The 72,089-nt window shown below is 39.4% G+C and overlaps 1 protein-coding gene and 1 pseudogene across 1 annotated transcript; one reads left to right on the plus strand and one right to left on the minus strand.

Annotated features, from left to right (window-relative positions):
• Positions 1–27,049: 27,049 nt before the first annotated feature.
• On the minus strand, positions 27,050–35,363 carry LOC142175311 (uncharacterized; annotated as a pseudogene).
• A 6,970-nt stretch (positions 35,364–42,333) lies between these two features.
• On the plus strand, positions 42,334–43,041 carry LOC107778938 (uncharacterized). The gene has a single exon (XM_016599264.2). The coding sequence runs from the start codon at positions 42,436–42,438 to the stop codon at positions 42,850–42,852; it is 417 nt and encodes a 138-aa protein (XP_016454750.1). The 5' UTR covers positions 42,334–42,435; the 3' UTR covers positions 42,853–43,041.
• The last annotated feature ends 29,048 nt before the right edge of the window (positions 43,042–72,089 follow it).

The following is a 72,089-nucleotide window of genomic DNA, read 5'->3' on the forward strand; positions in this document are numbered from 1 at the left end:
ATCTTATTTAAAAAAAAAAAGATTCCATGTTTTTTTCCATGAGATATATAGAATTATAGCAAAAGCTTTTCTTCATTTGCTGCAAAAAATAAAAATATATAGCCATATTCTTTTTTGTGGCAATTTTATATATGTTTAGCTACAAATTCAAAAATTCTATAGCTACAAATTGAAGAATTTGCCACAAACATTGATAGCCACAAAACTTTATATAATGTAGCTAAGAATCGCATTTCAGCATGTGTCACGACCCAAAATTTCACCCGTCGTGATGACGTCAATCTCAATACTAGGCAAACCGACAATCTCAATAAACCACATATTCTTTTAAATTTGAAAAGAGAATGATTAAATTCAGCGGAAGAAATCTCACAAGTACAAATATAAATACTCCCAAAACCTGATGTTACTGATACATGAGCTTCTAATATGATTACAAGTCTGAAAAATATGGTCTATGATAGTCTGATTTTTGATGACTGAATTATTTTAAATAAAAGAAAATTTCTATTATCTTTTAAATTAATAAGTATTACATACAAATCGGTAGTTTATCTAATACTTTAATTTAAGTGCAAATGTCATTTTCTTCACTCAAACTATTTCTAAAGTAAATTGATCGTGCAGATTCTTTTATATATTGATATTTTGGCACGTGAGTTGTCCGTGCAGTTGTGATAGAAACATGGGCACGAGGTGCCGTGGAAATATGAAAGTGGGTTGAGACCCATATTTTTATGAATATGAAATGAGGTGTCACAAGGTGACTTTCATTTGAAGGAATTATATTCCAAAATTGTATTTGAAAGAAGTATATTTGGAAGATATTTATTTGAAGGAAGTATATTTGAAATAAAATTATCGGAAAGTATTACATCCTGCAGATTATTATTTGAAAAATTTATAGGTGAAACAATTATATTTAAAGGACTTGATTAATTGGTTGTACTTGTATTCATTATTTGTTGAGCAATATTTATGGTGTTCTTGCCGCCCTACTATTTATATCACTGGTTGATTATTATTGCCATCCTTGTTATTTGTTTCCTATTATTTTTATATGCTATATTATACATGTTATTAGACTAGTGAGTGTCTTGACTATACCTCGTCACTATTCTACTGAGATTAGTCTTGATACTTACTGGGTACCGACTATGGTGTACTCATACTATACTTCTGCATATTTTTGTGTAGATCCAGGTTTGAGAGATATCGGACTCGGGCAGAGTTAGTGTGTTGATCGCAAGGATTTAAGGTAGAGTTGCTTGGTCGTCGCAGTCCCTTAGAGTCTTTTCATTTTATTGTACTGTCAACTCTTATTCGAACAATATTGTATATTCGATCTTTGAGATTCATTGCATGTATTCAGTTAGAGTTCGTGACTCATTATTACCAGTCTTGGTAAGGTGTTATAATTATTTCCGCTGTTGGTTTCGACACTTGTATTAAATTATATGTTTTAGAAAAAAATGACTTGAATTGTAATTGTAATTGACTTACCTAGTCTTAGAGATTGAGTGTCATTACGACGCCTGTAGTGAGATTTTGGATCGTGACACGTGCAATCCTGAATCCACCACCAATAAAATGAAAGCAAATAATGACGAAATGTCACAAATCCTCAAATTATTATACCAACAAATAAAAAAAAAATGAACTAGTGTAAGAAATAAGACAGAGATGCAGAATACACATTACACAGAGCGCGAAAAAAAAAAATCAAAAAAGAGAAAACTGAAACAAAAGTGAAAACAGAAATTCCGAAAATTACCAACTATTATATCATCAAATCAATGGGTACATCGAGACAGAAATGCATAAATTATAGAGTATTTGAAGTAACCTACAACTTTTACGGAGAATTAAAAAATAATAGAAACCCCCAGTAACTCCTAGGCCAATACACCAACAAATAATCCACTGCATATGTGACGAACTAAAATGCATAATATCTATTACACAAAAGATGAAGAGTTCCTTACCTTTGAGTAGTTAGGTTTTGGACGGCGAGGAGCTTAGATCGCCGTAAATCTCTCCAAATTAAAACTTTTATTTGTGGCCAAAAAACTTAGAGGGAAAACGTTTGGGGGGAAAACTTATTCTAAATCACGTTTACCGACCTAAAAATTAGTAAAGAAAAACTAGGTAATTAAAAATTGTCTTAATATTAATTGTATTCTTTTCAATTTAATACATCAAATTATATAATTATCCGATTAAAACTATAACTTATCAACATAATAAGATATAATTATGCAGTAATTAAAATTATAATTGAAAATCACAAATGATAATTATATGACAGTTTAAATTATAATATTAATTATATATTTAAGTTTTACTTTCTCTTTTATTCTTTGTTATGTGTGTGTGTTTATTTATATCTTTGAATTTTAATTCTTAATTAATGAAATATTTTCTAAATAGTAATTTAAAGAACATCTAAGGTATAAATATGTAATCTTTTAGGAATTTATTATGAAATATCCCTCTATTTTTAATTATTATTTTTATATTACTGCACTAACTTTTATTTGATTGATGCTAATAAATTCTTTTATCCTAATATTTTAATTGCACCCATTTCTTTTATAATTCAATTTTCATAAATTATGCACGATTGATTATTGTTTTTCATGTCACGACCAAAAACTATCTATAGGCCGTGATGGCGCCCAACGTCGTCGTTAGGCAAGCCAACGGTGAACTACCAACTTGATTACGCATTTTATTATTTTCAAAATCGTGCATTTTATTAGATGAATAAATCAACGCATTAAAATCATGGAAACTTACAATTTTTAACAGAATAGATAATAAAAGTGTGTAAATGCTAAGTAAAATCACCACAAAATCTAGAACATCCCAAAACCTGGTGTTATAAGTGCATGAGCATTTACTAAGGAGCACAATAACAATACAACATATATCTGGAATGTAAATAAGACATGATAGAGTAAATGATACGATGGAGACTCTGTGGGCTGCAATACGCAGCCTGGAATGCAGCTCACCATAAAGTCTCCCCAACAGCTGTGCCTATGCGCCAAGATAACCGCCAATTGAACCTGTCAGATCCTGCATATTTAGTGCAAAAGTGCACCATAAGTACGCAAATCAACGTGTACCCAATAAGTATCTAGCCTAACCCCGGAGAAGTAGCGACGAGGGGTCGACATCGACACTTACTAGAGTTCCAATAAAGCAATATAATAAATTATAAGCAGATATGAATCACACAACAATAATGGGGTAAATCTGTAAGTTACACTATCTTCCAAATATTTCTTTGAAAGTATGAATTTCTCAATCTTGTATTCTACCTTAACAGCTCAGAAAATGTCAAGTGCCAATATCAAATGAATAAGGATACCATATAAAATATCGGGCATCAGTGGAAAGATAATCTCGTGAATGTTCGGACTACCAGCGATATAACGCACGATTATGACGAGATCGTTCGGCCCTATCCAGAATAATGTGTACACTACCAGGGTCGAGCGGCACGAACCATAGATGCATCTATTATACTACCGAGGCATTCGGCCCGCTCCACAAGAAAGGAAGAAAGTTATCGAATTACGAGACACGTGCTTACAATACAACACATGAGCACAAAGTGAATATAATCTTTATCGTTTCTCAAATAACTAGTCAACAACTCCAAGTGATAAGGCTCGACCTAGTATACATATATTTATTTCTAAATCAATTTCAATTATAAGTTCAAATAATTAAGCTAGCAGAATGAGTTCAAATAATTCAATTATTACATGATAAGGTCCTAAGTCTACCCGGACATAAATATACTTTAGCTACGTAGAGACTCTCGTCACCTCGTGCGTACATAGCACCCACAACTAGTATCACATAGCAATTACATCACCTAGGGGGTAGCCTTCACAAGTCACAAGGTTAGACAAGAGACTTACCTCGCTCCGAAGTTCTAAATCCGGCTCCAACACCACTCTAACACCTCAAACCGATGCATATCGCTCCAAAACTAGTCAAACAATGTGCCAACCAATAAAAAATTATTCTAATAGTTATAATAAATCAATTCATAACAATTCCCAACTATGCTCGAAAAGTCAATAAAGTCAACCCTCGGGCCCACATGCCCGGATTTCAAAATTGTTTGAAGATAAACTTTATCCATAATACTACGAACTCCAATATATGATTTATTCCCAATTTTATATCCAATTTCGTGGTAAAAATCCAAAAATACCAAATTCTAGGATTTTCTCTTAAAATCCTATAATTTCCATAAATATTCATGTTTTAATCCATATATAAACTATGTATTTAACTCACAAGGTGTAGAAATCACTTACCTAAAGTTTGATGATGAAAATGGCACTCCAAAAACGCCACAAAGTCGGCTCACATGGAAGGAATGAGGTGAAAATGAGCCAAACCCCCGAAATATAGCTTTTGCCTAGGTATTAACCCTTCGCGATTACAGAAAATGCCTTGCAATCACAAAGCACAACTTTTATTAGCTCAAGATTTCCCTTCACGATCGCGAAAAACCAATTGCGATCGCGATGAGCAAGCTCTCCAATTACTCCAGATAGACTCTAGTATAATAGTCATAACGTTTTGTACAAACTTCCAAATGATAAGCGGTTTGACTTTCTAAAAACTAGACACCAAGGGCTACAACTTTTATTTTTGGATCATCCCCAAATTCCTTATAGATTGTAAGATAGAAGCTTCCAAAGTTAGCCATGTGCAGCACAGATTTCTTCTTCGCGAACGCGAATCTGCCTCCGCGAACGCGATTCACAGACCCCTTTCTCCCATTTTTCTCTTCGCGAACGCGACCCTTTCTTTGCGAACGCGAAGAAGGGCGCACCAGACCTCTGAAAACAGTATCTCAACATGGCGAAATGACCTATAGACCCTCCGAAACACACCCGAGGCCCCCGGGACCCCGTCCAATCACACCAACAAGTCCCAATACATAACACAAACCTGCTCGAGGTCTCAAATCACACCAAACAACATTAAAACTACGAATCGGTGACCGAAATCGTTCTTTAAGCTTTCAAACTTTCAAACTTTGATGAACGCGTCCGATTCATACTTAAATATTCCGGAATGACGCCAAATGTTACGCACAAGTCATAAATCATGATACGAACCTATTCCAAGGCTCGGAACCCCAAACGGACATCGATAATACCAAAGTCCACCTCAAACAAAACTTAGGAAATTCTAAAACATTCAAAATGCCAACTTTCCATAATAAGCGCTGAAATGCTCCTAGGCGACTCGATACTCAACCCGAACATACGCCGAAGTCCGAAATCATCATACGAACCTATTGGAACCTTCAAATCCCGATTCCGAGGTCATTTACTCAAAAGTCAAACCTTAGTCAACTCTTCCAACTTAAAGCTTCTGAATTTAGATTTTTCCATCTGAATCAACTCCGAACTTCCTGAAATTCAATTCCGACTACACATACAAGTCATAATACCTGAAGTGAAGCTAATCAAGGCCTCAAACCGCCGAACGACGCGCTAGAGCGCAAAATGATCGGTCGGGTCATTACATTCTCCTCCACTTAAACATACGTTCGTCCTCGAACGTGCCAAGAACTGTTTCGGAGTTGTCCAAAATCATTGTTTAACACCTCGTGCACCTACCCGTGCCACCACAACCCATATGAGCATATTAGCTCGAGCCAAACTGAAGATCCTCCATATAACCTTGGCTAACAAGCCTAAGAACCAAATTCCAACATCCGAAATTCTCCATGAGACCCGATTCTAACATACGAACACCGCATCAATCACTACACACTGTACCAAAACATGATCGTGCACTTTTGCTGAAATCACACCATCCACCGTATAATTTGCATGCCCATAATAACATCCTCCAACCACAACAGCTGCAATTTCACGAATCTGATGCCCGCAATACGCCTCAAAACACATGTAAGCCCTGTTCCAACTCTCACAATACTGCCACGACGAAAGAGATGTGTAGAAACTCATAACCACCTGCCAAAACAATAAATCATGGGGTCTGTTCTCTTGACAAGAACCATTACCTCATTTTGAACTGAATAGCGATATTTGCTCTTTAAAATACCCTACATAACTCTGATCGCACTAATCCCAGGTCCAATAATCTCGTCTCACTTAGTACAAGCTACTCGGGCAATAAGCCACCTCAAACACCATCTAGAATCTCATGTGACGCCACCAAAGTGCTAACAAGCTACAACTCGAATATGACCCATAGGAAAGAACGAACTCTGGCAAAGAACTATCAAGCCCGCATAACGAATAAAATGGCCAACAACTGCTATGAACCTTCCTCAGAGATAAGAAATAAGACACACAAAAATAAGTATAGGGAACCGTACTTAACATCTCACTGTTGCGGCGTGCAACCCGATCCAAATATGACCTATTACAGTATGCAACCCGATCCAAGCATGACATCTTGCGGCGCACAACCCGATCCACACAACATACCCGTGGCGGCATGCCACCCGATCCAAATAATATACCCGTAGCGGCGTGCCACCCGATCTACTCATAACAATCAATAAGGAAACATCTATCAAGCCGAAATTCTTATACTTACGAAATGCCCGAATACCGATCACAAGTATGCGAGGTGCATAATACAACCCTGGGGACACGGATAGCGCCATAAGCTACAAAAACCCAAGAACGACTAAGGTGCAATAAATGACCTGCATCTCGAGAGCCATCTTGCTCATATAACACCATAAGCTACACAAGATCTCAACACATGTGCGAATAATCAAGCCATCTCACAACCCACCTGGCACAATAGAGTATTACATGGAATAGCTGACAACGGGAATAACATCCAATGCCCGAAGACTTCTCGGTAAAAAATGCTATGTCGAATGAACACATCCTACCTGACGTAGAGAACACATTCACATTAGACCCACCAACGGACCTTAAGCCGATTCTGATCATACCATAATGGGGCAATAACCTTTCAAGGATCCACAAATATCCCTATTCATGACACACACGAGCAACCGTCCAATCCGGAACAAACTCCCACAGTCCACAACCAAAGGAATAGAGCACCTTTCCGGCATAAACTCTCACATTAGCGATAGTACCAGAATCTCCATACTTGGTTTCAACCCTTAACAATCAAGTGACTAACATGTCACACTTACACAATTCTACTGTGAGATATATCCCATGACCTTCCGCACCAAGTAGCAAAGTCTGCACCTCCATATCACCAACTATATTAATTTTGTAAAGCAAATCACGAATCCGCAAATCAAAACACAATGCCTCTTCCACAGGACACCATTCTCAGGCGACACTAAGTTAACGCCAGCTTACTCTAAACATATGAATTCTTCCCTGCCCATCTGATAAGTGAGGATTTTGACTACTTATTAGCACTTTTTAGCTTTCGTTTTAGTCCAAAGACGCTTAATTGTGTTCCTGAAAACTGATGAAATATGCTTAATTGCAGGAATATTGGAATATGAGCTCCCAAGAAGAAATCCAACTCAAGAATGAGTAATCTGAACTCAAGGACAAAAACAGGCACAAAAGCTCAGAAGTATGGACCCTAGAATATCATCTGCGACCGTAGGTCGTGAAGAAATTCCCATCAGAGAAATGTGAAAAGTGCGGCCCGCACATAAATTGTGCGGCCACAGAAGTTAGAGCAAAAGTTCAGAGAACTTGCATCTCAAAGTGCGGACCGTACAATTACTATGCAGCCACAGAAGAAGAGCCACGTGGCTGCACTCATAGATGTGCGAACCGCAGAAGAGCAAGGTGTGACCGCACTCAGAATTGTGCGGACCGCAAAAAGAAAGCAGTGCGGCCGCAGATCAGAATTATGCGGCCGCTAATTCACACTCCTGTCAAGCTGAAGAAAGGTGCGGATCACACATGGAATTGTGTGGCCACAGAACCTCCGAAAGGGCATTTTTATCCGAAAATTCTAGCTTTGTATAAATAGAAGAGTTTCACTTTTTTAGGTTAACTTTTGACATCAGCTGCTACAGTAGACAATTTCTTTTACTCTTTTTAGTAGTTTTTGCTATTTTGAGCTTTTTGAATATTGATTTCATCATTTTAATTATCAATATGGGTTTAATTATCATTTCTTCTCCTATTTGTTCTAGTTTAAGCATGAGTAGCTAAATGTTTACTAGGGTTGTGACTCAACCCTAGTGTGTAAACTTAATGGGTATTTGATTTATTACTTATTTATGGTTGGGTGCTTATTATCTAGCCGTGTTCTTGTTCTTATTTGAAGAATTAATGGTTGCAAACATTAATTCATACCTATTTGACTTGGTCTCTGCTTGAGAAAAAGAGACTTAGTCTAGAAAAACTTGGCTAGCACGAAATTGGGTCAATCGAGAGGTTGATAAGCCCAATTAAAGGGTTTAACCTAGAGATAGTAAAACCAGACGTGAGCTTCTTATCAACTATTTTGTTCAATACCCAATTGGACCTAAGAACAATTGGACCTAAGAAAGCCAAATTGGGCAAAATCACTCTCTGACCGAGAGGTATTGAGTGGGTACTTGAGTATTGATAGCTATAATACACCCTGACCAATAAAATAAGCTTTAAAGTTTACAACCCATTAGGCAAACACCTAGGTGAAAGTCATAGCCCTAGGCCTTTTATATTATTTGAAAAACAACAAAAACAATTTCCTAATTTCACTCTTTGAATCGCAATCGTAGTTTAATTTAGATTTTCAAACAAAACCAAATATTGCGGAAGTGTAAATTTAGATATACAAACTCGCACGCTAAGTTATATACTACTAACACCCATTCATATAGCTCCCTATGAAATTCGACCCCGACTTTTGTTAGGTATTACTATTGCATCGACCATTTTCATAACCTCAAAGAGAGGAGTGAAATTGGATGAGATCAAGTTTTGGCGCCGTTGTTGGGGAGCTAAAAAATAGTGTTAGCTATATAGTTAGGTGTGTTTTTGGGATATCTTCTTTTCCTTCCTTGTTACTAACATGTGAGTGTTATAGGTGCAATCATGGCAAACAACGATCTCGGAAACGTAGTCGTGGGGGATGTGGATGTTGATGATGATTAAATGGATGAGGTCCCTCTTGAACCTCAGGCCAATAGACGAGGCCGACCGCCTCAAGACAATGTACCCTCTCCACCCCCTCCTCCACCACGAGCGGCTCCGCACCGGGTGTTGCCGAATAAAGGGTATGCAAGTGCTATAGTCCTTCCCCGTATTAGGGCAGACAACTTCCAAATAACCAACGTGATGCTCACTTTGCTCAAGCAACGAGGATCCTTCATCGATGCACCGGGTCAAAATGCATATAAACATTTGAAGGGGTTCATAAATACGTGTTGGGGGAGCAAACAAACAAATGTCTCCGAGGATACTCTGAGGCTAAGGTTTTTTTCCTTCTCTCTACAGGGAAAAGCTTTAGATTGGTTTGAATGTTTGCCAAATCATTCCATTCATACTTGGGATGAACTAGCGGAGAAATTTATTTCAATGTACTTCTCTCCTGGGAACATGGATATTCTTCGGGATAATATTCTATCATTCAAGCAAGAGCCCAATGAACCACTATACGAGATATGGGAAAGGTATAGAACAATGGTGAAAGAGTGCCCCAATAATGATATGACGGAGAACATGATTCAACAAACTTTCTATCGGGGGATCAATACCACCAACCAATGTGTAGTGAACCAACTTGCCGGTGGGAAATTCATGACTACGCCCTATGCGGAGGCGTGTGATATTTTGGATAAGATAGCGGATACTTCATTGGCGTGGCAATCTAGAGCCAATGTTCCTCAAGGTGATCCAAATGTGATTCTTCTTCATAAAGAGTTACATGACCATGTGCATGCCATAGCCGAGTTGACAACCACTATGAATCAATTGGCAAAGGCTCAACTTCAACAAGTGCAAAACCTGAGGCAAGTCAATGCTATGGAGGGAGTTAATATGATGGTAAACAAGAGAAGAACAAGAAGTCCACAAGTGCAACAAAGAGTGGATAATTTTGTGCAAGATGATAGTGGATTCGATCAAAGTGATTCTTACAATGATCAAGAAGAAGAGGTCTAATAGGTGAACAACTTTCAAGGGCAAAGAAACAACTGCCAAGGCCCTAGTCAACAATAATGGATACCTTCAAACAACCAAGGTAATTGGAATAGTGGAAACAATCAGGGCAATTGGAATAACAACAATCAAGGTAATTGGAGTGGAAGCAATAACCAAGGGAATTGGAAAAATAATAACAACCAAGGCAATTGGGGAGTCAACAACCAAGGCGGGTGGAACAACAACCAAGGAAATCGGGGGTCGGGTTTTCAAAGCCCCCTGATGAATCAACAACCGAACAACCCACCTCCTTACCCTTCTCATGGTCCTAGTTCCTCCAACAATGAAATGGGTCATATTGAGAACATGTTCAAGTAAATGATGGAGAAGAATGCTGATTCTGATGCCCAACTTGCTTCACACAACACATCAATCCAAAACTTAGAAGTGCAAATGGGTCAAATCTCTCAAGCTTTAAATTCTCGTCCCAATGAGGCACTACCAAGTGATACGGTAGTGAACCCGAAGGGTGGGAACAATACGGGGCATGCCATGGCCATTACTATAAGAAGTGGAAGACGGGGGAATGCACCTACCTCAAGTCAAAGGCAACTTGTGGATGATGAGCAACTGTAGAGGAAGAGAAGATCCTAAACAATATTGTGCACACAAATGAGAAAGTGCGGATTGATATTGATGACATGGTGGAAGAGACTCAAGAGGATGTGAACCTGTCTAGGGATCATGTGATTGAAATACCAGAACAAGTAGTGCAAAAAGCTAAGGCACCATTGCCTAAGCCACCTCCTCCCTATCCTCAAAGGCTTGCCAAGAAAAATAGCGAGAATCAATTCAAAACATTTATTGATATGATGAAGAGTCTCTCGATAAATGTGCCATTAGTTGAAGTCTTGGAGTAAATGCCCGTATATGCAAAGTTTAGGAAGGACTTTGTGACAAAGAAGCGATCGATGAATTTTGAAACTATCAAAGTCAATCACCAAGTGAGTGCAATTGTGCATTCGATGGCTCCTAAGTTAGAAGATCCTGGTGCCTTCACAATCCCTTGTACTATTGCAAGTGCCGAGTTTGCAAAAGCTCTTTGTGATCTTGGGGCGAGTATTGATTTGTTTTCCTATTTGATTTTCAAGATATTGGGAATTGGGCAACCAAGACCCACATCTATGAGAATACAAATGGCCGATCGTACAATAAAGAGACCATTGGGGGTGATTGAGGATGTATTGGTTCGAGTTGACAAGTTCATTCTCCTGATGGATTTTGTTATTCTTGATTGTGAAGTGGACTATGAGGTCCCAATTATTCTTAATAGACATTTTCGTGCTACGAGAAAGGCTCTTGTTGATGTGGAAGCCGGTGACCTCACTTTCTGGATGGGTGATGAAAAGGTAGTGTTCCACGTGTGTAAATCTATAAGGCAACCGAATAGCAATGATGTGTGTTCGTTCGTGGACTTGGTGAATGATGTGATTAGTGATAATACAAGTGCCACGATTAATGTGGGTGACATGTTGGAGGCCGTCTTGCTAAATTTTGATGATGACGAGATGGATGGCTTCATGGAATGTGTTAATTCTTTGCAAGGAATGGGGTCGTACAACTATGCACCCCGGAAACTTTCCTTGGATCTTGAGAATAGGAAAACTCCTCCTACAAAGCCTTCAATTGAATAGCCTCCTATCTTGGAGTTGAAGCCATTGCCTCCACATCTCATGTATGAATTCCTTGGCCCTTGTTCTACTTTACCAGTTATTATTTTCTCTTGTTTGACTAACGTGCAGGTTGACTCTACATTAGAGGTGCTCCACAAGAGGAAGAAAGCTATTGGGTGGACTTTGGTGGATATTCGGGGAATAAGCACCGCATTTTGCATGCACAAAGATTAACTTGGAGGACGATGCAAAACCATCCATTGAACATCAAAGGAGACTCAATGAAGCCATGCAAGACGTGGTCAAAAAGGAGATTATCAAATGGTTGGATGTCGGGGTGGTCTACCCTATTTTCGACAGTTCGTGGACTTCTCCGGTGCAATGTGTCCCAAAGAAGAGGGGCATAACTGTGATCACCAATGAAAAGAACGAGTTGATTCCAACAAGAACGGTGACCGGGTGGAGAGTGTGTATGAACTATCGGAAGCTAAACAAAGTCACAAGGAAAGACCATTTTCAGCTTCCCTTTCTAGACCAAATGCTTGATAGGTTGGATGGTCGTACTTACTATTGCTTTCTAGATGAATATTCGGGCTACAACCAAATCCTTATTGCCCCGGAAGATCAAGAGAAAACAACTCTCACTTGTCCCTATGGCACTTTCGCTTGCAAGCAGATGCCATTTGGCTTGTGCAATGCACTGGCCACTTTTCAACAGTGTATGATGGCGATCTTTACGGATATGGTAGAGGACTACTTGGAAGTTTTCATGGATGACTTTTTGGTAGTCGGGGATTCCTTTGATGGTTTCTTGGCAAATTTAGATAAAGTATTGGCAAGGTGTGAAGAAACGAATTTGGTGTTGAATTGAGAGAAATGCCATTTCATGGTCGAGGAGGGTATTGTCCTTAGCCACAAAATTTCAAAGAAGGGCATTGAGGTCGACAAGGCAAAAATAGAGGTGATTTATAAACTTCCACCTCCAACATCCGTAAAAGGAGTGAGAAGTTTCTTGGGTCACGCGGGATTCTACCGACGCTTCATAAAAGATTTTTCCAAAGTGGTGAACCACTTGTGCAAGCTTTTGGAGAAAGATGCTAAATTTTACTTCAATGATGATTGCATGAGAGACTTTGAATTTCTCAAGTTCAAGTTGACAACAACTCTCATTATCACCATTCTTAATTGGAGTATTCCTTTTGAGCTCATGTGCGATGCTAGTGATGTAGCAGTTGGAGCATTTTTGGGGCAACATATTAACAATATTTTTCATTCGGTATACTATGATAGTAAGACCATGAATAATGCCTAAGTCAATTACACTGTTACCAAAAAAGAGCTCCTTGCTTTTGTATTTGCTATTGAAAAGTTCCGCCCATACTTGATGGGTGAAAAGTTATTGTTCATACGGATCATGCAGCACCTAGCTATCTTATGAGCAAGAAAGATTCAAAATCTTGGTTGATGAGATGGGTGCTATTGTTGCAATAGTTTGATATTGACATCCAAGATCGAAAAGGGAGTGGAAATCAAGTGGCAGACCACTTGTCTCGTTTGGAGGAGGAGGGGAGGCCGCATGATGGCCTTGAAATCAATGACTCCTTCCCCTATGAGCAACTCTTGGCTATTTCAATGAAGGAGGTGCCATTGTTTGCTGATCTAGCAAACTTCCTTGTTTGTGGAATCATCCCGGATGAGTTCTCTTCAAATCAAAGGAAAAAACTCAAATGGGATTGTCAAGACTATTATTGGGACGAGCCTTACCTCTTCCGGATTTGCACAGATGGGGTAATTAGAAGATGTGTATCGGATAAAGAGCAAAATATTATTCTTGAGGCTTGCCATTCTTCGCCTTATGGTGATTACCATGGCGGAGCGGGAATAGCGGATAAAGTGCTAAGTTGTGGTTTCTATTCGCCCACCCTTTACAAAGATGAAAGTGATATGGTGAAAAGATGCGATGAATGCCAACGGGCCGGTGGAATCTCGAAGAAGAATAAAATGCCTCTCACTACCATATTGGAGATTGATATCTTTGACGTGTGGGGTATTGACTTCATGGGTCCTTTTGTGAGTTCTTGTGGAAACACATACATCTTAGTCGCGGTTGATTATGTGTCTAAATGGGTTGTGGCCGTTTCTCTACCCAACAATGAAGCGAGAAGTGTGGTGGAATTTTTGAAGAAGAATATTTTCACAAGATTTGGTACACCGCGGGCTATCATAAGCGATGGGGGGTCACATTTTTGTAACAAGGCTTTTGACACCGTGCTTAGCAAGTATGGTATCACTCATAAAGTTACGACTCCCTATCATCCTGAAGCTAGCAGTCAAGTGGAAGTCTCCAACTGGGAGATAAAGAGTATCTTGTCCAAAACAGTGAATGCTAACCAGACGGATTGGTAAAAGAAGCTTGATGATGCACTATGGGCTTATCAGACTACTTTCAAAACTCATATCGGGATATCTCCATACCGGTTGGTGTTTGGCAAAGATTGTCTTCTTACGGTGGAACTTGAGCACAAGGCCGTGGGATTTAAAGAAGTTGAATCTTGATTGGGATGCAGCCACTAACATGCGGGTTGCACATTTGAATGAATTGGATGAGTTCAGGTACCATGCATATGCATGTTCGTCCTTTTACAAAGAGAGAATGAAGTACCTTAAATACATCCAAAACAAGGAGTTTAAGGTGGGCGATCTTGTTTTGTTGTTCAACTCACGATTGAAGATGTTTCCCGAAAAGCTGAAATTCAAATGGAGTGGTTCCTTTGAAATTGTGGGTGTGACACCTTTTGGTGCATTGGACTTGAAGAACAAAAATGATGAGGTATTCCGAGTCAATGGTCACCGGGTGAAGCATTATTTGGGACAAGCTGATGATGTCCACGTGGTGGCACTTATTCATTTGAAGTGATGGTAGTCTGCGTCGTGCCGCGACGTTAAATCAGGCACTTCTTGGGAGGCAACTCATGTTTTCTTTTTCTTTTCTTCTTTTGTAGATAGGTATTATTTTGTGCTAACTGGATTTGAAATGTGTTGGAGGAATGAGTGTGCTTTACAGGAATTATGCTCAGAAAAATTGGCTAAGTGTGGAGAAAGTGCAGACCGCGCAATTCTGAATGCTATAGCAGAAGGCAACTGCGGCCGCACAAATTGAGATGGAAAATTTCAAACTCTCTGAAGTTTGGTCTATCAGAGAATTGGACATTGTGCGGCCGCACATCGAATTATGCGGTCCGCAGCCATAATCTGCGGTCGTACCACAAGTTGTGCTGACCGCAAATCAACAAGGCTATTTAGCCTTCAGGTAACAGAGTGCGGACCGTAGAAGGAATTTTGCGGCCGCACTTCTCCTTTGATTCCCCAAGTCTGTGTCTGAGTATAAATAGTAACCTTGGGCTACTGTACAAGTTTTTCCCTCTCTGAGCACTATAAATTCTAAAACTTGGAAATCATCTGTTCAATCATCTACCACACTCCATACACATTTGTGATCACTTGGTTGCACTCCTTCATATCTGGTATGTATAATTTCTCATAGAATTTTTCACTTTTTAGTTAAATTTATAATTTATTAGATAAATTTAGACCATTTGTCAATATATTTCAATTTTATTGCCATGTGGGGGTTAATCTGTAATGGGTCAACTACTAATTGCTTTATGGGGACTAGGTAAATTGATTTGCATGCTTAATTGTTAATACCATGTTGAATGTGTGCAAAAAACTTGAAAACCCTAGAAGTCTTATCGTTTTGATTTCTGAAATCTACGGCCACACTTGAAATTGTACGGACCGCAGAAATTCCATCGTGGCCGCAAATCAGGACAATCTTTGTCATCAGAGAGTTGGCATTTTTGGGAATTCTAATGTGCGGCCGAAATGAGAAATGTGCGGACCGCACATTAATTCTGCGGTCGCACTCCAAATAGTGCGGACCACAGTTCCATCTCTGCGACCGCACTTCCAAATTATGCGGTCCGCACAACCCAGTCTGCGGCCGCACTTGCAATTTTGCGGCCCGCACTTGCAATTGTGCAGACCGCACTTCCCCACCCTGCACTCATGTTCTACAATGTGATATATTGTCTATGTTCAACTGAATTACAACTGACTTCTACTGTTGCTTGTTACAGAAAATGGTCAGATCTCGAGGTCGTGGTGACACTTCAAAGGGGAGGGGTGAGCCTTCCAGAGACAGAGGCAAAATAAATTTACCCCTCGCTCTCCAAAGGGTAATCAGCAAGAAAGCTACAATAGGCCGAGGACGATAACCTGAGCCCTCCGAATCTAGTTCATATTCCCCATCGGAGGGCGACTCAGTGCAAGATCAGCCTGTTGTTCAATCATAGCCACATCAACCATAGGGAAGGTACCAACTTAGAGATGAACCTTCCTCCTCACATAGCACTTTCGAGGTTTCGGAGAGTGCAAGTCAGGCGTCAGAGCCCTCTGCTACACCTGTCCCTGAGACACCACCAGTTGTTGTTATTGTTGAGATTCTAGATGATGATCGAGGGGGTGATACTACAGTTGTCGGCCTTGAGAGGTCGAAGAAGAAAGAGGTTTGGGAGGACCGTTTTGTGAGCCTAGCTGCCTTCACCAGCTTTCATGAGTGGTGGTCGGTGAGATCGCTCACTCTAGAGCGACAATTCCAACTCAAGGATCTTGACAAGTACAATCCAGAAGTGTTGAGGCAGTTCCGAGAGAGAAAAGGGTGGATGTAGTTCACCCAGTCAGTTGTGGACACCACAGAATATTTGGTCTGGGAGTTCTATGCCAATGTGGCACATATCAAGAAAGGGACCAAAGTTACAAAAGTGAGAAATCTGAAAGTGCGGTTCCACCAGCTCACACTGAACTCCTACCTGGGGTTTGAGGATGTGGAGCCAGTGCAATACCTGGAGAAGCTGGCAATGGGTAATGCAGCTCGCCCTTGGCTAGCTGAGCTTCTTGCAGCCCCGAGGCCACCACCACCATGGATCACTGCAGGGGTTCCTATTCAGCGGAACTCCCTAAATTTTGAGGCAAAGGGATGGAAGACCTTCGTATGCAACAAACTAGACCCGTGCCAGAACGAGACAAACTTACCTATTCCACGGGTAGTTCTAGTCGCCTCTATTATGGCCAGGTACCCGATCAATGTGGGTGCCGTGATGTCAGCCAACATGTCAGTGGTCACCAGGCAGGCCGATACTTGTTACCTGTATCCCAACACCATCACTGTGTACCTTACGGATGCCCAGGTAGAGCCCATAGACTATGACACGAAGGTTCGGGCAAAGAAGACCTTCTCTTGGTATTCTTTGATAGATGCACATAACCCCAAGAGAAAGGGTCAGCCGACTACCACCGTAGGCCAGTCTGATGAGCCATTGGTGGTGGGTACAGAGATAGCTGATATGCCATCCATTTCAGCAGAGCCTTCTACCAGTGTAGCTGTCATGCCTCCACCTTCAGCCTCAGTACCTCCCACCTCGGCTTTGAAGCCAGTACGGATGCCATCTGCTCCACTCTCTGCGCTGCAAGTCTCCCACACACTGGCGAGCCTCAACAACTGGATGCAGACAGCTACTACAAAGCTGACTGACATATCCAGTCAGGTTGCAGCACAGTCATCCTCTCCGGCACCATAGATTCCTCCCACAGTCGAAGAAATATTGAAGAAGATCCTGGACAACCAGAACACTATCATGGCTACTCTGGTACAGCATGGGTCCGTGATTGAATAATTGGCAAAAAAGTAAAGAAGATGTGGAAGTCACAGGCTTCGAATAAATTGGTGGATAAGCTCCAATGATAGGTCACCAAGCTTGCAGCAGCCGGAGACATTCCATTCGACATGTTGATAGACCCGCACCACCCAAGCCCAGTTCCCATAGAGCCCACCACAGTAGCTGGCATGTCTGAGGAGCCAGACCTTGTTGCTGACACTGCTGAGGCAGTCCATCAGATGTTCACCAACCCAGCTGCTCCTAGACATGAGGATGATGAGATCCAATTGGAGACTGAGGTTGGTTCCACTGCTGGGGACACGGAGATGGCCACAGAGCCATAGTGAGTTTTCTTCACTCCCACCCTTCTTATACTCTTATTTTGTTAAGCATTGGGGACAATGCTTATTTTTATTCAGGGGGTGGAGTTTCTTTGATATTTTGATGATTCTGATTTTGTATTTTGATAACTATGACACATTTGGCCTGTAATTAACTTATTACTATTTTCTTCTTCTTTATCATTATGTATATATTCTCTCTATTCCCTTATTATGTATATTCATTTAGCTTTCAATAGTTTTTATTTTATAGCTTCTTTATCTTTTTGTTTGTCTTCCTTTTGACTTAGTAGCTTCTTTTTGCTTTAATAGCTTTTTTATGATTTAGTGGATAATAAGCCTTTGGTTTTCTTAATGCCACAGTTCTTTCCAAAGGTGTTTTGTATGAACTGGGTGACTCTTCCCAGCAATGGATGTCGTGACAACCTTCTTAAGAGATTGAGTCCGTTTTTGGTGTTTAGGTAAGAATAGTAGTAATAATAAATAAAAATACCTAATTGAGTCATGCCCGAAGAGTCAAACATGCTTCACTTGGTACCAACACACTTAACTACATGCTTATGGTTAAAAATAAGGTTTTTGGAAAGAAATAGCTCTAGTTAGTGACCTTTTGACTCTTGTGTTGACTTAGGCAATCATCGATTCGTTTAGTCGAACCATAGTGATTTTCAATCTTGAATATGGTCGTTATGGGCCCTCGACTCTATCCTCTTTAACAATCCAGCTGCATGAGAGGTGAGATGTTATTTTTGCAAGTCCAAGTACCCGTGCGAATGGTCTAGAACTTACCCCGAATGTGTTTCTAGGCGAAATTTTAAGTTTTGCTTCGCTTGAGAAGTGATTATAGGCTCTCATTGACCTGCTTGAAATTTTCCATTTCCCACCAATGTTGTTATCCCTAGTCAACCCATTTGAGCCTAAAACCTTTCTCATTTGATAACTATGTTACAAGTCTTTACCTGTTTTGCCGTGACCCTCTCTTGGCACCCGAGCTTTCCTTAACACTCTTGTAAAATAATTGGCTAAAAACGTAAGTTTGGGGGAGAGAAGAGGAGTTTGAAAAAGGTATCAAGGCACAAAAGAGAAAAGAAATAAAGAGAAGGAAAGGCAAGAAAAAGAAATAGCAAGAAAAAGAAAAATGCAAAACGAAAGTGAATAAGTTGAAAAGTTGAAGGGATTCAAAGAAAAGTAATAATGCAAAGCATGGAAAAAGAAAAGAAGGAGAAAATGAATATCATGACCAAGAAAGAGTGGTGTTAAGTCTCTCTAGTTCCCCTAAGGAAAATAAAATGCCTCAAAGAGTTGGCAAAACATGAGCCGATAAAAGAAAATGGAGTGCTTAAGGAAAGATGAACCCATTCTATCATAGCATATCCAACCTTAGTCCAAAGGCCTTCATTGCATTCCGAAGAAAAAGTCCCTACGTGATTTCAAGCCGAGTAAGCTTACATTATTGGTGATTTACATGAGGGGCAAGCCTATGGTAATTAAAGTCGTACTTGCGACATTCATTTGAGAGAGATGAATGAATCTTTCGCAAATCTTTGGATTGAGTGCTATATTCTTAAGTGAGATAGGCAAACGGAGAGTAGAGGAGGAGGAGTTTGGGATCCACAATGACCTACATGAAAGAGCGAGCTTCCTTGATGAATAAAGTCAATTCTTGATGCTTAAGTGTCACACTAGAACTATTTGTGTTTAAAAGTTTAACTTGTTGCCTTGTTGATAATTCATAAGTGGTGTGGGTAATTGTTAGTCCCAAATGATGTGTGATTGATTCACCTTTGATTAGCTTAGACTGGCTCTTAACTTGTTGAGGTGGGAATTACTTTATTTTCTTGAGGACAAGCAAAATCTTAAGTTTGGGGGAGTTGATAAGTGGGGATTTTGACTACTTATTAGCGCTTTTTAACTTTCGTTTTAGTCTAAAAGCGCTTAATTGTGTTCCTGAAAATTGATGAAATATGCTTAATTGAAGGATTATTGGAAGATGAGCTCCCAAGATGAAATCCAACTAAAAAATGAGTAATCTGAACTCAAGGACAAAAACAGGGACAAAAGCTCAGAAGTGCGGACCGCAGAATATCATCTGCAGCCGCAGGTCGTGAAGAAATTCCCATAAGAGAAATGTGAAAAGTGCGGTCCGCACATAAATTGTGCGGCCGCAGAAGCTAGGTTAGAGAAAAAGTTTAGAGAACCTGCATCTCAAAGTGCAGACAACACAATTATTGTGTGGCCGCAGAAGAAGAGCCACGCAGCCGGACTCACATTTGTGCGGACCGCAGAAGAGCAAGGTGCGGCCACACTCAGAATTGTCCGGACCGCAGAAATAAAGCAGTGCGACCGCAGATTCCCACTCCTATCAAGATGAAGAAAAGTGCGGACCGCACATGGAATTGTGCGGCCGCATAACCTCCAAAAGGGCATTTTTGTCCAAAAATTCTAGCTTTGTATATATAGAAGAGTTTCACTTTTTAAGGTCAACTTTTGAGATCAGCTGCTGTAGTAGACGATTTCGTTTACTCTTTGTAGTAGTTTTTGCTATTTTGAGCTTTTTGAATATTAATTTCATCATTTTAATTATCAATATGGGTTTAATTATCATTCCTTCTCCTATTTCTTCTAGTTTAAGCATGGGTAGCTAAATTTTCACTAGGGTTGTGACTCAACCCTAGTGTGTAAACTTAATGGGTATTTGATTTATTGCTTGTTTATGGTTGGGTGCTTATTATCTAGCCGTATTCTTGTTTTTATTTGAAGAATTAATGGTTGTAAAAATTAATTCACGCTTATTTGACTTGGTTTCTGCTTGAGAAAGAGAAACTTAGTCTAGGAAAACTTGGCTAGCACGAAATTGGGTCAATCGAGAGATTGATAAGCCCAGTTAAAGGATTGAACCTAGAGATAGTAAACCCAATGTGAGCTTCTTATCAACTATTTTGTTCAATAACCACTTGGACTTGAGAAAGCCAAATTGGGAAAATCACTATCTGACCGAGAGGTATTGAGTGGGTACTTCAGTGTTGATAGCTATAATACACCCCGACCAATAAAACAAGCTTTAAAATTTACAACTCATTAAGCAAACACCTAGGTAAAAGTTATAGCCCTAGGCCTTTTATATCATCTGAAAAACAACAAAAACAATTTCCTAGTTTCATTCTTTGATTCGCAATCGTAGTTTAATTTAGATTTTCAAACAAAACCAAATATTGCGGAAGTGTAAATATAGATATACAAACTCGCGCGCTAAGTTATATACTACTAACACCCATTCATATAACTCCCTGCGAAATTCGACCCTGACTCTTGTTGGGTATTACTATTGCATCAACCGTTTTCATAACCTCAAAGAGAGGAGTGAAATTAGACGAGATCACCATCCGAGCTCATGACATTCTTATCAACACGGAGCTGCAACCTTGATCCTCAACCTCCAATTCCCATGCTGCTCACTGCACCTATCATGCCACTACGCGAGAGTACAAGAATTAGTCATAACCCCTGAACTACTAATAGAATAAACACTTCATTGGCTAGAAACCTTTCACTTAACTTCTTTCAGAAGAACCATTGCAACATGCAACTGAATTCCCACGACCGCAGAAAATACAAACCTCAAGTCATGGTCTAATCCATCATAACTCTTCCGGGATCCATTTACACAACAAGGCCATAGGAATCGAATACCTCCCATATCAAGCAAATTACGGTTGTCATCAAGCCCGTACGTACAACTACAAACCACATGTATAACTTAATATGCCGAAGGAACTAATCATTGCCATAATCATGCTAATTCAAACCATTACCAACCGACCCCACTTCTTCCAATTTACTGTGGACTTGCCTTAGAAATAATAATAGCTCCATTCAAAACATAACAAAACTAAACAACACTCATCTTGAGTGACCCAATCCACGAGACCACATCGTCTCAATACCCTTGAACCATCTCATACCCTCTTTATGCGCACAATAACATTTCCAACTGGTACACCCATTCTGAAAGATCCTCTACGAATCCGAAGTCTTTTTCTCCAATTTCTCTAATACTGCACCATAGACCCGATGATAACATAGAACACTCCAAGTCCCTTTCATAATCCACTGCAAAAACTCGATCCTTAACCACACAACAGACCTGAAATCCTTAGGCACTGCACTTTAATTCTTGAACCCACTAGAATCATTGTTAAGAGTCACCCACTCTAAAATGGTCCAGAATATAATCAAACTCCTACGCTCTACTAGCACATGAATACTCCCAAAGAAGCAACCGGATGAATTATTTTCCTTGTACATCACATCCACAAGAAGCATAAACTCTGAGTCTTCCCAAAACCTGCACATGAATCGATAAGGCTAAATATAGCACACATTAATCAAGTTCTTTGCTCGAATTAACTCTGATGTTTTCTTTTCTTAGTCATAAATAATCCACCAATGCACCGATAACCAGAAACTGCATAAGCAGACATCCACGGGATCCAATCGTAGGTGGTGGGCTCCCCCACTTAGCTTTAAACTAACATCACATAATGTAGAACCCACAAGGATTCCTCCTTTTCTACTACTATGATCTCGCATCATTAACTCGCCAAACCTTTCGAAATCTCTTGTTAGACTCTTTATAAATCATCTTGAATTATCAGTCACAAACGCGTACTCGACCTCCTACCGGGTAGTAAGTAGAATGACAAAAATGAGTCAAAAATAGTTTAACTCCCGACTTAAATGAACCCTTCTGCCCATCGATATTTCCGCACCTGTGGGAGGACCTCCGCTTCTGCGGTCAACTTTCGCTTCTGTGGAACACGCTCGACCACTGGCCCATCGCATCTGCGGCCAAGTCCCGCACCTGCGAGCCCGCTTCTACGGCTCGACTTGTGCATCTCCGACCATGGCCAGGCTGTCTCCCTCCGCATCTGCGGATCCCTCTACCGCAGAAGCGAGTTCGCTTCTGCGGAGATCACTGACCCCTCCTCCTTCTGCTTCTATGAGCAAGGAGACGCATCTGCGGTGCAGCTTCTGTGGCCAGTCCAGCGCAGGTGCGAACGCACCAGATGACTGGCACCAGCAGCTCCTCCCCAAAGAGCTAACCAGCCCCGTCGACCCTCCGAATCCTGTATGGGGACCCCGAGGCTTCGACCAAACATACCCACAAGTTCATAAATATAAAACAGACTCACTCGCACTATCGAAACGCAGTAAACAACATCAACACTATAGATCACAACCCAAAACCAAATAGATTCAAATTATGAATTTTTAATTCTTCCAACCTGCTCCGAACGCGCCGAAATATACCTAAACTACTCGAAATGACACCAAATTTTGCGTGCAAGTATTAAATTACTATACAAAACTATTCCTAGGCTCGGAATCCCAAACGGACCTCGATAACACCAAAACCTACTCCAAACCAAATTTAAAGAACTTTAAAACCTTCAATTAACCAACTTTCAACTTTAAGCGCTGAAACGCTCCCGGGTCTCCCTAAAACCCGATCCGAACATACGCCTAAGTATAAAATCATCATACGAATCTATTGGAACCATCAAATCCCAGTTCCGAGGTCGTTTACTAAAAATGTTGGCCAAAGTCAAACTTGGACTTTTACGGCCAAACCAAGGAACCAAGTGTTTTGATTTCAACCCAAACCCTTCTAAATCCCGAACTAACCATCCCCGCAAGTCATAAGACAGTAAAAGAACATACGGGGAGTCTTATTTAGGGGATCGGGGATCTAAAAAGCAAAATGACCGGTTGGGGCATTACATTCTCCACCTCTTAAACAAACGTTCGTCCTAGAACGGGTCTAGAATCATACCTGAGGTGCTGAATAGATGTGGATATCTGCTCTGCATATCTTCCTCATCCTCCTAAGTCGCCTTCTCAACTGGTTGGCCCCTCCACTGAACCTTTACCGCATAAATCTTGTTGGACCTCAACTGGTGAACCTACCTATCAACAATGGCAATTGGCTCCTTCTCGTAACCCGGGCTCTCACTAACTGAACCGTGCTCCTGCCCAATGTTCTTGATCATGGAATGATACTTCTTCTTTGACATGTTTGAACCTACAACCCCAGCAAGTTTTAATGCAAATAGGAACAGAGGGGTTCGAGATTGAGCTGGAATTATTCAAGAATACACCAATGTACTGAGCAAATGCATTTTAGGAAGTTATATCCTAAGAGGTATGGAGGTTACTACCTGTCACGACCTGATATTCCCACCTTCGGACTGTGATGGTGCCTAACATTTCACTTGCTAGGCAAGCCAACGTTAGAGTAATATTATCCATTTTTAAAACACTTTTTAAATTTATTAATAACAGAGAACAATTGTGGAAGTAACGTCTGAAATATAGTGAATAATCCATAAAAATAACGGTGTCTAAATACCATCCCATAATTGGTATCACAAGTGCACGAGCTTCTAGAATAATATAAATAAAGGTCTGAATAAAATAAAGCTGTCTAGAAATAAACACACAACTAAAGTAAAATAGATGAGGACTTCAGAACTGCGGATGCTATGCGGTTATACCTCAAGTCTCCTCTGAATAGCTGAAATCCGAGCAAGTTTATGGCACGCCGCTGGGACCAACTCCGGAATCTGCACAAGAAGTGCAGAGTGTAGTATCAGTACAACCGACCCCATGTACTGGTAAGTGCTGAGCCCAACCTCGACGAAGTAGTGACGAGGCTAAGGCGGTTCACTTACATTAACCTGTACGCACTATTAATAACAACAACCAATAATAGAAATAAATCTGGTAACTCATTTATAATAATTGAAGCCAACTTAGTAGTAATAATCCATTATTATTTCACCCAATTCTGTTGCACCTTGTAACCCGCTCTCACAATATATTCACATTCAATTCTGTTGCAGCGTATAACCCGCTCTCCCAATATATTCCTTTTAATCAAGTTTGTCATATATTTATTTCAATCAAGTATATATATAGACTTTTAAATAAGTCTGTTATATATTTATTTCAATCAAGTATATATATATAGACTTTTAAATAAGTTTGTTGCGGCGTGCAATCCGATCCCCCGATATTGACTTTTAAATAAGTCTATTGCGGCATGCAATCCGATCCCCCAATATATATATATATATATATATATATATATATATATATATATATATATATATATATATATATATATATATATATATACTTTCATTTCCATTGCAGCGTGCAACCCGTTCCCCCAATATAATTTTAAACAACTCATAGATATAATAAAACTTACTCCAATAAATACCACGTCCAATGAGAAATTATTAAGTATCAAGGCACACAATAATTATAATTTATTTATGAACCAAACAATGACAAATAACAATTTATTATGAAAATCATAGAGAAATTAGATAGTTTAATATTTAATATGCTAAATGTCAAATAACAATTAAAACACATAATTCAAATAGCATGTAACAATTAATGCAGGAATTCAAAAATTAATATTTGACAAAGAATAGGAGAGAAATAATTATTATAATAATTAATTTATGATTTTTCAAGTAAGCAGGCAAACAATTAATTTGACGACGTATAGACACTTGTCACCTCGCCTATACGTCATTCACATGCAATTCACATAACAAATAATTTAAGGGTTCTATTCCCTCAAGTCAAGGCTAACCACGACACTTACCTCGCTTTGCAAATTCCAATCAATTATTCAACCACAACTTTTCCTTTTAAATTTGACTCCGAAAGCTTCAAATCTATTCACAAACAATTCGATATATTCAATACTAATCATACGAATTAATTCCATATAAATTTACAAATTTTTTTGGATAAAAATCTGAAATTTATTTAAATATTTAACAGTGGGACCCACGTCTCAAATCCCGAAAAAACTCAAATCCTAACACCCATTCTGATACGAGTTCAACCATACAAAAATTGTCCAATTCCGATATCAAATGGACCTTCAAATCTAAATTTCTCATTTTTGAAAGATTTTAGAAAATTTTGATTTTTCTTCCATAAATTTATGGATTCGTGATATAAATGAGTATGGAATCATGAAATATAATCAATATAGGATAAGGAACACTTACCCCAATGTTTCCCATAAAAATCGCCCAAATTTTTGCCTTAACCAAGCTCAAAATGACCAAAATGAGTAAAAATGTCGGACTCTTCGATATATACACTGCCCACACATTTCCACACCTGCGGTGCCTGGGCTCGCACATGCGAGCTCGCATCTGCGAGAAAAATCTCGCATCTACGAAATGGGGCTGCCAGGCGAGGCCTTGCACTTGCGGAGGAAAAATGCGCATCTGCGCTGCCTTCGCTTCTGCGATCATTTGGTCCGCTTTTACGAACGCGCGGGTGCGTGCATGTTTCCGCACCTGCGGACTTTTTCCCAGCCATGCCCGGGCACATCTGCGATCGAAGGCTTGCTTCTGCGAGCTCGCACATGCGAGAAACATCCGCAAGTGCGATTACAGCAGAAGGAAAAATACAGATTTTGCTTAAGTCCAGTTCTTGATCCGATTTCACTCCATATCACTTTCGGGGTACTCGGGACCCGGTACGAATATATCAACAAGTCCAATAACATAATACAAACTTACTCGGGGTCTCGTATCACGTCAAACAACACTGAAATTATAATTTACACCCCGATTCAAACTTTGAGTTTTAAACTTTTCAATTTGCAAATCTCGTGCCAAAACATGTTAAATGAATCTGGAATGACTTCAAATTTTACACACAAGTCATAAATGACATAATGGAGCTGTTCAAATTTTTAGAATCAGATTCCGGCTCCGATATCAAAAAGTTAACCCCGTGGTCAAACTTGGAAATCTTTAGCCTTTAAATTGCTACTTCCGTTAAATGGTTATAACTTGAGCTAGGGACCTCCAAATTAAATTTTGGGCATACGCCCAAGTCCCAAGTCACGATACGGAGCTACCGGAACTGTCAAAACACTGATTCAGGTCTGTTTGCTAAAAATGTTGACTAAAGTCAACTCAATTGAGTTTTAAAGCTCTATTTCACATTTTAATCCATTTTCACATAAAAACTTTCCGGACAATTGTACGGACTGCGCACGCAAGTTGAGGAATGATACATGGTGCTTTTCGAGGTCTTCGAACACATAATTACTTATTAAATTTAAAGATGACATTTTGGGTCATCACATTCTCCACCTCTAAAACAAACGTTCATTCTCGAATGGAGTTAGAAAAAGTACCTGAGCTGGAGAAAAGGTGTGGATATTTACTCCGCATGTCTGACTCGGACTCCCAGGTAAATGCCTCTGCCGGATGACCTCTCCATTGCACCCGAACTGAAGGATAACTCTTAGACCTCAATTGTCGGACCTGCCGGGCTAGAATAGCCATCGGCTCCTCCTCGTAAGTCAAATCTTTGTCCAATTGGACTGAGCTGAAATCTAACATATGGGACGGATCACCATAATATTTTTGGAGCATAGACACATGGAACACCGGATGAACCGCTGATAAACTAGGTGGTAATGCAAGCCTGTAGGCTACTTCACCCATCCTTTCAAGAATTTCAAAGGGTCCGATATACCTAGGGCTCAACTTGCCCTTCTTTCCGAACCTCATTACACCTTTCACAGGTGAAACTCGGAGCAATATTCTTTCTCCAACCATGAATGAAATATCATGAACTTTATGGTTGGCATAACTCTTTTGCCTAGACTGAGCTATGCGAAGTCGATCTTGAATAATCTTGACCTTATCCAAGGCATCTTGTACCAAATCGGTACCCAATAACCGAGCCTCTCCAGGTTCAAACCAGCCAACTGGTGAACAATATTGCCTTCCGTATAATGCCTCATATGGAGCCATCTGAATGCTCGACTGGTAGCTATTATTATAAGCAAACTCCGCAAGTGGCAGGAAATGATCCCAAGAACCTCCAAAGTCTATAACACAAGCGCGAAGCATATCTTCCAATATCTGAATAGTGCGCTCTGACTATCCGTCTGTCTGTGAATGAAATGATGTACTCAACTCCACCCGCGTGCCTAACTCATGTTGTACATCCCTCCAAAAATGTGAGGTAAATTGCGTACCTCGATCTGAAATAATAGACACGGGCACACAGTGAAGGCGGACAATCTCACGAATGTAAATTTCAGCTAACCTTTCTGAAGAATAGGTAACTGCCACTGGAATGAAATGTGCTGATTTGGTTAACCTGTCCACAATGACCCAAACTACGTCAAATTTTCTCTGAGTCCGTGGGAGTCCAATAACAAAATCCATAGTGATACGCTCCCATTTCCATTCAGGAATTTCTAACTTCTGAAGCAAACCACCAGGTCTCTGATGCTCGTACTTAACTTGCTGACAATTCAAACATCGAGCTACATATGCAACTATATCCTTTTTCATTCTCCTACACCAATAATGTTGCCGCAAATCTTGATACATTTTAGCGGCACCTGGATGAATAGAATACCTGGAACTGTGTGCCTCTTCAAGAATTAATTCGCGAAGCCCATCCACATTAGGCACACAAATATGACCCTGCATTCGCAAAATCCCATCTTCCCCCACAGCAACCTGTTTGGCATCACCATGCCGCACCGTGTCCTTAAGGACAAGTAAATGAGGATCATCATATTGCCTCTCTCTGATGCACTCATATAAAGAAGACCGAGCGACTGTGCAAGCTAGAACCCGACTGGGTTTTGAAACATCCAACCTCGTGAGCCAAAGTCTGAACATCTACAGCTAATGGCCTCTCACCAACCGGAATATACGCAAGACTGCCCATACTCACAGCCTTTCTACTCAAAGCATCGGCCACCACATTGGCCTTTCCGGGGTGATACAAAATGGTAATATCATAGTCTTTCAACAACTCCAACCATCTTCTCTGTCTCAAATTAAGATCCTTTTATTTAAACAGATACTGAAGGTTGCGATGATCAGTAAATACCTCACACGAGACACCGTAGAGGTAATGCCTCCAAATCTTTAGCTCATGAACAATGGCTGCCAATTCTAAGTCATGAGCAGGATAATTCTTCTCGTGAACTTTCAACTACCGCGACACATATGCAATTACCTTGCCATCTTGCATTAATACTGCACTAAGCCCAATGTGAGATGTGTCACAATACACCGTATACGATCCTGATTCTGTGGGTAATACCAATACTAGCGCCGTAGTCAAAATGGTCTTGAGTTTCTGAAAGCTCAATTCACACTCGTCTGACCATTTGAATGGGACACCTTTCTGGGTCAATCTGGTCAATGGGCTTGCTATAGATGAAAACCCTTCCACGAACCGACAATAATAACCTGCTAAACCCAGGAAACTCTGGATCTATGTAACTGAAGTAGGTCTAGGCCAATTCTGAACAGCCTCAATCTTCTTAGGATCCACCTTTATGCCTTCTACCGATACAACATGCCCCAAAACAGCAACTGAGTCTAACCAAAACTCACATTTTGAAAAGTTGGCATATAACTGATTATTCTTCAAGGTGTGAAGCACGCTTCGAAGATGCTGCTCATGTTCCTCTCGACTGCTGGAGTAAATCCAAGATATCATCAATGAATACAACCACAAAAGAATCCAAATAAGGCTTAAACACCCGATTTATCAAATCTATAAATGTTGCTGGGGCATTGGTCAACCCAAATGACATCACTAGGAATTTGTAATGCCCATACCGAGTTCAAAAAGCTATTTTAGGGACATCAGATGCCCTAATCTTCAACTGATGGTAACCAGACCTCAAATCGATATTTGAAAATACCTTGGCACCCCTGAAGCTGATCAAATAAGTCATCAATTCTTGGCAGCGGATATTTATTTTTGATAGTGGCCTTGTTCAACTGCCGATAATCTATACACATCCGCATAGAGCCATCTTTCTTCTTTAAAAATAATACTAGTGTACCCCAGGGCGAGACACTAGGTCTAATGAATCCCTGATCAAGCAAGTCTTGTAACTGCTCTTTCAATTCTTTCAACTCTGGCGGGGCGATATGGTTTGGTGGAATAGAAATAGGCTGAGTGCCCGGAGCCAAATCAATACAGAAGTCAATATCTCTATCGGGTGGCATCCCAGGCAAATCTGCAGGAAATACTTCTGGAAATTCACGAACAACTGGTACTGAGTCCATAGAAGGAACATCCACACTGGGATCGCAAATATAAGCCAAATAGGCTAGACACCCTTTCTCTACTATATGCCGAGCTTTCATATAAGAAATAACCCTGCTGGCAGAATGGCCAGGAGTTCCTTTCCACTCTAACCGAGGTAACCCCGGCATATCTAGGGTCACTGTCTTGGCATGACAATCCAATATAGCATGATAAGGGGACATCCAATCCATACCCAAGATGACATCAAAATCTACCATATCAAGAAGTAAAAGATTCACACTAGTCTCAAGATTACCAATAGTAACCACACACAAATGATAGACATGATCTACTATAACAGAGTCTCCCATCGGTGTAGATACACAGACAAAAGCACTCAGAGAATCACAAGGCACAACCAAATATGAAGCAAAATATGAGAACACATAGGAATAAGTAGATCCTGGATCAAATAGAATTGAAGCATCTCTATGGCAAACTGGAATAATACCTGTGATCACAGCATCAGATGACTCGGCCTCAGGCCTAGCTGGAAAAGCATAAAATCGGGGTTAGGCCCCACCACTCTGAACTGCGTCCCTGGGACGACCTCTAACTGGCTGGACTCTACCTCTAATGGTCTGACCTCCACCTCTAATGGCCTGACCTCCACCTCTAGCTGCCTGACCCCTACCTCTAGCTGGATGAGCAGGCGGTGAAGCAACCGGTGCCGGTATGATGGCACGAGAATCTTGCCGAGATCTGTTACTCACCAATCTAGGGAAATACCTCCTGATGTGACCAATGTTCCCATACTCATAACACCCATCCTGATGTCGTGGCTGCTGAAGCTGAAGCTGACCCAGATGGGCCGGATAACCGCTGTAGTAACTCTAGAGTGGTGCTGCACTGATATGAGCTGAATGTGCACTAAATGTTGGCTGTCTATAGTAAGGCATAATAGAACCGTGACTTCCTGAAGCACCGGGAGATACATGAAGTGCTAAATGAAACGGTCTGGGAGGGTGACCCCTACAAAAATTACCTCTGCCTCCAGACGAGGCACCACTGAAACCACCAAACTGACGAGGCCTCTTATCAGACCTCTGCCCTCTCTCTTGTGCAAGAACCATCTCGATTCTCCTCACGACATTAGCAGCCGCCTGAAAAGAAATTTCACTTTCGGTCTCCTTGGCCATCTGAAGCCTGATAGGGTGAATGAGTCTCTCAATAAACCTCCTCACTCTCTCTCCCTCAGTAGGTAGTAAAAGGAGAGCATGACGGGCCAAATCCACAAAATGGGACTCATACTGAGTAACAGTCATACTGCCCTGCTGTAGACGCTCAAATTGCTTGCGGAATTCCTCTCTCAATGTGATAGAAAGGAACTTCTCCAGGAATAGCTGAGAGAACTGCTCCCAGGTAAGTGCAGGCGATCCGACTGGTCGGGTCAATGTATAATCTCTCCACCACCTCTTGGCGGAACCCGTCATCTGAAATACAGTAAAATCAACCCCATTGGTCTCAACTATACCCATGTTCCGCAGCACCTCATGGAAGCGTTCAAGATAATCCTGTGGGTCCTCAGAAGGTGTACCACTGAAGTGAACTGGAAAGAGCTTAGTAAACTTATCCAGTCTCAATAAGGCCTCAAAAGACATGGCAGGCCTATCATCGGTCTGTGCTGCAACAACTGGCTGAACTACCCCAACTGGCGGGGCTACTGGAGCCTGATTCTGGGGAGCCATCTGCTCCGTAGCGCGAGTAGTGAGAGTTTGTGCTCCTCCCCCAGCCTATGAGACGGCTGGTGCCACTAGAAATGCACCATTCTAGGCCACGCCCTCCATAAGACTTACCAAATGGACTAGAGCGTCCTAAAGTACTGGAGTGGCTATGAAACCTTCCGGGACCTGAACTGGTCCAACTGGTACATTCTGAACTGGAACCTCATCCTGAAGGTCCACTTGAGGTTCTTCAACAGGTGCAGCTGCTCGAGCTCTGGACTGAGCTCTACCTAGGCCCCTGCTTCGGCCTCTAGCATGACCTCAGCCTCGACCTCTACCCTTGGCTATAGTTACCACCGGGGGTTCTGGTCCCTGTCCATCGGTAGAGGTATTACGTGTTCTCACCATCTGTGAGAGAATAAGAGTAGAATGGTTCAATCATAGATGATAGAATAAAATCGCACGACAGAATAAGAAAGAAGTGATATTGTTCCTAAACTTCATAGCCTCTGAGAGATAAGTACAGACGTCTCCGTACCGATCCTTCAGACTCTACTAAGCTTGCTCGTGACTCGTGAGACCTATGTAACCTAGTTCTCTGATACCAATTGTCACGACCCGAAATTTCCACCTTCAGACCGTGATGGTGCCTAACATTTCACTTGCTAAGCAAGCCAACGTTAGAGTAATATTATCCATTTATAAAATAATTTTTAAATTTATTAATAACAGACAACAATTGCGGAAGTAACGTCTGAAATATAGTGAATAATCCATAAAAATAACGGTGTCTAAATACTATCCCAGAATTGGTGTCACAAGTGCACGAGCTTCTAGAATAATACAAATAAAGGTCTGAATAAATTAAGCTATCTGGAAATAAAGACACAACTAAAGTAAAATAGACGGGGACTTCAGAACTGCAGAGGCCATGCAGTTATACCTCAAGTCTCCTCCGAATAGCTGAAATCCGAGCAAGTCTATGGCACGCCGCTAGGACCAACTCCGAAATCTGCACAAGAAGTGCAGAGTGTAGTATCAGTACAACCGACCCCATGTACTGGTAAGTGCTGAGCCTAACCTCGACGAAGTAGTGACGAGGCTAAGACGGTTCATTTATATTAACTTGTACGCAATGTTAATAACAACAACAAATAATAGAAATAAATCAGGTAACTCATTTATAATAATTGAAGCCAACTCAGCAGTCATAATCCATTATTATTTTACCCAATTCTGTTGCAGCGTGTAACCCGCTCTCCCAATATATTCCTTTTAATCAAGTCTGTCATATATTTATTTCAATCAAGTGTATATATAGACTTTTAAATAAGTCTGTTATATATTTATTTCAATCAAGTATATATATAGACTTTTAAATAAGTCTGTTGCGTCGTGCAATCCGATCCCCCAATATTGACTTTTAAATAAGTCTATTGCGGCGTGCAATCTGATCCCCCAATATATATATATATACACTTTTATTTCTGTTGCGGCGTGCAACCCGTTCCCCCAATATAATTTTAAACAACTCATAAATATAATAAAACTTACTCCAATAAATACCACGTCCAATGAGAAATTATTAAGCATCAAGGCACACAATAATTATAATTTATTTATGAACCAAACAATGACAAATAATAATTTATTATGAAAACCATAGAGAAATTAGGTAATTTAATATTTAATATGTGAAATATCAAATAACAATTAAACCACATAATTCAAATAGCATGTAACAATTAATGCAGGAATTCAAGAATTAATATTTGATAAAGAATAGGATATAAACAATTATTATAATAATTAATTTATGATTTAAAACAATTTGTGATTTTTCAAGTAAGCATGCAAACAATTAATTTGACGACGTATAGACAGTCGTCACCTCGCCTATACGTCGTTCACATGCAATTCACATAACAAATAATTTAAGGGTTCTATTCCCTCAAGTTAAGGTTAACCACGACACTTATCTCGCTTTGCAAATTCCAATTAATTATTCAACCACAACTTTTCCTTTTAAATTTGACTCTGAAATCCTCAAATCTATTCACAAATAATTCGATATATTCAATACTAATCATAGGAATTAATTCTATATGAATTTATAAATTTTCCGGATAAAAATTCGAAATTTATTTAAATATTCAACAGTGGAACCCACGTCTCAAATCCCGGAAAAACATACGAAATCCGAACACTCGTTCCGATACGAGTTCAACCATACAAAAATTGTCCAATTCCGATATCAAATGGACCTTCAAATCTAAATTTCTCGTTTTTGGAAGATTTTAGAAAAATCTGATTTTTCTTCCATAAATTCACGGATTCATGATATAAACGAGTATGGAATCATGAAATATAATCAATATAGGATAAGGAACACTTACCCCAATATTTTCCGTGAAAATCGCCCAAAATTTTACCTTAACCGAGCTTAAAATGACCAAAATGAGTAAAAATATCGGACTCTTCGATATATACACTGCCCAGGCATTTTCGAACCTGCGCTGCCTTCACTTCTGCGATCATTTGGTCCGCTTCTGCAGACGTGCGGGTGCGTGCAGGTTTCCGCACCTGTGGACTTTTGCCCAGCCACGCTCGGGCGCATCTGCGATCGAAGGCTCGCTTCTGCGAGCTCGTACCTGCGAGAAAAATCACAGGTGCGATTACAGTAGAAGGAAAAATACAGATTTTACTTAAATCGAGTTCTTGATCAGATTTCAATCCGTATCACTCTCGGGGTACTCGGGACCCCGTACGAATATACCAACAAGTCCAATAATATAATACGAACTTACTCGGGGTCTCGTATCACGTCAAACAACGCTGAAATTACAATTCACACCCCGATTCAAGCTTTGAATTTTAAACTTTTCAATTTGCGAATCTCATGCCAAAACATATTAAATGAATCCGTAATGACTTCAAATTTGGCACACAAGTCATAAATGACATAACGGAGCTGTTCAAATTTTCAGAATCGAATTCTGGCTCCGATATCAAAATGTCAACCCCGTGGTGAAACTTGGAAATCTTTAGCCTTTAAATTGATACTTCCGTTAAATGGTCATAACTTGAGTTAGGAACCTCCAAATTAAATTTCGGGCATACGCCCAAGTCCCAAGTCACGATACGGAGCTACCGGTACTGTCAAAATACTGATCCGGGTCCGTTTGCTAAAAATATTGACTAAAGTCAACTCAATTGAGTTTTAAAGCTCTATTTCACATTTTAATCCATTTTTCACATAAAAACTTTCCGGATAATTGTACGGACTGCGCACGCAAGTCGAGGAATGATACATTTTGCTTTTCAAGGTCTTAGAATACAGAATTACTTATTAAATTTAAAGATGACATTTTGGGTCATCACACTACCAATAGCACTGGCATAGTTAATCATGGTGATGACATCATTGATTCAACTAAATGAGACCTAGAGTTAACTAGTACATATTGATAATGTTGGAATCATGTACATGATCCTAAGATGTAATAGAAGCGAGTTGCGTAGGTATGTGATATATGAGAGGCATGACCGGGAGGATAAAGACGTTAGTATCAGTTATTCTTGGAAGGAGATGAGTTATGAAAGGGATAATAGCAATTATTTTTTGGCATATGTACCTTGTTCGGCAATGGTAATGTATTTCATGTTCATCAACTTTCATTGTACCGTTTCTGCGACGTTTAATTCTCTCATTTTTCTAATTCTCTCATTTTTTCTGCAAACTCTCATAAGTCGTAACGCAGCTTATGATCATTTTTTCTTCTCATCCATCGCGCGACCAATTCCTCAAACACATTTTCTGTTTGTAGTAAGATTCCTGAAAATACTTTTGCATCTAAATTTTGAGATTGTCCTACAATGTCTATACATAGTTATGGAAAAACAATTTTTTATATATTTTTTATTTCATATAAAACCTTAAAACACTGTACATTTATTTTCATGTAATTTGCTAGATCAGTAATGTGTTGAAGCGGTAAGGAAGAAGATAGCCTTATGCATCAGGAAGGGACTTGACTTGTTAGCAGTAATTACTGCCTGATTTTACGGATTAATAAATGTTATTGTGAATTAATTAGATGAGTTTCGAAAAATATTTATTGTGTAATTTGCAATTTGTGCCCCTAACTTATGCGTGCTTTCATGATTTACACCTTAATCAGATCCGATATAATAAAAACTTCTATTTTCCCTCTATTATTTTTCCACTCTTTTATTTTTAGCTGATTGCATCTCGAGCTTAGCTTTTGACCCTACATTCGGCTCTCGAACTCTTCTTCTTGAGCTCGTGAATAATCTATCCCATTATTAATGCATTTAATTATTATTATTATTATTATTATTATTATTATTATTATTATTATTATTATTATTATTATTATTATTATTATATATTATTATTATTATTATTATCATCATCTTCATTATTATTATTATTTTCATAAATTTCATTTCTTGTTAACATCTTTAAAGTCATTAAAAATTTCATTCAAATGAATAGTAGATAAAAAATTTAAAATTATTAAAAAGTCGTGAAATGATTTTTATATACTTATCGTAGAATATCTTTTATTAGTGTCTGTAAAGTGCATAGGAATTAGGAAAAGAGGCAAGAAATAGTTGTTTGAACTTTATTCCTTGACGAAGATGGCAAGTAATGAAGAGAGAAGAGAGTATTATTTGAATTATTTAGAACCCCGTGAAATGTACGGATAATTTTTAAAAAATATTAATATTATAAAATTATGATGTGATATATTATATTGTTTAAATAAATTTTAGTTATTTTTTATTTTTTTAATGCAGTGTACAAAAATATAACAAAATTTATATAAAATTAAAGGATACATATCATATGTAAACAAATAAATTGCTTGTTCCTTATTTTATTCTTTATTAAGTTATCAAGTATATATTGAGTTTGTTGTTGTTCTTGTTATTGTTGTTGTTCTTGTTGTTGTTGTTGTATTAAGTTATCAAATACTTAATACTATTCATTTACTATTGTGATTTTTTATTAACTTATCAATTAGCTTAATATTTTATCACTACTTTTTGTTTAATATAACATAAATATATATTTTCTTACTCTGAAAATATTTATTTTTAAACTTATGTTATACTGTTCAAAAAAATTCTATTTTTTAAATTTATCAAAAACGTTTTGAGTGTTAATTTAAAGTATAAATATCCTAATATTATCTTTATCCCTTTTTTGTACATTCTTTTCTACTGTAATATTTAATTAGTTTTTTCTCTTTATATTTTACTTAAAATTTAAATAATATAATATTTATTTTACTAAATTATAATTTTGAATTCATCAAAAGTATATAAAGATAAGCCTTTTATTATTTTTGTAAATGATCTATCAATATTTTATAATTATAAAATTGGGGTCGTGACAATATCCTTATCTTATGTATAGATACGATAAATTATCTTTATATTTTTTAACATGAAATTATGAGTTCTATTTGTTAACTAAAATTTTCTATATGAGAAATTTAATTAATACATATATTTTTAAGCTACCGCTTGGAATTCTTTTTTTTTTTTTTAATATTCTTTCCTTATTATGATTTTAATTATGTGTATATGTACTACTTTTATTATCATAATTCTAATTATAAGTCTTATATTTTTACTTATATTATGTCAAGTACTTAGTACTATATGTTCATATCTTACCTTAAAGTTAAATTGTTTCAATACAAATCTCTACTATCAATACGTAAAGTTCTTATAGTAATAATTCAAATATAGCCCATTTCTTAATAGCATATCTCTAGAATTCCACCTTCTTTCTTTTCTTCTTTGAGAATGGCAGAATGCAAAAATTATACTACTAATTATATTTATACTTTTAATTCCCTGAAAGTTATACTTTGTTCCTCTTTATGTTCCTTGCATATTTTTTTATATTATAAATTACTTAGTATTATTAAATTTTCATATGAGTATTTAGTAAGTTACTAGTTTAATATAATATAATGAATATAGTTTTTGTATTACTTCTCATGTAATATAGCTTTATTATACGCTCATTGCATTTATTTTACCCTTGTAGTTTTTAATTTTTTAATTTTGCTGCGTATTTTATTTATTTATTTATTTTGATTTTTAAAATTAATTGTTTTTTTGTTATGACACTTGTCAGCCTATCCTTGTTATTCTTTTTAGATTAGGATTTTTCTGGATATGACACTTGTCATCCTTTCATTATTTTGCCTCTCCTATTATATGTAGATAGATTAGTTAGTATTATTAAATTGTCATATGAATTTTTAGTAACTTACCAATTTAATATATTATAATGAATATAGTTTTGTATTACTTCTCATGTAATATAGCTTTTTTATATGCTCATTGTATGTCACGATCTGAAATTTTCCACCGACGGGACCGTAATGACGCCTAATATTTCACTTGCTAGACAAGCCAACGTTAGAGAATCATTAACCAATTTTTTATTTTCATTCAGTAAAAAAAATAATTAACTAAGATGGAATATAATAAGTGCGGAATATCATAAAATTTTATTAACCACTACCACCCGGATCTGGTGTCACCATTCATGAGCATTCTAGAATTTACGACAAGTAATAGTCTGAAAGAAATACAACTGTCTGAATGAAAGAAAACAGTAGGACATAAAAGATAGATGGGGACTTCAAGGTCTGTGAACGCCGACAGATCTACCTTGAGTCTCCGGACAGCAGACCAGTAGCAAATCTCGATCGATCAACCTGAGCCGGTATCAAAATCTACACAGAAAGTGCAGAGTGCAGCATCAGTACAACCGACCCCATGTACTGGTAAGTGCGAGCCTAACCTCGGCGAAGTAGTGACGAGGCTAGGACAAGACACCCACATATAACCTGAACAATATAATCATGTTAGTGGCAACAAAAGTAAATAAAGAAATAATGCAGAAATAATAGGAAGGGGACATACAGTGGAGAATACAACATAAAGAGTGAGAATAATGAAAAGACAGAATTAAACAGAAAATCCTTAAACGAATTGAGCAATTAAAATAGCAAAGAAAAATTGCACGGCATCACCCTTCGTGCTTTTACTCTCAACTTCACCAAGTAACAAATAAGACTGCACGGTATCACCCTTCATGCTTTTACTCTCTTTCTCACAATATAAATAATTCATGCACGGCATCACCTTTCGTGCTTTACACTCTTCCTCACAATATAATTAAATTATGCACGGCATCACCCTTCGTGCTTTACACTCTTCCTCACAATTTACAGAATCAATAACAACGGATAAAGAAAAGTATCACAAGAAATCAATATTTCATAAATGATTACTTTTACAATTTAACATCTCAACCTCGAATCAATATTCATAATTTTATCGACCTTGTGGAACCGGATACAATCCTTCCAACATTTCAACAACAACAATAAGCATGGATAGCCAGATTTAAGACTACAAATTTTCAAGAAATAAAATTTCACTCGCATGCTATGACTCGACCACAATGTATAGATGCTCGTCACCTCAACTATACGTCATATTCAACAACAAAACACGTAGCAAATATTCACACAATACCTATTCCCTCAAGCCAAAGTTAGACATAACACTTATCTCTCTCTGAAGGCTACTTAATTCTTAATCACAGCTATTCCTTTGGAATTCACCTCTAAACCACTCGTATCTATTAAAAAATGACTCATTAATATCAAATATTGCTAAAGAAATCAATTATATTTCATAAATTAAATTTTCAAAATTTTTCTCCAAAAAGTCCAACAAATCGACCATGGGCCCGCTTGGTCAAAACTCGAGGTTCGGACCAAAATCATTTTACCCATTCACCCCCGAGCCCGAATATATAATTGGTTGTGGAATCCGACCTCAAATCGAGGTTTAAATTCCCAAATTTCCGAAATCCCTAGTTTCTACCCTAACCCCTAATTCTACCATGAAAACTCTAGATTTTTTGGTTAAAAATTCAAGAAATGTAATGGGTAATTGAAAGAAAATGGTTTAGAATCACTTACCAACACTTTGGGGAAGAAAATGACTCTTGAAAATCGCCTCTACCCGTTTGGTTCTTGAAAATATTGAAGAAATGGCTCAAACCCGTGTTTGGAGTCTGTTTTAAGCCACTAGACAGGCCTTCATCGCGTTCGCGAGAGGCCTGTCGCGATCGCGATGCACAACGGCCCAAGGCATTCGCGTTCGCGAGTCTTCCTACGCGTTCGCGTAAGGCAACTCCCCCTTAGCCTTCGCGTTCGCGACCCAGTGGACGCGTTCGCGTAGAAGAACATGACCAACCCTCCCCCAGGTCCCCAAGTGCTTCGCGCTCACGATGGTCAGGTCGCGTTCGCGAAGGGTAAACCCCCCATCACTTCGCGTTCGCGACCAGGCCTTCGCGTTCGCGAAGAAGAAGTCTCAGCCTCACCAGTTTACTCTTCGCGTCCGCGAGAGTACCTTCGCGAACGCGAAGAAGGACATGCCAGAACATAGACTCTGCAGAAAAACTAGATTTCCAAAGTCTAAAACATCTCGTGGCCTATCCGAAACTCACCCGAGCCCTCGGGGCTCCAAACCAAACATGCACACAAGTCTAAAAACATCATACGAATTTGCTCACGCAATCAAATCGCCAAAATAACACTTAGAACTCTAAATTTAGCACCAATTCAAATGAAATTCTCAAGAATACTTTAAAATCCATAACTTCTCAACTGGACGTCTGAATCACGTCACATCAACACCGTTCCTCACCAAATTTCACAGACATATCTTAAATATCGTAATGAACCTGTACCGGGCTCCGGGACCAAAATACGGACCCGATACTAACAATGCCAAATATCAATCAATTCTTAAAAAAAATAATTTACAAACTTTTAATTTTCATAAAAAATTCATAACTCAAGTTAGGGACCTCCAAATTCGATTTCGGGCATACGCCCAGGTCCCATAATTCGATACGGACCCACCGGTACCGTCAAAGAACGGATCCGGGCCCGTTTACCAAAAGTGTTGATTGAAGTCAACTAAAATTAACTTTTAAGGCAAAAAATCTTATTTTCATTAGTTTTCAACATAAAAGCTCTCCTGAAACCTGTCCAGACTGCGCACGCAAATCGAGGAGGATAAAAATGAGATTTTTAAGGCTTAAGAGCGCTGATTCGAGTTCTAAAATATAAGATGGGTCATCACATTGTATTTATTTTACCCTTGCAAATTTTTATTTATTAATTTTGCTGCGTATTTTATTTATTTATTTATTTTTCTTTTTAAAATTATAATTTTTTTTTGTGATGACACTTGTCAGTCTATCCTTATTTTTCTTTTTAGATTAGGATTTTTCTGGTGATGACACTTGTCATCCTATCATTGTTTTGCCTCTCCTATTATATATAGATAGATATGGAGGAGTTTAATATTTAAATTAAAGAGCAGAGATATATACATGATTAATTTCACCAAATTGAAATGAAATTCTAAAACAAAAAAATCGGTCAATGGAATGCATATTTTACACTCATATTGTCAAGAATTACACAAATTCCAGGAGCCGATTTGAAATAATACAATATACATTACTTCCCTCGTTTCAATTTATGTGACATATTTTTCTTATCAGTCCTTTTCAAAAAGAATGATATATTTTTATACTTGAAAATAATTTAACTTTAAACTTTTTAATTTATTTATTTTACCTTTAGTGATAAACTTTTATAGTAACATAAATATAATGGATTCGCAAAATTTTTATCTTTTAAATTTTTAAGGTCAAAATTTTCAAAAATAAAATTCTTCTTAAATTTCGTGTCAAATCAAATTACATCAAATAAATTAAAAATGAAAGATATATATTCTTAACCAGTCACGTGAAGCCAACCAAAAATTAAGAGTACAATAAAATGAGAGTACCACCTCCATTAGCATTTCTTAAATTGGAAGAAGTTGCTCGGAAACCTCAATAACATCTACAACGATACGCTAGTAAGTTGAAATCTTAAACAACAGCCATGTCATAGGGATCTGTCATGGTTGACTTTGACTTAATAATTTTACCTAAAGGAGAAATTAAGGAAAAAGAAAAGAACGTATTAGGTTCTGATCAGTAATCCCAAGTGATTTGATTTAACGATTAAGAATAATTGTCAAAGTTACCATATGCATAAAAGAGAACTAAGACACTGATATTATATAATTATTTTATTATGGTTAATGTAAGATCTATAATAACATATACAATTGTTTATACATTAAAAAAATAAGAGACAAATCTTTTGGTAATATGTTGCTAATTAATCTATTTATTGCTAAATAACTCGTCACTAAATAAGACTTCTGATAATTAGTCCTTAAATGTGATTAGCAATGGATTTTTGCTATTAGCAGTAAAATTTGTCCGCCATTAATTTTTGTCTTTAATGATAATCAACTTAATTTAGTAGCCTAAAAGTAATAAAATAAATTACTTGTTATAGGAGTAACATGTTAGTAATACATATGAATTATGATAGTGCATGTAAAAAAAAAATTTAAACTTAGTCAGCATATGTAAGTTAAATTCAAAAAGAATATGCACTATGAACTTCATCGTAAATTACTTAGATAGATAAAGAAAACCTGAATCGTAACTTAACTTTATCGCTAGGTTTTTAAATAGAAAGTCAATACAAGGAGTTGAATATAAAGAGGCAATTGTCCTCTTCGTTTATCAATTCAAAGGAGGATAGAATATGAAAGTATACGTTATAGTCTTCATAGTCTTCGCTTCTATGGCTTTCACGGCTTGTAATTTATACTGCTGCTTATGCGCCGGCCGAGGTAGGATTAAGAAGCCAAAAGGATCTGACGTAAAAATAGGTACAAAGAAGAAGAGCGCCACTAGCTATTACGGCGGCACAAAAGACGGGAATATGGTTGTTTTGGCCGGGGCTGGTGCTGCAGTAGCCGGCACTGCGGCTGCTGCAGCTGTGGCAAGTAGCAGGACTGAAGATAAACGGAAGGGTAATAGCAATATTAGTGGTGGTTGTGGAGCGGCAGTTGGAGGTGGTGGTACGGATAATTCTGGTGCGAACCACGGTTGTTGTTGTGGTGGCGGTGGTGTCAACGGCGGTGGTTGCGGCGGCGGTTGTGGTGGATGTGGAGGTTAGTGTTGATTTGGACACTAGCCACCCATCTAGTTAGCATGGCTTTTAATTTTCCTCTTCTTGTTGTTTTCTTTCCTTTTTCGTTTCTTCTTATCCTTTTTGTTGTTTTAAATTTTTTTATTTGTATGTTGTTTCGAATTGGGAATGGACTTCCAAAAGGTGTGTAAATGAAATTATGAATGATTGCATGTATGATAGAATGAGTCCATAGCGATGGGGAGAAAGTTCAAATTTAGTCCTCAACTTTGTGAAATTAATATATTCATGTCCTCGCTTAAAAATCACTACTAAAAATTCGGTCAAAATGGACGGCGACCGACCAAAGTCTAGAAATTCGGCCAAAATCGATCGTAACCGACTGAACGACTTCGGTCGGTCAAATAATAGACCTAAAAATCGATCGAAGTCAGTCAATTTTTTAAAATATTTTATTTTAAATTTTTTTTTTACAAAACCAATCAGCTTCGGTCGAATATTTTGCCATCCCGCGAAATTTATTTTTTAAGAAATCGATCAATTTTAATCAGTTTTTCATGTAAAATAAATTAATATTAATATTAAAAAAATGACGGAAGTCGGTCGGTAATTTCGGTCGGTCATTTAAAAAAATTAACCTATTTCGATTGGTAATTTTATATTTTTAATAAACCGACCAAAATCTGTCAGTTATTTTTACGCAAAAATATAATTAAAGAGTACAAATAAAATAAAATAAAGTCTTAAACCAAAATGTACTTATGGTTTAGTGGTAGAATAGTATCCTGCTATAGTACAGGCCCTGGTTTGATTCCAGACGGTGCTTTTTTTAATTACATAATTAAAAATACCGACTGAATTCGGTCGAAAAATACCGACCAACTTCGGTCGTTTTTCTCGGCAGATTTTTTCTTTTTTGATCGTTTGTGAAATTTAATTGACCGACCAAAATCGGTCGGTAATTGCGACCGACTACGATTGCTATTTATTACCGACCAGTCTTATTTCGACGAATTAAAGTCGGTCAAAAATCGATCGATTTTTTCAGTTTTCCGACCGATTTTAGTTGATATTCCTGGACGGTTTTCTAATATTTTCTAGTAGTGAATTTGCTTTAGAAAGGATCATGATGTTACCTAAAAGTATCATTTATGCTATTTATTACTAACAGAGCTCTACCTGCCAAATTTTATTTATGTTGATTAGTTTAAATTTCCACGTAAGTGTGACGCGTGAAAAACATATAGGAAAAAAGTCAATTTTGCCCGTGAACTTTGCTAATTAGTAATCCACGCCCCCTTAGTTTATTTTTTTTATCTTTAACTAAGAACGAAACTGTAACGACCCGACCGATTGTTTTGCTTTCTAGATCCCTGTTCCCCTAAATAAGACTCCCTGCATGTGCTTTTACTATTTTATGACTTGCGGAGATGGTTAGTTCGGGTTTGGAAGGGTTCGGGTTGAAATCTGAACACTTAGTTCCTTAATATTGGCTTAAAAGGGTTAAGTTTGACATGGGTCAATATTTTATAGTAAACGACCTCATAACCGGGATTTGACGGTCCCAATAAGTTTGTATGATGATTTTAAACTTGGGCGTATATTTGGATCGGGTTTCAGATGACCCGGGAGCATTTCAGCGCTTAATATTGGAAGTTAGCGCATTGAAGGCTTTCAAGTTCTTTAAATTTGGTTTGAGATAGGATTTGGTATTATCGAGGTCCGATTGGGATTCTGAGCCTTGGAATAGTTTCGTATGGTGATTTGTCACTTGCACACAAAATTTAGTGTCATTCCGAGTAGTTTAAGTATGATTCGGCGCGTTCGGAGCAAGTTGGAAGAACTTGAAGTTCATAAGTTGATTCGATTTGGTTTTGGAGTGTGATTATTAGTTTTGATGTGGTTTTACGCATTCCGAGGGTTAGAGCGAGTCCGTTTTATGTTTACGAACTTGTTGGAGAAGAGCTGGAGGTGGATGGCATCTGGTGCGTTCGCACCTGCAGTGGGAATGGCCACAGGAGCGGCATCGCAGGTGCGGCATCTCGTTCGCAGAAGCAGAATGGAGGAGAGTTAGCGAGGTCCACAGAAGCGAAGGATTTCTGCAGAAGCGAACTCGCTTCTACGATGAAGGGGTCCGCATATGCGGAGAGAGGCAGCCTGCCCATGGTCGCAGGTGCGCGAGGTGAGCCGCAGAAGCGGGCTCGCAGATGCGAGACTTGGCCGCAGGTGCGGCTGGTCGTGGCTCGTACGTGTTCCACATATGCGGACAATCAACCGCAGGAGCGGTCCCGCAGAAGCGGAGATTCTTCCGCAGGTGCAAAAATCGCTAGGAGGTAGTGAAGTGCATTTATATCGGGACTTAGGCTATTTTGGCTCATTTCTTTCATCTCATGGGCAATTTTGGAGCTCTTTGAAGAGGGGTTTTCACCTAGAACTTTGAGGTAAGTAATTTCTATATAGGATGAGTTTAATACATGCATTTTAGGTAGATTCTTAATACATAAAGTGTAGGAATTGTGGGCTTAGTTGAAAAACCTAGGTTTTGATAAAAATAAGATTTAACCACGAAAATGATTATGGAATTGGGTGAAAATTATATATTTGAGTTCATGAGGTTATGGGTGACATTTATCTTCAAAAATTTTCGGAATTCGGTGTAACGATTTGGCTAGTTATTTTGAGTATTATAACCCCGTTCTCCCATTTACTGCTCAAGTTATACTTTACAATTATTTTATGACTTACCGAGTTAGTTGATTCGGGTTCGGAAGGATTTCGGGAGGTTTCGGATGAGTTTCAGGGTGGTTTCAGATTATTTCGGAGAAGTTTGAGTTTGTTGGTTTCTTGTGAGGTACTGTTCATTCGCAATTGTGAACCATTTATCGCAATTGCGAAACACTGTTCATTCACAATTGCGAACCATTTATCGCAATTGCGAAAACACTGTTCACTCGCAATTGCGAACAATTTGTCGCAATTGCGAACACTGTTCATAGGAGGTACTGTTCATTCGCAAATGCGAAATTTTTGTCGCAATTACCGATTTGGAGCTCGGATAGAGGCGATTTTTGGGAGATTTTTAGAGAAAATAATGGGGTAAGTGTTCTTAACTCAATATTGGTTAAATTACCCGAATCCATGGTTGTTTTTAACATTTAATGGGTGAATTAAGTTGGAAAATTTTAAAAAAAAACCTCTTGATTTAATTTGAAGATTTGAGGGTCGAGTTGAGGTCGGATTTTGGTAAAATTGGTATGGTTAGACTCGTGGTTGAATGTGTTTTCGAATTTTATAACTTTTGTCGGGTTCCGAGATGTGGGTCCCACAGATAATTTTTGAGTTAAATTTCAGATTTTATTAAAAAATTAGTATTTTCTTATGGAATTAATTTCAATAAATTGTATTGACTGAAACGAATTAATTGTGACTAGATACGAGGCTTTCGGAGACCAATTCTTGAAGCAAGGGAATAACGGAGTGAGAATTACACTGTTCGAGGTAAGTAACAGTTCTAAATTTGGTCCTGAGGATATGAAACACCGGATTGTGTGTTATGTGATTAGTTATGAGGTGACGCACATGCTAGGTGACGGGCGTGTGGGAGTGCACCGTAGGAATTGTGACTTGGTCAAATTCCATGGAATTGTGTAGTTGAATAATCTGTTGATACCAGTACATTCTTTATGTGTTAGAGAAAATTGAGTTGAGACTCGTATTAAAAATCATGCTTAGACATATGCTGTTAGTATTGGTATCCACTGAGGTTATTTGTATGGTTGGATTATATGTTCAAATTGTAATTTCACACTCAGTCATGTTTATTCACTTCATATCATATCTTAGTCTCTGTTGCTATTTATTAATACATCATATTATCATTTTTGGGCTGATTATCATAATTTTTGAGAGCCCGAGAGACTGGAGAGGTTGATGATTGAGTGAGCCTGAGGGCCTAATTTTGAGGATATTTATGGGATCGGGCTGCATGCCGCAACATGCTTCATTGATTTATGCGATGATTGGCTTGATATAGCGCTTGGGCTGAAGGTGCCCCTCCGTAGTCTGTACACAACCCCGGTGAGTGAAGGTACCTACTGAGTGCGAGTGCCGAGTGTCGAGTGCCGAGTGCCGAGTGACTATGAGGAATGAGTGACTGTGAGGAAAGAGTGACTGTGAGGTTGGAGTGAACGGGAGGACTGAGTGACTGTTACTCTGAGAGGATGCATTAATTTCATTATTTGCTGCATTTCAGCTGTCATATATCACTATTTTGGAAATTTTGAAAAAATATTATTTTCTGTTTCAGTCAAAATTGATATGAAATTACTGTAAAATTTTAAATGTTGAACTTGAGAGCATGCCTACCCTTTTATGTTGGAAAGTACTGTATTTGGACTTAGCTGAGAAGCTCGTCACTACTTTCAGTTCCTTATTTATTATTGTTACTTACTGAGTTGGTTGTACTCATACTATACCCTGCACTTCGTGTGCATATCCAGGTGACCCCGGATACAGTGAGTGTTGATTCTTTCCCACAATTGATTTTTCAGAGATTTAGAGGTAGCTGCTATGTTTCGCCGACCTTGTCTCTCCTTCCCTATCCTTTTGTTTATTGTATTTGGTCTAAGATTATTATAAACTGGGTTTCCCAGACTTGTAATGTATAGATGCTCATGTACTCAGTGACAGCGGGTTTTGAGAGTGTGTTTATTTCCAATATTTGTGGGTTATTGGTATTGTCGGCTTGCCTAGTATTGAGATACGCGCCATCACGACATGTTAGGATTTTGGGTCGTGACATCCGGGCACATAGGTCCGAGGGTGAATTTTAGAAATCTTCCAATTTGGGTTAGTAATTACTCTAATAGCTAAATTATTAACTTTTGAGTGTATATTGATTAATTTATATAATATTTGGCTAGCTTCGGATTGTTCGGCACCAAGTTGAGGCCTTAGAGTGAATTTGTGGGCCGGAAAGTGAGTTTGGAGATGAGGTAAGTCTCTTGCTTAACCTTGTAAGAGGGAATTTACCCCATATGTGTTTTAAATTACTATTTGCTTCTAATTGTGGGAGCTACGCATGCACGAGGTGACGAGAGTCCGTGCGTAGCTACTAATTAAGCTTAAGTCTGGGTAGTTTTAGGACCCAAATGATAAAATATTTGTATTGTTTGCACTCTACTTATTAATTTAAGTGCTTAAATTATATTAAAACTTGATAAAGCATTTGTAAAGACCGAATTTCACTTACTTAGAGTTCTGAAGGGTTACTTGACTTTTAGTAGAAATTGTGCTTCCGTGTGTATTAGTCTTGTAATAGCTTTTAAATCGGATGTTCATAGAGTATTCTCTCTTCCGGTAGAGCGGGCCGAACGCCTCGACAGTATAATAGATGTATCTATGGTTCGTGCCGCTCGACCCTCGGCAGTATACACATTATTCTGGATCGGGCCGTACGACCTCGACATAAATGGTGCGTGTTTAATTCTTGGAGCCCGAATAAACTTGATATTATTTTTATGAATTGAGTGGTTATAACTTATTTATTGGCCCGAATTTTATCTGGAGTTAGTATGTGTTAGTTGAAGATTTTTGGGATTTACTATCAGTTAAAGAATTATTTATTCACTGCTTGCTAATGTATTATTACTATTATTCATATATCTCATGCCTATTTAAAATTCATGTATTTTATTGTTGGCCCATAGTAAGTGTCGATGTCGATCCCTCGTCACTACTTCTTCGAGGTTAGACTGGATACTTACCGGCTACATATTTTTTACGTACTCACGTTACACTTCTGCACTAACCGTGCAGGATCTGAGGCAGATGCATCTAGCAGTCAGCCAGGCGCGCACCCCCATTACCCCGAGGCTTAGTGGTGAGCTGCTTTCTGAGTCCGTTCTGCAGCATCCGAAGTCTCCCTTTTGTATTTACGTTCTGTCTACTCTATTTCAGACAGTAGCTTAGCGTTTTGTATATTCAACTAGTTGCTCATACACTTGTGATACCAGGTCTTGGAAACATGCTAGTAGATATTTTATGGCTTTTTAGCATTTATTTTACTACATTTGCTCTTTCATTAGTTTTCGCTTTAATCTATTAAATTTTTCCACTTCTTATTTACTTATTAAAATAAAAATTAACTACTTTAAAATTATTAAAAAGAATAGATACATGGCTAATTCACCGTTGGCTTGCCTGGCGGCGATGTTGGGCGCCATCACGACCTTTAGGAGAAATTGGGTCGTGACAGAAATCACTAATATTAGTTGGTAACCTAAATGAGCATACACCACCACATGCAACGTTAAACTTTAAGGGGTTGTTTGATAGGGTGCATAAGAATAATACTGAACATGGTGTATTAGTAATATTGGTATTAGTTATGCTGACATATTTCTTATCCATTATTTGATTTGATGTATTAAAGCATTATACAATTTCTAAAAGAATTGCTTGTTTACAAAAATACTCTTATAACTAGTCCATCACTTTATCTTTTTAAAAGAAACATATGTTGAGGAATATTTTATATGAAAAAGATTTTAAAAAATTATTTAATTTGTCTATTATATTATAATATAGAACTGCATATTTATTTATAAAAAAAGAAAATATGCTAAGTATTTATTTATTTTATAGGGATATAATTTTATTTTTTATTTTCTTAGATTATTTCAAACTTGCATTAATATAATAGTATGTTTTAATCAAGCATAAATTTTGAAGGATATTTTTGTCTTTAACTAAGATAATGCATGCATTAAAACTCATTGCATTGTTAATACCATGGTTTCCTATGCATTAGTTATGCATAGGATAATACCAAATATGGTGCATAACTAATGCATATAGGTTCAAAAAGTGTACCAAATAACGTATTATTAATATACAAGGCTAATGCATGCATTATTTTATCTAATGCATCCTACCAAACGACCCCTAATTCTACACGTTTTACAAACGGATGTTGCAAGTTCGACATGCTACCTTTTTCATTCTCCATGATCTCTCAAAACTTAGTCTTGAAAATGGTCATATATCATAAGCTCCAATAGGAAAAGAAATTCCAACTTGTAGTAGTAAAGAAAGGTTTACTCACAGATTTTAGATAGCACTGTTTCTCAGTTTATGTGTATCTTTAATTAAGACAAATTAGTAAGTATTAGAAATACAACATTATGTATTTATAGCTACGAAATCTTAGCTATGAATTTAAAAATCGTGGCTAATGCCTAGCAATAGTCACAGAAATTAAAATACTTTGGCTATTTCCAAAAATCGTAAAATTTCCTAGTTACGAATATTAAATTGGCATAGCTAATTCCACATATTAGCTATAATTGCTAACATTCATGGCAAAAACTACTTAAATAGCTACAAATTCATTGCTACAATAAAATTTTTGTGATAACCCAATAGGTCATCTAGAGTTTTATACCTTAATTCTGTGTTTCGAAACCTCAAATATCTCCTTTTAGCCTATCTCTATTTGCGTACGCAGTCCGTGTAATTTTCCGAAGGGTTTTTATGTGAAATTTGATAAAATGTGAAATTATTCCTTATAGATCCATTTGAGTTGACGTTGGTCAACGTTTTGAGCAAATAGACCAAGATCTATATTTTGACGGTCCCGATGGGTCCGTATCGTGATTTGGGACTTGGACATATGCCCGGAATCGAATTCAGAGGTCCCTACCTCGAGTTATCGTATTTTGTCAAAAAATTGAGGTTTAAAGAATTTAAAGATTTTACCAAAGTTTGACTTTATTGCTATCGGGTTTGAATTCTGATTCCGGAGCTTGGTATAGGTTCACACCTATATTTATGACTTGTCTGCAAAGTTTGGTACAAAATGGAGTTGGTTTGACGTGATTCGGATATCCGGTTGTTAAAATAAAAATTCTTAAGTTTCATTCAAAATTTCATTTGATTTGGTGTCTGATTCATAGTTCTAGGTATTATTTTGATGTTTAGAACAAGCGAGCAGTTCGTATGAAGTTCTTGGACTTGTGTGCATGTTTGGTTTGCAGCCCCGAGGATTCGGGTGAGTTTCGGATAGGCTACGGGATGATTTTGGACTTAGAATCATAGTTGGTGCAAGTGTGTGTTCTGGTGTTGTCTGCAGATCACACATTTGCAAGGTCTGGCTCGCAAATGCGAGCCTCGCATTTACGAAGAAGACTTCGTATTTGTGAGCAGGGGCTGGGGGTTGGTTTTCGCATTTGCGAGATTTGGGGTCGCCTTTGCGATCTACTCAGGTTCATATTTGCGAACATATTGTTCGCATTTGCGAAGGCAGCAGAGGGGGGACCTTCGCAATTGCGAAGGATTTCTCGCATTTGCGGGATTCGCAGTTGCGAACCCCAGGTCGCAATTGCGACATCTGCGCTTGGTCAAAAGCTGAGTTAGACGGGATTTCTGTTTATTCTTTCAAACTTTCAACCCGCAAAACCTTAGAGGCGATTTTTCCAAGAGCTCGTCTTCTCCAATTCGTTGGTAAGTGATTCTAACCTACTTCCTTTCAATTACGCATTACATTTCATAAGATTTCAACCTTAAATTTATGATTTTCATGGTAGAACTTGGAAACTTGGATAGAATTAGAGATTTTTATGAAATTAGAATTTAGACCTCAAATTGAGGTCGGATTTCGAAACAAATTACATAACCGGGCTCGGGGGTGAAAGGGTAATTGGGTTTTGGTCCAAATTTTGGGTTTGGACCATGCAGACCCGAGAGTTGACTTTTGTTGACTTCTTCCATAATGGCCTAAATTGAACCTCTTTCATTCGTGGGTAGTTCTTGAGGCTTATTTTGAATCTTTTGGTTAATGAATTGCTAGATTTGGTTGGTTCGGAGGCTTGTTCGAAAGACAAAGTCATGGTTGCTCTTTGAGTCGATTTTGGAGCGAGGTAAGTGTCGTGGTTAACCTTGACTTGAGGGATTAGGACTTGTTTGCCTATTTGCTACACGTTCAAATGTTTGGGTGACACGTACTTATGCGTTGTTGTTGGGTTAGAGCATGTGGGTGGGACATGTATATTGTAATTTATATCCTTCTTTGTTTATGATATCCATGGTTAGACTAGTTTATTACTTAATTGTTCGTTCTTTCTGCATTTACGAGCTATTTGTGATAATTGAGTATTTTTGGGAAGTTGAGGTTAGATATTGAGGAATTTTTGTTGACGTAAGGGTTTTTCTTGCTTATTATATCTCCCAAATGTTGTATATATTCATTGCTACATGGTAAGGGTGAGTGTTAAGGTACGAAGGGTGATGCCGTGCTGATTATTGTTTCATTTATTGATTAATTCATAGTGAGGAAGAGAGTTAAAGCACAAAGGGTGATGTCGTGCCGTATTTATCGCTTCACGATGAAATTGAGAGTTAAAGAATGAAGGGTGATGCGAACCGTTGTTGACGTAAGGGTTATTCTTGCTTATTCTATCTCCCGAATATTGTATATATTCATTGCTACATGGAAAGAGTGAGTGTTAAAGCATGAAGGGTGATGTCGTACCGATTATTATTTCATTTATTGATTAATTCATAGTGAGGAAGAGAGTTAAAGCACGAAGGGTGATATCATGCCGTATTTATCGCTTCACGATGAAATTGAGAGTAAAAGCATGAAGGGTGATGTCGTGCCGTATTTATCATTTTATGGAGAGATTGAGAGTAAAAGCACGAAGGGTGATGTCGTGCCATTGTTATTGTTTCGTGGTGAGGTTGAGAGTAAAAGCACGATGGGTGATGCCCTGCAGTCTTATTTCATTAGGTTTCTCTATTTTCATTGGTTGAAGGTTTATTGACTGTTTCATGTTTTCAATTCCTGTTGTAGTTACTCTATCTTGTACCACTTTTTCATGTCCCCTCCTAATCGTATATGTTTAATCTTTATTTGTTGTTATGTTGTACGTATATTTTTGTCTGTACAGGTTTAATTACATGGGTTTCCTGTCATAGCCTCGTCGAGGTTAGGTTCGACATTTACGGAGTACCTTGGGTCGGTTGTACTCATACTACACTATGCACTTCTTGTGCAGATTTTATTACTGGTCCCAGCTGTTCTTGAGGCTCATCAGCTTGGATTAGCTTATTTGGAGACTCGAGGTAGATCTACTGGCGTCCGCAGACCTTGAAGTCCCCTTCCTCTCTCCTTATTTACTATTCATCTCATTCGAGACAGTTGTATTTATTTCAGACTCTATTTGTAGAACCTCTAGAAGCTCTTGTATTTGTGACTCCAGATCCGGGTTGTACTAGATATTTGATTATTATGCTATTTCGTACTTTATTTTGATCCATTTCTATTTAATTGATTAAATTGTTCGAAGTGTTTAAAATTAGCAAAGAATTACTCTAACTTTAGCTTGCCTAACAAGTGAAATGTTAGGTGCCATCACGGTCCTGAAGGTGGGAATTCTGGGTCGTAACAAGTTGGTATCAGAGCACTAGGTTTCCTAGGCCTCACGAGTCATGAGCAAGCTTAGTAGAGTCTGGAGGATCGGTACAGAGACGTATGTATTTATCTTCCAGAGGTTCTGGAGTTTAGGAACAATTTCACTTCTACTCTTCTCTATCATGCGATTTTATTCTATCATTAATGATTGAACTCTTCTATTCTTGCATCTTTAGCTGGGCAGCAGCCAGAGCCCCTAGTGGAAGCTCCTACGAGGGGCAGAGGTCGTGCCAGAGGGCGAAGTAGAGGCAGAGCTCAGCATAAAGCTCAAGCAGCAACACCAGCAGTGGAGCCTCAAGTGGATTTTGATGAGGAGGTTCCGGCTCAGACTGTACCTATTGGACCGGCTTAGATCCTGGAGGGGTTCATCGCCACTCCAGTGTTATAGGATGCTCTAGTCCGTTTGGTGGGGCGTATGGAGAGTGTGGCCCAGGCTGGTACATTTTCGGAGGCACCAGTTGTCTCTCAGGCTGGGGAAGGAGCACAGACTCCCACTACTCACACTTCGGAGCAGATGGCTCCCCAGTATCAGACTCCAACAGCCCCGCTAGTTGGGGTAGTTCAGGTGGTTGTTGCGGCACAGGTTGATGATAGGCCCGCCATGTCTTCTGAGGGCTTATTGAGATTGGACAAGTTTACTAAGATCTTTCCAGTTCACTTCAGTGGTGCACCTTATGAGGACCCACATGATTATCTTTACCACTGTCATGGGGTGCTGCGGAACATGGGTATAGTTGAGACCAGCTAGTTATGTTTCTGATGACGAATTCCGTCAAGAGGTGGTGGAGAGATTATATGTTGGCCATACTAGCTGGGTCGCCTGCACTTACTTGGGAGTAGTTCTCGCAGCTATTTCTAGAGAAGTTTCTTCTTATCACACTGAGAGAGGATTACCGTAGGCAGTTTGAGCATCTCTAGTAGGGCAATATGACTGTTACTCAGTACGAGATCCGTTTTGTGGATCTAGCTCGTCATGCCCTTCTCTTACTTCCTACTGATAAAGAGAGGGTGAGGAGGTTTATTAATGGACTCACTCACCCTATCAGGCTACAGATGGCCAAGAAGACCGGGGTGAGATTTTCTTTCAGATGGCTGCTAATGTTGCTAGGCAGATCGAGATGGTTCTTGCACAGGAGAGAGGGCATGGGTCTGATAAGAGGCCTCATCATTTCGGTGGGTTCAGTGGTGCCTCGTCTGGAGGCAGGGGTACTTTTGGTAGAGTCCATCCTCCCAGGACATTTCACTTAGCGCTCCAGGCATCGCACAGTGCTTCAGGTGGTCGCGACCCTCATATGTCTCATCCCGACCAGCTAGCCTACAGTGCACCATCAGCTCCTATTAGTGCACCTCCGCTCCAGAGTTTTCAGAGTTGTTACTCAGGTCGACAAGGTCAGTTTCAGGGTCAGCAGTCACAACAGCCGAGGTCCTGTTATACTTATGGTGATCCGAGTCACATTGCTAGATTTTGCCCTCGAGCACCGGGCAAATCACAATAGCAGGGTTCTCGTTCCATGGTTCCGGCACCGGTTGTTCCGCTGCCCGCTCAGCCAGCTAGAGGCAGGGGTCAGGCAGCCAAAGGTGTAGGTCAGCCGCCAGGGGTGGGGGTCAGGCCGTTAGAGGTGCAGACCAGCCAGTTAGAGGCCATCCTAGAGACGTGGTTCAGAGTGGTGGGGCCCAACCCCGATTTTATGCTTTTCCAGTGAGGCCTGAGGCTGAGTCATCTGACGCTGTTATCACATGTATTGTCCTAGTTTTCCATAGAGATGCTTCAATTCTATTTGATACGGGCTCTACTTATTCCTACGTGTCATCCTATTTTGCTTCATATCTGGTTGTGCCTCGTGATTCTTTGAGTGCTCTTGTGTATGTGTCTACACTTGTGGGAGCTTCTATCGTAGTAGATCGTGTCTATCATTTGTCTGTGGTTACCATGGGAAGTCTCGAGACTAGAGTGGATCTTTTACTTCTTGATATGGTAGATTTTGATGTTATCTTGGGTATGGATTGGCTGTCACCTTATCATGCTATATTGGATTGTCACACTAAGACGATGACCTTAGACTTACCGGGGTTTCCTTGATTAGAGTAGAGGGGGACTCTTAGATATTCGACCAGCAGGGTTATCTCTTATATGAAGGCTCGACGCATGATCGAGAATGGGTGTCTAACTTATTTGGCCTATGTCAGTGATTCTAGTGCAGAGGTTTCTTCAATGGATTCAGTGCCTATTGTTCGTGACTTTCCAGAGGTATTTCCTGCAGATATGTCGGGGATGCCGCTCGAAAGGGATATTGATTTCTGTATTGATTTGGCTCCGGGCACTCGGCTCATTTCTATTCTGCTGTACCGTATGGCCCCGCCAGAGTTAAAAGAATTGAAGGAGCAGCTACAAGATTTTCTTGATAAGGGCTTCATTAGACCTAGTGTCTTGCCCTGGGGTGCGCCTGCATTGTTCGTGAAGAAGAAAGATGGATCGATGAGTATGTGCATAAACTATCGGCAATTGAACAAAGTCACCATCAAGAGCAAGTATCCATTGCCGAGGATTGATGACTAATTTGATTTGCTTCAGAGTGCCAAGGTGTTTTCAAAGATTTATTTGAGGTCTGGCTACCATCAGTCGAAGATTAGGGAATTCGATGTCCCTAAGATGGCTTTTCAGACTTGGTTTGGGCATTATGAGTTTCTAGTGATGTCATTTGGGCTAACTAATGCCCCGACAACATTTATGGATCTGATGAACCGGGTATTCAAGCCCTACTTGGATTCCCTCGTGATTGTATTTATTGATGATGTTTTGATCTACTCTCGCAGTCGAGAGGAGCACGAGCAGCATCTTCGAATTGTACTTCAGACTCTGAGAGACAGCCAGTTATATGCCGAGTTTTCAAAGTGCGAGTTTTGGTTGGACTCGATCGCTTTCTTGGGGCACGGCGTATCGGCAGAGAGCATTCAGGTGGATCCTAAGAAGATTAAGGCAGTTCAGAACTAGCCTAAACCCACTTCAGCTACGGAGATCCGGAGTTTCCTGGGTTTGGCGGGTTATTATCGCCTGTTCGTGAAGGGGTTTTGCTCTATAGCAGCCCCATTGACCAGATTGACCCAAAAGGGTGCCCCGTTTATATGGTCAGATGAGTCTGAGTTGAGCTTTCAGAAGCTCAAGACTGCTTTGACTACGTCGCCGGTGTTGGTGTTGCCCACGGGTTCAGGATCTTACACAGTGTATTGTGATGTATCTCATGTTAGGCTTGGTGCAGTATTGATGTAGGATGGTAGGGTGATCGCATATGCGTCGCGGCAGTTGAAGGTTCATGATAAGCATTACCATGTTCATGAATTAGAGTTGGTAGTCATTGTTCATGCGCTGAAGATTTGGAGGCACTATCTTTACGGCATGTCATGCGAGGTATCATGGATCATCAGAGTTTACAGTACTTTTTCAAGCAAAAGTATCTCAATTCGAGGCAAAGGAGGTGGTTAGAGTTTTTGAAAGATTATGATATCACTATTTTGTATCATCCTGGGAAGGCCAATGTGGTGACCGATGCCTTAAGTAGAAAGGCAGTGAGTATGGGTAGCCTTGCGAATATTCCAGTTGGTAAGAGGCCGCTTGCTGAAGATGTTCAGGCTTTGGCCAACCAGTTCGTGAGGTTGGACGTTTCAGAGCCTAGTCGTGTTCTAGCTTGTACAGTCGCTCGGTCTTACTTGTAAGAGTGTATCAGAGACCGGCAGTGTGATGACCCTCACTTGCTTGTCCTTAGGAACACGGTAAGGCATGATGGTGCCAAGCAGGTTACTGTGGGAGATGATGGGGTTTTGAGGATGCATAGTCGTATTTGTGTGCCAAATGTAGATGGACTTCATGAGTTGATTCTTGAGGAGGCCCACAGTTCCCGATATTCTATTCTTCCGGGTGCCGACAAGATGTATCAGGACTAATGACAGCATTATTGGTTGAGAAGGATGAAGAAGGATATAGTTGCATAGTAGCTCGGTGTCTAAATTGTCAACAAGTTAAGTACGAGCATCAGAGACCTAGTGGTTTGCTTCAGAAGTTAGAAATTCCCGAGTGGAAGTGGGAGTGTATCACTATGGATTTTGTTGTTGGACTCCCACGGACTCAGAGGAAGTTCGACGCGATATGGGTCATTGTGGACAGGTTGACCAATTCAGCGCATTTCATTCCTGTGGCAGTTACCTATTCTACATAGCGGTTGGCTGAGATTTACATCCGCAAGATCGTCCGCCTTCACGGTATGCCCGTGTCTATTATTTCTGATCGAGGTATGCATTTTACCTCGCACTTATGGAGGGCAGTAAAACATGAGTTGGGCACGCAGGTTGAGTTGAGCACAATTTCATCCTAGACAGACGGACAGTCCGAGCGCACTATTCAGATATTTGAGGACATGTTTCACGCTTGTGATATGGATTTCAGGGGTTCTTGGGATCAATTCTTTCCACTTGCGGAGTTTGCCTATAACAATAGCTACCAGTCGAGCATTCAGATGGCTCCCTATAAGGCATTATCTGGGAGGCGGTATCGTTTGCCAGTTGGATGGTTCGAGCCGGGGGAGGCTCGGTTGTTGGGTACAGATTTGGTACAGGAGGCCTTTGACAAGGTCAAGATTATTCAGAATTGACTTCGCACAGCTCAGTCCAGGCAGAAGAGTTATGTCGACTGTAGAGTTCGTGATGTTTCATTCATGGTCGGAGAGAGGGTGTTGCTCCGGGTTTCACCCATGAAGGGTGTGATGAGGTTCGTAAAGAAGGGCAAGTTGAACCCTAGGTACATCGGGCCTTTTGAGATTCTTCAGAGAGTGGGTGAGATGGCCTATAAGCTCGCATTGCCACCTAGTTTATCAGCATTCCATCTGGTGTTCCATGTGTCTATGCTCTGGAAGTATCACGGTGATCCGTCCCATGTATTAGATTTCAGTTTGGTCCAGTTGGACAAAGATTTGACTTATGAGGAGGAGCCAATGGTATTCTAGCCCAGTAGGTCCGACAGTTAAGGTCTAAGAGTTTTCCTTCAGTTCGAGTGCAGTGGAGAGGTCAGCCAGTCGAGGCAGCTACTTGGGAGTCCAAGTCGGACATGCAGAGTAGATATCCACACATTTTCACCAGTCCAGATACTTTTCTATGTCCGTTTGAGGACGAACGGTTATTTTAGAGGTGGAGAATGTGATGACCCGATAGGTCATCTAGAGTTTTAAACCTTAATTCTGTATTTTGAAACCTCAAATATCTCCTTTTATCCTTTCTCAATTTGTGTGCACAGTCCGTGTAATTTTCTGGAGGGGTTTTATGTGAAAAATTAATAAAATGTGAAATTGTGCCTTAAAGATCCATTTGAGTTGACTTTGGTCAACTCTTTGAGAAAACGGATCCGGATCCGTATTTTGACGGTCCCACTGGGTCCATATCGTGATTTGGGACTTGGGCGTATGCCCGGAATCGAATTCGGAGTTCCCTAGCTCGAGTTATCGCATTTTGTCAAAAATTTGAAGTTTAAAGGTTTAAAGAATTTAAAGATTTGACCAAAGTTTGACTTTGTTGCTACTGGGTCCGAATTCTTGTTCTGGAGCTTGGTATAGGTTCATACTATATTTATGACTTGTTTGCAAAGTTTGGTGCAAAACGGAGTTAGTTTGACGTGATTCGGACGTCCGGTGGTTAAAATAGAAATTCTTAAGTTTCATTGAAAATTTCATTTGGCTTGGTGTTCGATTCATAGTTTTAGGTATTATTTTGATGTTTTGATCGCTCAAGCGAGTTCGTATGAGGTTTTTAGACTTGTGTGTATGTTTGGTTTGGAGCCCCGAGTACTCAGTTGAGTTTCGGATAGGCTACACAGTGAATTTGGACTTAGAATCATAGCTGGTGCAAGTGTGTATTCTGGTATTGTCTACAGATCTCGCATTTACGAGGTCTGGCTCGCAAATGCGAGCCTCGCATTTTCGAGCAGAGGCTGGGGGTTGGTTTTCGCATTTGCGAGATCTGGGGTCGCATTTGCAATCTACTCAGGTTTTCATTTTCGAGCAGAGACTGGGGGTTGGTTTTCGCATTTGCGAGATCTGGGGTCGCATTTGCGATCTACTCAGGTTTGCATTTGCGAACATATTGTTCGCATTTGCGAAGGTAGCAGAGATGGGGGACTTTCGCAAATGCGAAGCTATTCTCGCATTTGCGGGGTTCGCAATTGCGAACCCCAGGTCGCAATTGCGACATCTACGCATGGACAAAAGCTGAGAAAAACAGGATTTTAGCTCATTCTCTCAAATTCTCAACCCTAAACACCCTAGAGGCGATTTTTCCAAGAGCTATTCTTCCGCAATTCATTGGTAAGTGATTCTAACCTACTTCCTTTCAATTACCCATTACATTTCATAAGATTTCAACCTTAAATCTAGGATTTTTACGGTAGAAATTGGGAATTTGGGTAGAATTAGGAATTGTTATGAAATTGAAATTTAGACCTCAAATTGAGGTCGGATTTCGAAACAAATTACATAACTGGGCTCAGGGGTGAATGGGTAATTGGGTTTTGGTCCGAATTTTGGGTTTGGACCATGCGGGCCTGGGAGTTGACTTTTGTTGACTTCTTCCATAATGATCTAAATTGAACCTCTTTCATTCGTGGGTAGTTCCTAAGGCTTATTTTGAATCATTTGGTTAATGAATTGCTAGATTTGTATGGTTCGGAGGCTTGTTTGAAAGGCAAAGCCGTGGTTTCACTTTGAATCGATTTTGGAGCAAGATAAGTGTTGTGGTTAACCTTTACTTGAGGGATTAGGACTTGTTTGCCTATTTTCTACACGTTCAAATGTTTGGGTACAATGTATATGTGAGGTGACGAGTACTTATGCGTTGTTGTTGGGTTAAAGCATGCTAGTGGGACTTGTATCTTGTAATTTATATCCTTCTTTGTTTATAATATCCATGCTTAGACAAGTTTATTACTTAATTGATCGTTCTTTCCGCATTTACAAGCTATTTGTGATAATTGAGTATTTTTGGGAAGTTGAGGTTAGGTATTGTGGAACCGTTGTTGATGTAAGGGTTATTCTTGCTTATTATATTTCCCAAATGTTGTATATATTCATTGCTACATGGTAAGGGTGAGTGTTAACGCACGAAGGGTGATGTTGTGCCGATTATTATTTTATTTACGGAAAAGGGCTAGAAATGCCCTTAACGTATTATAAATGGCTCAAAAATGCCCTCCTTCCACCTATGTGTTCAAATTTGCCCTTAATGTTAAAATGCACATCAATGTCATTAACGTATTAGAAATCGCTCAAAACTGCCCTCCTTCCACCTATGGGTTCAAATTTGCCCTTAATGTTATTTTTAGGCTTAAAAATATCTCTCTCTTAACGGAAAGATGACATGGCATTGATGGACATTTTAATTGAACATGTGGCATTTATTTAGCGGTCCACATAGATTTTTTCTAACCCAACCCAAAAGATTCGACTCATCTTCTAATAACCCGATGGGTCAGATCAATGTCATATTTTTACTTTCTCCTTTTGCAGTAATCCATGGAAAGTTTTCACATGCACAATAAAAATATCCTTTCTGACCGCAACAATGAGTAGATGAACATTCATCTTGTTTTCACCAACAAAAACTTCGGTATCCCAACCCCGCATCTCTTGTTTCAAATAAGGTTCTTACTTTGCTTTTCTTTCTTCCTTCATTTTCTATCAGCATAATAGAACACAAATTAAACACAAATTAGTCTATCAATTTTCCATACATTAAACACAAATTAACCAATACAACAACTTCCATAATTAAGCAACATTAATATTAGAACTAAAAAAGAAAATTATAAGAATTGAAATCAAAAAATTAACTTAAATCAGAGAATTAAAAGAACTAAGATAAAGAGTTAGTATCAAAACATTAGAACTAAAATATATAAAAACTGAACTCAGAAAGCATATGGACAAACAAGGAAGGGAGAAGAAGAAGAAGAAAAAACTCTACTTGGAACAAAAGAGACGAAAATAATGCCAATGGGTTTCCAGAAACTTGAGTTAATTTAAAGAAAACTGGGTTATTAGAAGATGGGTTGAATCTTTTGGGTTGAGTTAGAAAAAATCTATGTGGACCACTAAATAAATTCCACATGTTCAATTAAAATGCCCATAAATACCATGTCATATTTTCGTTAAGAGATGGATATTTTTAAGCCTAAAAATAACATTAAGAGCAAATTTGAACCCATAGGTGGAAGGAGGGCATTTTTGAGCCATTTCTAATACGTTAAGGGCATTTCTGGCCCTTAACATTATATTAAGGGCAAATTTGAACCCATAGGTGGAAGGAGGGAATTTTTTAGCCATTTCTAATACGTTAAGGGTATTTATGGCCCTTTTACGTTTCATTTATTGATTAATTCATAGTGAGGAAGAGAGTTAAAGCACGAAGGGTGATGTCATGCCGAATTTATAGCTTCACGATGAAATTGAGAGTTAAAGCACGAAGGGTGATGCGAACCATTGTTGACGTAAGGGTTATTCTTGCTTATTCTATCTCCCAAATGTTGTACATATTCATTGCTACATGGTAAGGGTGAGTGTTAAAGCACGAAGGGTGATGTCGTGCCGTATTTATCGCTTCACGATAAAATTGAGAGTAAAAGCATGAAGGGTGATGCCGTGTCGTATTTATCATTTTATGGGGAGATTAAGAGTAAAAGCACGAAGGTTGATGCCATACCATTGTTATTGTTTCATGGTGAGGTTGAGAGTAAAAGCACGATGGGTGATGCCCTGCACTCTTATTTCATTATGTTTCTCTGGTTTCATTGGTTGAAGGTTTATAGACTGTTTCATATTGTCATTTCCTGTTGTAGTTACCGTATCTTGTAATGTTATGTTGTACATATATATAGGTCTGTACATGTTTAATTATGTGGGTGTCCTACATGGGTTTCCTGTCATAGCCTCGTCGAGGTTAGGTTCGACATTTACGGAGTACCTTGGGTCGGTTGTACTCATACTACACTATGCACTTCTTGTGCAGATTTTATTACTGGTCCCAGCTGTTCTTGAGGCTCATCAGCTTGGATTAGCTTATTTGGAGACTCGAGGTAGATCTACTGGCGTCCGCAGACCTTGAAGTCCCCTTCCTCTCTCCTTATTTACTATTCATCTCATTCGAGACAGTTGTATTTATTTCAGACTCTATTTGTAGAACCTCTAGAAGCTCGTGTACATGTGACTCCAGATCCGGGTTATACTAGATATTGGATTACTATGCTATTTTTTACTTTATTTTGGCTCAATTTATGTTTAATTGGTTAAAATGTTCGAAATGTTTAAAATTGGCAAAGAATTACTCTAACGTTGGCTTGCCTAGCAAGTGAAATGTTAGGCGCCATCATGTTTCCGAAGGTGGGAATTCAGGGTCATGATAAGTTGGTATTAGGGCACTAGGTTTTCTAGGTCTCACAAGTCACGAGCAGACTTAGTAGAGTCTGGAGGATCGGTAAGAAGACGACTGTATTTATCTTCCAGAGGCTATGGAGTTTAGGAACAATTTTACTTCCATTCTTCTTTATCGTGTGATTTTATGCTATCATTAATGATTGAACTCTTCTATTCTTGCTCTCTCCCAGATGGCGAGGACACGTACTGCATCTTCAGCTGGGCAGCAACCGGATCCCCCAGTGGAAGCTCCTACGAGGGGCAGAGGCCGAGGCTGAGGTTGCGCCAGAGGCCGAGGCAGAGGCAGAACTCAGCCTAGAGCTCGAGCAGCAGCACCAGCAGTGGAGCCTCAGGTGGATTTTGATGAGGAGGTTCCAGCTCAAACTGTACCTGTTGGACCAGCTCAGGTCCCGGAGGGGTTCATCGCCACTCTAGTGCTACAGAACGCTCTAGTCCATTTGGTGGGCCTTATGGAGAGTGTGGCCCAGGCCATTACATTTCCGGTGGCACCAACCGTCTCTCAGGCTGGGGGAGGAGCAAAGACTCCCACTACTTACATTCCGGAGCATATGGCTCCCCAGTATCAGACTCCAGTAGCCCCGCCAGTTGGGATAGTTCAACCGGTTGTTGCGGCACAGGTCTGTGATAGGCCTGCCATGTCTTCTGAGGGCTTATTGAGATTGGACAAGTTTACTAAGCTCTTTCCAGTTCACTTCAGTGGTGCACCTTTTGTAGCGGGCCGAACGCCTCGACAGTATAATAGATGCATATATTGTTCGTGCCGCTCAACCCTCGGCAGTATACACATTATTTTGGATTGGGCTAAACGACCTCGGCATAATCGTGCATTATATCGCTGGTAGCCCGAACATTCATGAGATTATCTTTCCACTAATGTCCGACATTTTATATGGTATCCTTATTCATTTGATATTGGCACTTGACATTTTCTGAGCTATTAAGGTAGAATACAAGATTGAGAAATTCATACTTTAAAAGAAATATTTGGAAGATTATGTAACTTACAGATTTATCCCATTATTATTGTGTGCTTCATATCTGCTTATAATTTATTATATTGCTTTTTTGGACCTCTAGTAAGTGTCGATATCGACCCCTCGTCACCACTTCTCCGGGGATAGGCTAGATACTTATTGGGTACACGTTGATTTACATACTCATGCTGCATTTCTGCACTAAATGTGCAGGATCTGACAGGTTCAATTGGCGAATATCTTGGCGCGTAGGCGCAACTGTTGGGGAGACTTTATGGTGAGCTGTATTCCATGCTACATATCGCAGCCCACAGAGTCTTCATCATACCATTTACTGTATCCTGTCTTATTTACATTCCAGACATGTGTTGTATTGTTATTGTACTCCTTAGTAAATCCTCATGCACTTGTGACACCGGGTTTTGGGATGTTCTAGATATTGTGGTGATTTTACTTAGCATTTACACACTTTTATTATCTATTCTATAAAAAATTTTAAGTTTCCATGAATTTAATGCGTTGATTTATTCATCTAATAAAATGCACGATTTCAAAAATAAAAAAATGCATAATCAAGTTGATAGTTCATCGTTGGCTTGCCTAACGGTGACGTTGGGCGCCATTACGGCCTATAGTGAGCTTTTGGTCGTGACAACTTGGTATTAGAGTGTTAGGTTCACTTGGGTCTCACGAGTCATGAGCAAGTCTAGTAGAGTCTTGTGGGTCAGTACAGAGACGTCTATACCTATCTTCGAGAGGATACATGGCTGTTTGGAGCACTTCCCTTATTGACTCCTCATCGTGCGATTTGATTCCTTTAAGGATTATGCTTTTATTCCTTCCTACTCAATCTTATGCGACGTGAAACACTTGTTATCAATTGGGCATCGAGGAGTTGTAGTGGTACTGCAAACATGGTGCAGGATGTCTTTTCCTGCGAATTTGGGCAGGCTATCATTGTCGGCTTGTGAAATAATATTCTGTCATTCAACTCAATATCTGTATTTTCCTATGGTTTTGAGGCTATGCACAGATTGCTATGATGTTCATGCGTTGTTATCGCACAATGTTGGTGTTATAGTAGGGTGCTTGTTTATGTGTCAAGGCAGTGAATGACTTGAAAGTAGGATTTCTCATTGCATGATTTAAAGGTTCGGCATTTAATTATAGATGAGGAAAGGCAATCAGACTATAGATGTTCGGGCTTTGGTTGATGGAGTAACAAGACTTGATATTTTCGAGCGTGGTGGAATTCTCATTTGTGACATGGTGTCATCGTCCTTGTTGAAAGAATTAAGGTTCGTCGGTGTTATGGTCTTCTTGATTTGCCTTCGGGGCAGGGTATTATGAAATGGTGCCTGAGAATGTCAAAGATGGTGGTGTGTAGTGATTTCAGAATCGAATCGGTGTTTCTAATGCTGATGGCTCGAGAAAGATGATCTGTGAGGATGCCCAGAGTTGGTAGCAATTTATTAGTTCGGGTGATACAAATATGGATTTTGCTCTGAGGTAGTATTGGGGTAGTGAAAGACAAGTAAGGACATGGTGGGAGGTGTCTCGCGGTGATTGAATTGCTAACAGGTCAAGTACGCACAGTAGAGGTCGAGAAGTTTCTTAAGGAGATAGGTTAACTGAAGTGGGAGTGGCAGAGTAGCATATAGATTCTGTGATAGGATAGCCACGTGCCTTGAGAAAGTTTAGGGCGACTCGGGGAATAGTTATGGAAGGTGATTTGGTCTATGGATTTTGTTTGGGATTGTGGCTACTGTACCAAGGAAGATGGAATATGGCAAAAAGGAGTTTGCTTGAAATGAAGAGGGGTGTGAAGACTTGATTATCGTTTTTGGATGCAACGTGACTCCAAGTTTGGAATGTATTGTAAGATTTTCAGTTGATGTCGATGGGGAGTGAACAGACTTCTACAGCTGGTGGACGAGCATAGGTTCAGGAGGGTTTACTGCATTCGTGGTAGTTGTACCCAATGCAAAGTCGTTGGAAGATGTCGATATGGGTTATCTCCTGTGAACAGGTTGGCGGTTGCATGATGTTGAAAGAATTTACATTCCATTCAACGACTTAAGGTCCCAAATAACTTCGTAATATGTATTATGACCCGCGTGTATGGTCGAGTTTGATTTTCGGAAGATTCAGAATTAAATTGAAAGAATAATTCTTATTTTTGAAGCTTAATTTTTTTTTACTTTTAAAATCCCTCCCAAATTAGGAGGATCTATAGTGTTTCCACACTTCCCCTCCAGCGTGACTCGAACCCAAGACCTAATGGTCGTGGGTGAATGTGCTTTACCAACTGAGCAAGCCTCACTTGTTCTTTCTTTTCTTTTAGCGACACGACGCGATGAGTTTGAATTTGGATCAAACGACTCCGGAATGAAATTTTGCCGATGTCAATAGCTTCGTATGGTGACTTTGGACTTAGGCGTATGTTCTGATTTGGATTTGGAAGTCCGTAGGACAATTCGGCACATTTCGGCGAAAAGTTGGAAAATAAAGTTCTTGAAATATTTATAAGTTTGGCCGAAGGTTGATTTGTTAATAACTGAGCCGGATTTTGATTCCGGAAATTTAAATAGCTTCATTATGTCATTTAAGACTCGTGTGCAAAATTTGAAGTCATTCCGAATTAATTTGATACGTTTCGGCGCAAATTATAGAAATTGGAAGATTTGAAAACTTATAATTCAATGGGAGGCGCGATTCATAAATTCGGCGATATTTGATGTGGTTTGAGGCCTCGACTAAGTTCGTATTATATTTTGGGACGTGTTGGTATACTTGGTTAAGGTCCCGAAGGCCTCAGGTGAAATCCGGATGGTTAACAGATTGATTTTTGGACTTGAAGGTACTACTGGAAATCTGCTGCTGGTATTTTCGCTTATGCGGAAGCTTCATCGTAGAAGAGACCTCATAGAAGCAAGATGAAGCTCGTAGAATAAATTGGGAAGGAGGGCTGGAATGGACTGAGGTCGCAGGTGTGAAGATTTTCCCGCACCCGCGTGATCGCAGAAGCGGGCGAAGGGAATGCAAAAGCGGACAATAGCACAGAAGCGCAACTCCAGTCGCACCTGCGGTTGCGCAGAAGAGGAGCCTTGTCCGCAGGTGCGTGGTTTCGGCGGGCAGTGGTTTTTCACAGAAGCGAGTTTGGTCTCGCAAAAGCGAGGCTGCAGATGCGACCAATTGTTCTGCAGAAGTGGAACTGGACAGAATCATAAGGACCAAAAATAGTCATTTCTTCATTTTCGATTGGGATTTGTGGAGCTCGGTTCTTGGGCGATTTTGAGGGTTTCTTCATGACTTCGACTAGGATAAGTGTTCTATATCCGAAAGCAATTGTATTTCATAAATCCATGGTTATATTCATCGTTTAATTCGAGTTTTAGTGGAGGAAATTGGGATTTTTGTAAAACTTTTTAATGACGGATATTTAAGATTTGGAAGACGATTTGTTATTGGAATTCAATAAAATTAGTATGCTTGAACTCGTATCGGATTGGGTGTTCGGATTTCGTAAAAATTCTGTCTGGTTCACGAGGCGGGCCCCGCGTTGACTTTTGGTTGACTTTTTAATGTGAAATTATAAGTCGGCGTTTTATTATCCGAAATTATTTTCGATGAATTTTAATGAAGTTATACAATTAATTTGGATAGATTTGAGCTATGTGGAGGTCAATTCAAGAAAGACGACTATTTTGGAATATCGGCCTAACTTCAAAAAGGTAAGTATCTTGCCTAACCTTGGGGGAGGGGAGAGGGGATTTTCCCTTAGGCATTGAGTCGTATGTGCCATTTGTGTAATGTGAAAGCCGTGTACGCGAGGTGACGAGTACGTACTCGGGCTTATATGTGCAAATTGTATTGGTTTAAAGTCATAGGAATTGTTAAGTATTAAATTGAATTTTTTTGGCACTTATTAAATCCTTATTTGTCATGCCTCATTCCTTGTTTGTCGAATTTATTTTATATGATAATTTGGTGTGATTGCTACTTTGATTTTTAGGTGAATTTCGTGTACTAGTTGAGTTGATATTTTCTGGAAATAATTATATTTTGGACTTTCCATCTGCAAATAATTGATTAAATAAGTTTAAATGGAGACGTTTATATATTTATCAGAAATTAGGATTTAAGAATGGGTTGTTCTTGCTGAGTTATTCTTTCATCTTTGCTGTTGCATATTTACGTTGGGACTACGAGGCGATACCTCGGGAGATCCCCCTATTTGCATATTTACTTTAGGACTAGGAGGCGATACCTCGGGAGATCCCCCTGTTTGCATATTTACTTTGGGACTACGAGGCGATACCTTGAGAGATCCCCTAGTTTGCATATTTACTTTGGGATTACGAGGCGATACCTCGGGAGACCCCCTGCTTGTATATATACTTTTGGGACTACGAGTCGATACCTTCGGAGATCCCCCTGTCATGCATAATTACTTTTAGGACTACCAGACGGTACCTCGGGAGCGCCCCTGTTGTCTACCTCTATTTGTTGTGCTGTTACCTTTATGAAATTTCTCATTGTCCACTTTTCAGTCATTTCATTATATTTGTATGTCTTCTGCCTTGTAAATTGTCCGTGCGTTATGATAGAGATATGGGTAGGAGGTGACGTAGACATATGAAAGTGGGCTAAGACCCGTAAATTTTATGATTATGAAATGAGGTGTCACATGGTGACTTTTACTTGAAAAGAATTATATTCGAAAGGTTTTATTTGAAGAATTTTATTCGAAAGTTATTTATTTGAAAGAATTATATTCGAAAGGTTTTATTTGAAGAATTATATTTGATAGTTATTTATTTGAAAGAATTATGTTCGAAAGGTTTTATTTGAAGAATTTTATTCGGAAGTTATTTATTTGAAAGAATTATATTCGAAAGGTTTTATTTGAAGAACTTGAGTTATTGGTTGTGCTAGTGTTCATTATTCCTATTGTGCGAATTTGTTGATTTTGGAATTTGAGCCTTTGTATCTCTATTCTCTCACAGATGGTGAGGACACGTGCTACCGGGTCAGCTGAGCTGACATCCGTGCATTCTGCTAGGGCCGCGAGAGGCCGGGGCCGAAGTAGAGGCCGAGGTAGAGGCCGAGGAAGGGCACGTGCCGCAACTAGAGTACCTGTCAGAGTAGCAGTTGAGGAGCTGCCAGTAGCTCCAGTTGGGGGACAGGCACCAAAGACATCTGTTGTTACCCCCGGACTTTTGGAGACTTTAGCACAGTTCCTGAATATGTTTGGTACATTAACTCGGGCAGGATTGATCTCCGTTGCACCAAAAATTTCAAAGATTGGAGGAGGAGCTCAGACTCCTACCGCCCGTACTCCATAGCAATAGGTTCACATTAGTCAGGTTTCGGGTGTGGTGCCGGTACAACATGTTATTCCAGTTCAGCCTGAGGTCAGGCTAGAGGCATCAGAAGAAGAACAATAGAGACTTGAGAGATTTAAGAGATAGTCAACCTACCTTCGGTGGCACTACTACCGAGGATGCCCAGTGGTTTCTAGAAAAGTGTCACCGTATTCTCCGCACCATGGGTACTGTGGAAGTGAGCGGATTTGCCTTTACCACATTTCAGCTGTCAGGAGCAGCGTATCAATGGTGGAAAGTTTATGAAGATGGTAGACCAGCCGATGCAACACCACCAACTCGGGCTCACTTTTCAAAGATATTTTTGAAAGAGTTTGTTCCCCAGACTCTCCAGGATGCGTGGCCTACAAAGTTTGAACGGTTGCGTCAGGGCACCATGACGGTGTCAGAATATGCCATCAGGTTTAGTGAGTAAGCCCGTCATGCACCTATCTTGGTTCCTACAGTTAGAGAGCAAGTCCGCAGATTCATCGAAGGGCTCGATTATGATTTTAAAATATGTATGGATCGAGAGTTGCAGACTGACATTCCATTTTAGCAAGTAGTAGAGATTGCCAGAATGTTAGAACGTGTTCGAAGTGAGGAAAAGGAGTCTAAGGAGGCCAAAAGGTCTCGTAACTCTAGAGGATCCAGTGGATTCTACTCTACAGCTATGACTCATCATGGCGGAGGCTCGGGTAGTCTGTCAGCCCAATCCGCAATTCAGAGTACTCGTAGTGCTTCAGTTAATACTTTTAGTGCACCACCGACACGAGGTTCTTACAGTGGTTATTTCAGTTATCCGGCACAGACTCAGCACAAACATTTGCGACCTCAGAGGGGTTATTATGAGTGTGGTGATACTAGGCACATCCTGAGAGATTGTCCCAGACTTGGGAGAGGCGAATTTCATCAAAACATTCAGGCTACAAGCTTTATTCTAGTTAATACTCCACGTGCACAGCCAATTAGGGGTAGAGGACAGGCGGGTAGAGGGAGCCCTAGAGGGGGAGGCCCAGCCCATTGATATAATTGCTATAGTATGGCCGGGGCCGCTACACCAGATGGTGTCATTACAGGTACAATCCTAATTTGTTATAAGGGAATATTTGCCTTAGTTTGATTCAGTTCTAAGTATCGAGGCAAGTTCTCCTATTATGCTCCACTTATGGGTGAGTTTCGTAATTCTGTAACCTACTTATGCGTTTACCCCCGATGGGAGATTTTATTGGGATAGTCGTGTCTATCATTTTGTGTTGTACACTATTGTGGGCTATGAGACCAAAAAAAAAAACAGACTTTCTATTACTCACTATAGTGGGTTTTGATGAAATTTCGGGATAATTAATTTTAATTTTATGAATTATATGCCCTACCGGTATGGGGGTTTATTACCTGTTGTAAAATTGTTTATCAGAAATTTATTAAAAGAAAAAAAGGAAGGATTTTGATTGGCACGATGTGCATATTACTCGTGACTCCGAGCTGAGGACGGGATCCTCGTATTTTAATATGGTGTGAAATGTTTAAACCGGGCTACAAGCCGCAGTGGAAGTTATACAAGGGCGAGATCCTTGTGATGAAAATTTATATGTTTAAATTCTCCCTTGTGAAATTAAATGTGTACTATAGTACTAATAGGGAGTCATGCCTCTTAGGCTTATTTGATAATTCTTGTAGGTGTTTTTCTGTGCATATTTAGCCATTTTGTGCTGTAATTATTGAGTTTTAGCCCACAAGGCGAGTGCCCAGGTGGCGTTAAATGTGACTCATTAATTCGGGTAAATAATTATGAGGTCTTCATGCCTCGCGTGTTGCTGTCAGTGTGGTGAAAAATTTAAAACGAGGTTTTGGATAATGTGAGGTTAATTGACGATGCTGGAATTAATATGAACATCTATTATGACTAGAGATGTGGTTATGGGCATACGTATGATGTGTGCGTAGGCAAAAATTGCCACAACCGGTTGAGAATAATACCGTGTGTTGATGTAAAAAATCAGGCCTTTTGAAAATATTTGGAGTGTAAGAAATTTGGTTTTAAAGTTTATAAATGTGGATAAAAGAAATAATCTAAATAGAGATGGTGTTGTCGGACCATATTAACATCTCGGTGACGTGGACTCATCTCGAGTAGGTGTGTAATAGTACACTCAGTAATTCCTCAAAATAATTCTTGGCACGTTCGAGGACGAACGTATGTTTTAAGAGGGGGAGAATGTAATGACCCCACTTGTCGTTTTGATAATTTACGTTCCGTTCAGCAACTTAAGGTCCCGAACATCTTCGTAATATGTATTATGACCCGCGTGTGTGGCCGAGTTTGGTTTTCAGAAGATTCGAAATTAAATTGAAAGAACAATTCTTATTTTTGAAGCTTAAATGAAAAGAGTTGACTAAGTTCGTATTGTATTTTGGGACGTGTTGGTATACTTGGTTAAGGTCCCGAGGGACTCGGGTGAATTCCAGATGGTTAACGGATTGATTTTTGAACTTGAAGGAACTACTGGAAATCTACTGCTGGTGTTTTTGCTTCTGCGGAAGCTTCATTGAAGAAGCGACCTCGGAGAAACGAGATGAAACTCGTAGAAGCGAAATTGGAAAGGAAGGCTGGACTTGACAGAGGTCGCAGGTGTGAAGAATTTCCCGCACCCGCGTGATCGCAGAAGCGGGTGAAGGGAATGTAGAAGTGGACAATAGCGCAAAAGCGCAACTCCAGCCGCACCTGCTATTGCGCAGAAGCGGAGCCTTGTCCGCAAGTGCATGGTTTCGGCTCGCTGTGGTTTTTCGTAGAAGCGAGATTGGTCTCGCAAAAGCGAGGCCGCAGATGCGACCAATTGTTCTGCAGAAGCGGAACTGGACAGAATCATAAGGACCAAAAATGGTCATTTCTTCATTTTCAATAGGGATTTTTGGAGCTCGATTCTTGGGCGATTTTGAGGGTTTCTTCATGATTTCGAGTGGGTTAAGTGTTCTACATACGAAAGAA

Source organism: Nicotiana tabacum, chromosome 21, assembly GCF_000715075.1.
Source record: "Nicotiana tabacum cultivar K326 chromosome 21, ASM71507v2, whole genome shotgun sequence".
NCBI classification, from domain to species: Eukaryota; Viridiplantae; Streptophyta; class Magnoliopsida; order Solanales; family Solanaceae; genus Nicotiana; species Nicotiana tabacum.

Coding starts and splice junctions, on each gene's coding strand:
- LOC107778938 (XM_016599264.2), top strand. CDS start 42,436: ATGAAAGTATACGTTATAGTCTTCATAGTCTTCGCTTCTATGGCTTTC.